Genomic DNA, 72089 nt, shown 5'->3' with positions numbered 1-72089 from the left:
GAGCTTAAATAAAAATGGTAAAAGGCAACTGGTAACTCAGATTTTCTAAATTCCCTTTTGAATGCTAGAAGAATAATAACCACCAGGAACACCATACTACATTTTTTAAGTCGAATTATTAGGCCAGCAGCAGACTTTGTCCTCATTTTCTGCCTCCTCCACACTGCCTTTGGCATTCGAGACTGTGTTTTTTTAGTATGCGATCCCTATCATTAAAGGGTTGGAACTGATACAGAGCCAGTTCCACCCACCTCACAGATGCAGGAACCAATGGGGGGAAAAAGAAGCTGAAAATAAGTATCTATGATTTAAAAGGAAATAGAGTTGTCTTAAAGACAAAACATCAGGCAATGTGAAGGCAAAGTGTGATACAAGTGAGCTATGCTAGAATACCAGGATGATTTAATTGGCCACTTATCACAACTGAAAACTGTCTGCCTCATGGTTTTCAAAAGAAAAACAATGGTTAATAACGAAGTATTCATTCAAAATTATTTTTACTGCTTACATATTCTTATTTGAAAAATGTTCTATTAATCAATGTCCATATTTTAATATTAAAAGAAGGAAATAGTGCTGGATTTTGAATGCCTTCCAGAGGAAGGAGACTTGGGTAATTCATATGCCTTGTTTTCCTACTTCTTTTGTATAAAAATAGATATTAATTGGGATGGTGCAAAGCTTTGGGGATTGTGGCGGAAAAATGATTTGACTGCTCTTAGGAGTATGAGTTTTCATGATACATTTTTTGTTGTGACATTTAGTTTAGCCTTTTGACTACACTTAAAGTGTGTGCTATTAAACCTTGCTGTTACTGCTGCTGCTAAGTTGCTTCAGTCGTGTCCGACTCTGTGCGACTCCATAGACAGCAGCCCACCAGGCTCTGCCGTCCCTGGGATTCTCCAGGCAAGAACACTGGAGTGGGTTGCAGTTTCCTTCTCCAATGCATGAAAGTGAAAAGTGAAAGTGAAGTTGCTCAGTAAGTGTCCAACTCTTCATGACCCCATGGAATGCAGCCTACCAGGCTTCTCCGTCCATGGGATTTTCCAGGCAAGAATACTGGAGTGGGTTGCCACTGCTTTCTCCATTAAACCTTAAGCTCACACTACAAAAAAGATCCCCTAGAAAAATTCCAAAAGCTTCTCTTTCCTTAACTCAAGAATAAACATCTCTGCATGAAAATTCTTGGTAACGCTATCTCCCTCTTCCATGTGTTATTGTTCTCAGAAACTAATACAGAAAAGCTGCCCCATGGGTCACAAGTTTTGACTGTCCCTACTGGACCATTTTGGCATCTTCACACTGGCTTCTCCAGAGCACTGCACACCTCTTTAGTATTTCTGTGAGGTGGAACATCCTTGGGGCCTCAGGACAATTAAGGCACTGGTTCCATTACAAAGAAGCAAAGCATTTTCCCAAAGTAGCTATTGAGCCGCTTGACAGTGAGATAGATTTTTATGGAAAAGATTAATGAAGTTCAAAAAGTAGTGAGTTCAGTTCTTCTTGGTATAATGTTGCAAAGCTTTTACTTTTTCCAAAGACTAAGGTACTCAGTTCCCCCTTGTCATCTTTCCCCTTTTAAGCTTCAATAGCCATTTCATTAAGTGAAACAGCACTGGCCCCATCCATCATCTGCCAGGCCTTAATTCCCAATACAGCCTGGTAGTCTGCAATCCCAGCACGCAGGTCACACTTGCCATATGGATTTGCATTTTACTCTATGAATTCATAATATCCATAAGTTTTCTACAAATATTAAAAACTCCAGAGTGAAAAGGAGCAAATGCATGTTTTTCTTTTCAATTCAGTTTCTGACACAATGCATAACTCTTTTCATATTTATTTTTTTAGAAGCAGATCTTCATCCATTTTGTTAGCTGCTGTATTTCAGTCTCCAACAATATTTTCTGAAATACACTGAGCTGCTAATATACATGCTGAATTGGTTGGAATAAAAATCTCATATTGGAAAATACAGATGTATACTACAAAGGTATTTGCATAATTCCATAATTTTACCTGGCTCAGTACAATGTATAAAACATGTAAAATAAGTGTAAATGAATAAAAATAAAAAGATTCAAAATAATTACCAAAAAGAATGTAGAGCATAAAAGATTTCATGAAATGCAGATAATCATGGACAACCTGCTGGCTAATAGATTAGCTTTCTGTTCTCTTTGTTCTAAGGGACAATTCTGTTATTTCAAGTTTAAAAATATGACTCCATGTCTGTTTTGACTGAGACCTTTACTAATACCCATGCCAAGAAATTGATCATGAAGAAGGATATATAAGTGCTTGTAGACAGCAGAGCTTTATTTGGTCCATTGGAAAGGGTTAAGTCATGATCCATTGAAGAGGATAAGTCAAGTTGAGTCCATTGAAGGCAAGGAGATACTGTCTATTTATGAAATCTAAGGAAAAAAGGCACTACATTTGTTTTCTAGTGCTGCTCTAATGAAGTACCACAAAACTGTGTGTCTTAAATAAAAATTCTAACCTTTCTGTAGGCTGGAAATCCAAAATCAAGGTGATGACAGGATTGGTTTCTTCTGAGGGCTTTGAGGGAAGGATCTGTTCCACACTTCTGTCCTTTGCTTATTGATGGCCATTTTCTCTCTACATCTCTTCATATTGTCTTCCTTTCATATATGTCTCTATGCACAAATTTTCCCTCTTTCTACTTCCCAGGTGGCACTAGTGGTAAAGAATTCGCTTGCAATGCTGGAGATGTAAGAGATACAGGTTGATCCCTGGGTTGGGAAAATCCCCTGGAGGAGGGCAGGGCAACCCGCTCCGATATTCTTGCCTGGAGAATCCCATGGACAGAACAGTCTTGTGGGCTATGGTCTATAGGATTGCAAAGAGTCAGACAGGACTGAAGTGACTTAGCATGCACCTTGAAAGTGTTAGTTGCTCAGTCATGTCTGACTCTTTTGTGACCGCATAGACTGTAGCCTGCAAGGCTGCTCTGTCCATGGGATTCTCCAGGCAAGAATACTGGAATAGATAGCCATTCCTTTCTAAAGGGGATCTTCTTGATCCAGGGATCAAACCTAGGTGTCCTGAATTGCAGGTAGCATAGCATGCATGTACACACAAAGACAAAAATGTTATTGGATTAGGGTTCATGCTAACAACCTCATCTTAACTTGATTACATCTGAAGAATCTCCAAATAAGTCATGGTATTATGTACTGGGATTTGGGTATCAACATGAATTTTTAGGGGTCACAATTCAGCTCAGAGTGAGCCTTCACTGGATGTAGTTTTGAGAAGTCTTATGAACTCAGGATCATATTTTCTGGCATCCTGCATGATGGTACATGATTCTTTTTTCATTTAAAGAAAGAAAAAAAAAATAACATTTCATCTACAAGACTTCCCTGGTGGCTCAAATGGTAAAGAATCTGCCTTCAATGTGGGAGACCTGGGTTTGATGCCTGGGTTGGGAAGATCCCCTGGAGGCGGGCATGGTAACCTACTCCAGTATTCTTTCTGGAGAATCCCCATGGACAGAGGAGCCTGGTGGGCTACAGTCCATGGTGTCACAAAGAGCTGGACACGACTGAGCACCTAAAATCATGTTCTGTTACTGCTCACATTGTTGCTGTATGCAAGCTGCTATATTCCTAAACCTAGCCCTGCTTCAAGTTTCTTTATACGTCATGCCAGTGGCACGACACAATTCCTTGAGGAAAGCTAAGGATAACAGAAGAATCCTGCACCCTAGCCTCTTGACATCCTGCTTTCTTTCATGGGCAGATCAGGAAGCGGCTTGCTCGTCTCTTACAGAACTAGATTTTAACTCTTTGTTATTAATTTACACAAAAAGTTTTCACATATTTATGATGTGTACATCCTAAGACCTGTGATACCAGCATGATATTTACTTGTGGCATAGCCTCTCATAATCAAAATCTTTAAACACTAAAGATTAAAAAGAAAAAAAAAGATAGAGGATAGTTAGGAAATTGAAAATGTGAGGAGCACAGTAGAATAAAAGCACATAACCTGTTTCCCAGAGAACACCTTTGTTCTCTGCTCCTGTTATTCCTTACCTGGATAAGACTTTATGACTTCAGATAATTTCTTTTTGGAGAAAATACTATTTCCTAACCCTAAATTTACAGCCTTTCTTTCTGCACTCCAAAGTAGAATCTAGCCAATATTTATAAAAATGTGTGTGCATGTGTTGGTATGAGAGGATGGCAGAGTTCAACTGTTGTAGCCACGCATTCCAGAAAACAAACTCACTCAGAAGAACAATGCAGACAGTGGAGTGCAGTTTATTACACCAGTGGGCCCAAGGCAAAGTCTCCTCTTAGTCAAGGACCCCCACCAGTTTTTTTGTAAAAACCTTATAAACCCTAAGGTAAGTGCCCAAATCCACCTCCCCGAAATTCCCTGAAACTAGTCTGAACAAAGGAAAAAGAAAGATACAATCAAAGTTAACCTGTGATTCATATGCCTTAAGCCTAGGTAGTTAACAGTGGACAATTATCAATAGGCTTGTGGTCATATCCTGATAAGCATAATAGATTCTATTATGATTCTATTATTCTAGTAAGATTCTATTCTGTTACACAGATAATTAGGGTATTCTTTTAGGCGATGGAGAGCCCTGGGGCTCTTCCTTCCTGGGCCTGTTTTTCCAGTTGGTTTGTTATTTCCATAGATACTGGGCAAATAGCTAAATCCACCGACTGGCCCAAGATGGAGTCTTGCTTTCAAGATAGAGCCTGTTCTGTTTCCTCCTTCACAACAAGCTTTAATTTGGCACCCTTTGTGGACAGGTGTCATGCCTGAGGGTTACAGACAATGGTCCTCAAAACTCTAACAATGGGTCCCTTAGAGTTTTGATGGTCACAAAATTGTGAGTCTCTTCAAATGCACTTTGTTTATTGTTTCAAGACATTTGAACTGAGTGCTTCCTCCTAGAATCTTATTAAACTGATGATGATATGTGCATTGTTTGGATCATAGACAACAGTAGAATCCTGCTTCTTAACATATTTCCTGGATGCATTACAAACACTGGGATGAGCCATGTACTTTAGACTTCTGGGGTTACAATATAGCCTCCCCAAAATTCACTCAATCCATGAGCAACTGTGATAAAGGTATAAAGCAGTTGAGGTAACACTCCAGATTCAGATTCTTTCAAGGAGGGAAAGGAATTCAAGAAAAAGTGGCCTGCCCTGTAGAAACTTGCAAACCGCCTCTTCCTACCAGCAATCTCTCCTTGCATGTATTCTCTCCAGTTATCTTACTAGCATTTCTGAAATGCAAATATGACTCTATTATTTCTCTGCTCAAATTCCTTTGAGTCTCTTCACAGTCTTTTTGATAAAGGCACTTTGATACAGTGGTGATTTGGGGGCATCTAAGATCTTTTGGAATCCTAGCTCATTTCTTATAAGCACGATCCATGCCTTCTACAATATAACCATCGTGAATGACTAGAAAGATTGTAAATGATTCACTTTCTTTTTCTTTATATGTCTTCCTGCATGCTGATTTCTCTGCCTTGACTAAACTGTCATCCCATTTTGAAAATCTCTTCCCAGCCATTTTAAACTGGTGAAGTTCAACAATTCAAACAGATATAATATTGCTCTGTACTCATCTTGGCTGAGAAGATAGAAGGCTATTAATACTCTCCATAAGTCACCTTCAGAGTTATCACATAATTTATTGAGAAGGGTTTTCTGGCAATGAAATAATTAATATTATTCTATTACTCCTTAACAATTTAACCAAAATTTGAGTCAAGTTTATTTCTGCTATAACTTTCACAGATTACTAAAATTACAGGAAGTTAATTCTTAATTGAGTAGGTGTTCTATGTGTTCTCACTGATGTTTGTCACAACTTTTTTCTCCAGTGGCTAGGTACTGAATAGAGACTTTAAACTGTTATTAATTGAACCATGGTTATGAATGTTGACTAAAAAATATAGTCACAACCTGAAAGTAGAGGGTTATTTTATTTGGTGGGAATGTTTAGAACCCTGAGCCCCCAGCAACAGCCTCTTAATAGCTCTGAGAAAACTGCTCCAAGGAGGAAGGAGTGAGTCAGGCTATATACAAGTTTGCAACAAAGGGAGCAGGCAGTCTGAACATCAAAGAACAGGTATCAAGTTAAGGAATTTATGTATGGAATATGCTTTCTATGTATGGAAAGATGCAAGCCTCTGGGCCCACTGAGTTCATTCCTTTCATATGCAGCTCAGCTATCTGGGGCTAATCCTGTTTTCTTGTTTACCTTAAGGAGTGGCAGATGGCAGCTTCTTGCATTCCCCCAGCTCCTGAGCAGTCATCATGGGGAGTGAAAGCATCCACTGGATCAGTTTTGGGAGCCCTCATTCACATTTGGAGGCAAGAAACTGCTGATGGCTGTGACATTTCTTGTTTACTATGACAGGAGATATTTTCATTTCACATGAGGAAGTGTATATTCTGCTAAGGACAAACTAAACCATATTCATATAATCATAAAAAGAGTACACAAAATACAATATTACTATTGAAATGCTTGACCTTTCCCTTATATAACTCTACATAGTGATAGGAGCTTCACTGGTGGCTCAGTGTTAAATAATCCACCTGTGATGCAGAAGATGCCACAGGTTCGATCCTTGGGTCTGGAAGATCCCATGGAGGAGGGCATGGTAACTCATTCCAGTATTTTTGGCTTGGAGAATCTCATGGACAGAGGAGTCTGGGAGGCTACAGTCCATAGGATCGCATGGAGTTGGACATGACTGAAGTAACCGAGCATGCACGCATATTAATATATTAAATACAAGTAATCCTTCCCACTAATGTACAGCCAACAGGACCTTCACTTAAACTTAGTGTGTTAGTGTTAGTAATTCTGTCATGTCCGACTGTGCGATCCCACGGACAGTAGCTTACCAGGCTCCTGTGTCCCAGGGATTCCCCAGGTAAGAATACTGGAGTGGGTAAGCCATTCCCTTCTCCAGGGGAACTTCCTGACTAGGGATTGAAACTGGGTCTCAATCTGCCGCATTGCTGGCAGATTTTTTTTACCATTTGAACCACCAGGGGAGCCCCAAGAATACAGGAGTAGGTAGCCATTCCCTTCTCCAATGTTCTCAACCTAGAGATTGAACCCAGGTCTCTCACATTTCATATGGCAGATTTTTTTGCCATCTGAGTCACCAGGAATGCCCCTATTTAAACTTATTTAGCTTTAATTAATCTATATTGTTATTAAGAAGAGAATAATTTTATTTTATCCAAAAATTAATATTTTATAGCTTTCATTTATTCAAATACTTTCCCCTTCCCTCTTACCTCACATACACATAGAAGAAAGATACTGATTTTTTTTCAAAGCTCAAAGATATGTTAAGACATTGGAGAAAGCAGCATTTGATTCATTAAATTTCAGGAACACACAGAGCTAGTTGTGCTGCTGAATATATACAAAGCTTCTGGGCACCATATGTGGCTGGGACTAAAGAAATTTCAGTATGTTATTACATTGCTTATGACAGGATGTAGGGTACTAATGTACTGAAATTGTTGTAAGAAACAAACCCAGGGGAGACAGACTGTCATGAACGAAGGTAGTTACTATAGTAAAGGAGTGAATATTGCTCTGTCCTGATAACACTCATTTTCAAATTGCTTCTGTTTAGCATGTCTCCCTATTCTGAGCACAGTTTTACTTTTCATAGTATTAGAATATGGGATAGATTCATTTGAAATGGTGGTTTCTGTTATTTTTGTAATATACTTGAAATCTAAGTTCACTAACCTAGATGTGAAAGAATAATTGTCTAAAATAAAGAAACAAATGGAAAAATATAAAGTGCTGGTGGGATTCACAGTTCAATGATATGAATTAAATGTGTTTCTAATTACACCAGGAAAATATTCTAAGTGGCTCAGCAAATATGAGTGTAGTAGCCTAATTTTCCATAGAAAATTCTCATTCTTATTCATGTTATTTTGTATGTTTAGTGAGTGTCAGTGTTATTAATTCTATACCAGAATCCATGTAGGAAGAATATCTGTTGTTTCCATTTGTTGTGGTTAATTTAGTAGAAAATAGCCAGCCCCTTAGGGTGTGTCATGAATTATACCTATTTTCTGTTGTCCAATGTTTGAAGGAATGCACCAGACAAAAATAATTTAGAAACTGACAAACAATGCCCCTATACTCTCTTTGTAAAGTGTCAACCCAATTCAATTTTATCTTTCTCTGTGCTATAAATTTTAGCTTTTCCCCAGTAGAGAAAGTTATATATCTTTCCCTTAAACATAGAGCACTTGTAAGGACAATATTTATACTGGCTTTTGAAAACTGCAGTTATTAATTAAGGATCATATTCATTTTGCATTCTATTATGAAAGAAGGAATAGAAAATAAAACATTTTTCATTAGCACTGAGTTTTTAGGATGCTTGAAAAGCACTGAGTGGGACTGACACTTTGATTTTAGGGTCAATATTCCACAGTCTGATACTGACAGGAAGGCAAAGCCACTGTATAATGAGACCCACAGAATCTGAGAAGCCCTGTGTTCTGTGATGGCAACTGTGAACTCTGGGGAGACTTCAATGCAATAAGAGTCTCAGGGTGAACTTAAAATGAAAGTTTTACCTGATAAAAAAATTTTAAATTAAAAAAAAAGGAAGCCAAGAAACTTTGGGAAGTGTTAGATATGTTTTCTACCTTGACCATGGTAATGGTATCACTGCGTGTTTGTGTATACTCTTCCAATTGCACATATTCATATAGAGTTCTTTGTATATCAATGTGGGCTTCCCTGCTGGGTCAGACTGTAAAGAATCTGCCTGTAATGCAAGAGACCCAGGTTCGATCCCTGGGTAGGGAAGATCCCCTGGAGAAGGAAATGGCAACCCACTCCAGTATTCTTGCCTGGAGAATCCCCATGAACAGAGGAGCCTGGTGGGCTACAGTCCATGGCATCACAAAGAGTTGGACACAACTGAGCAACTAACACACATATCTACTATACTTCAACAAAGCTGTAAAAACAAAAAACAAAGCAGTTAATATAGGAAGTAGAGGTAAGAACCATGATTTTGGAGGAAAAACTGCAAGAAAATTCAACTTCTTGCTTTCTAGGTTCATTTGAGTTCTTTTGAGACTTTGGGAGGAATGTTTTTGGCCAGGATTATTCTGTTTGGACAGACAGGCAACACTGCCTTGGAGGTGTGGGAGACAGAGATTCTAGGATGTGCTTGGAATGTGCATATGAAAATCTGATAGTAAAAGAGAGCAAGCCATTAGTCACTATGTTAGTTTCCTAAGGCTATTGTAATAAAATACCACACTCTGGGAGAACGAAAACAAGAGAAATTTATTTTCACAGTTCTGAAGGCTGGGCTTCCCTGGTGGCTCAGACTGTGAAGAATCTGTTTGCTATGCAGGGGACCTGGATATGATATTTGGATGGGAAAGATCCCCAGGAGGAGGAAATGACAACCCACCTCAGTATTCTTGCTAGGATAATCCCATAGACAGAGGAGCATGGTGGGCTACAGTCCATGGAGTCAGAAAGAACTGGGAAGTGCCTTCTGGGAAGCCCACAGTTTATGGGATCACTTATCAAAGGGAGTACTCTCTTTTCTTTGCATTTCCTTTGACTAGTTCATTGCCAGAGTTAAATAAAAGAAAGAAAACCGGAGTGTGTAACACTGCATTTCAAGTCCCCGCTTTCTGAGGTTACATGGAGTTGTATATCTCGGTACTCAGTTATTTTGCAACCACTATTCTGCTATTCACAGTTCACATTCTTTACTTTCAATTGTTTTAAAATAAGTTGATCTCAAATCTTGAATTTTAATTATTTCTTACAGTTTTTTTTTTTTTTAAGGAAGAGGCAAAACAGAGACATACTCACTGATTAAAAACAAATCCTAGGTCCCAAGATGAAACTCACTCCTTAATTTCAAAATAGAAAAAAATCCAGACTTCTAAACAATAAATGAGGAAAAATAGTATAGTAACATTAGCCCTCGATGGACTTGGGTTTGGGTGAACTCCGGGAGTTGGTGATGGACAGGCAGGCCTGGTGTGCTGCAATTCATGGGGTCACAAAGAGTCGGACACGACTGAGCGACTGAACTGAAATGAACTGAAGTATGTAAACATGAATATGAATGTGCAGAATAAAGGTGGATTATGCAGTTGCCCAGACAATCAAATCCAAAACAGAAAATGAAAAACAGCTGCATGAATTAAGGCATCTCCAAATGTCAGTTGAAAGTTATTTTGCTGCCAAACTATTTAGTGCATAGATAAGAACTACAATGCCACATTTTCTTTAGCAAAGATTTTTATCATCTGGCCTGGTTGAGTAATTTATGAGAGATGGAAAAGATCAATATTACAAATTCATACAACAACCTGTTTCAAATTTTTTCAACCATTCTTACAGTGCCTGATGCTAAAAACAAATTAATAATATTATTCTCAGAAAATGTATGTATAGTATGATTTTATATAACAAAAAAGTATCTTTTGCACACACAAAAATAAAGAAATAAAGAATAAATCTGATTACCAAATTAGTAGGTAGGAATAGATTATAGACAGTAAAGGGAATGGAATTTCTTGGGGATACCTTTTTATATATTTGCCTTTTAAATTCTAATAACATTTTTCCATATTTTAAAAGGAAAATTAAATGTGTAGGATGAAAAAAAACTAAAATAGAATAGAAATGCAAAACAATAAATATAACTTTATATCAAATTGATAACCATTTGGAAGAAATAAAAAAGAATTAATCCAAGTATCTTTGAACATGGTACTTTTGAGATTCTCAGATATATTCTAAATCTTAATTACTAGCTTTGCTGTTGGTTGTAGAAATGGGAGCCACAATAATAAAACAATTTTTTAATAAAAGTATTTTAATGAGCAAATAGTTTAAAATGTGGGTATTTTGGGAAATATAATAAACACAAATATTATTCTGATGTAGTGTGTTAAAGACATAGTAACATTTATGTAGCATGACAGTGTCAGTCTTTGCTCAGTCCTGTCAGACCCTTTGCGACCCTAATAGACTGTAGCCCATCAGGCTCCTCTGTCCATGGAATTCTGCAGGCTAGAACACTGGAGTGAGTAGCCATGCACTTCTCCAAGTGATCATCACAACCCAGGGATCGAACTCAGGTTTCCTGCCTTGCAAGTGGATTCTTTAACATCTGAGCTGGCAGGGAAGCCCCACTACTTACATAGGGTCCCTGCCAAAAGTGTTTAATCTGGATATAATAATGAAGAAACAATGATAGATAGCTTGATTTAGATTCAAATTGTATTTTTAAAGAAAAGGCTAGTTGTCCTCCCCACAGGGGCACTGTTGGAGGCACCTGCCTCCCTGGCTCCTAGCAGCCAGCTTAGAACTGGTGCGGACAAGGGGAATCTGACTATTTAAAACAAAGCATCAGGAAGGCCCACGTCTGGTGTTGACCTGATGTGATTTCTGCTCAGTGCACTGAATGTCATAGTAAAGAAATTCAATGAAGGGCAGGTAACTGGTGGGAGTAACGATGACTCTCTTAAGAGAGCCAAAAGCTTCATCATGTAATTACTGATGCAGATGAATGGATGAACCAGATTCCCATTGTCCCTACCTACTATCCAGGAAACCACAGCCAAGGGAACAGGCTTGGCAGAATCATCTGGGAAAGAAGACATTGTTGAGCTTGACTCTAGTCTGGCACAGTGAAGAGATATGAGAGGTGTAGAGTAAGTGGGAGGCCTGGAAAACAGCTAGCCTTGATTCTGTAAAAAATTTCAGTACCATGAAATACCAAAGAAATGAGACACCAGTCTGGAAAAAGGAGACAGGTTCACAACAAATCCTTGTTTGTATTCTGAGTTAATTTCTAGAAATTTGAATATGTGCTATGTATTAAGTACTGATAATGATATGGTTAAATTTCTGGAGGTGATAATTATATTGTGGTCAAGAAGAAGACTGTCCTTTTTTGAGAGGAGATGTATTCTAAATATTTACAGCTGATGTCTCGTGGTACTTATAACTATGTGTTTCAGTATAAGAGTGTGTGTGTGTGTGTGTGTGAGGGAGGAAGAGAAAGAAAAGGTGGAAAGAAGGTAGAAGGGAGAGCGTAATGGAGAGGGAGATTTACTTAATTGCTGGATCTAGGTGAAGGTTATATATTTATTTTTTAAAATAAAAATTGGCATAGAATTTATGGTTTATACTAACTTCATTAATTCTAGAAGAATATTTCTATAAGATGGAGTCTGGGTAGTCATTTTCCATGTATTTTATATTCACTATAAAAGGGCAAACCAAAAAAAAACATAAAAGCTTTATCTGATACAGTGCAATTTACATTTTATAGCACACCGACCTTAACTTCTACAATAGTGAAAATGTTGAAACTAAAGAGTGTGAAAGTGGGTGGAAATGGCAAACAAGGGAAATTGATCTGAATCAGCCCTAAGAGAAGTGCTTTTGTCCATTTGCAACTCAATTTGTCTTATAGCTTGTAGATGGACTCTAGCAAATCTGGTATATACATCTAGTCCACCTAATCTACGATGCATGGCCTTCAGTACCATGGTAGTGCTGGCCTTTCAGAAAGAAGGGACAGAGATGTCTGGTGCAAGACTCTTCTCCTTGACAGAATGAACCTCACAATTAGGAAGGTCTTTGGTAGTATTAGGAGTGTGATTTAAGTATTTTTGTTTCTGGTCAATGCCATTAAATGAAAAGGGTGGTCTATTTCAAATGACTATTTCTTTTGTTCCATCATGCATTCTTTATCTGAGTAAAAAGAACACACATTAAATATAAATGTAGTACATAATTCCATTGATTTAACTTTTTCTAAAAGGACAGGGAGGCTTGGAGTGCTGCAGTACATGGGGTCACAAAGAGTTGGACACGACTGTGTGACTGAACTGAACTGAACTGAAAGTAAATAACAACACCTAATCCAACCAGTCCATTCTGAAGGAGATCAGCCCTGGGATTTCTTTGGAAGGAATGATGCTAAAGCTGAAACTCCAGTACTTTGGCCACCTCATGCGAAGAGTTGACTCATTGGAAAAGACTCTGATGCTGGGAGGGATTGGGGGCAGGAGGAGAAGGGGACGACAGAGGATGAGATGGCTGGATGGCATTAGTGACTCGATGGACGTGAATCTGAGTGAACTCCGGGAATTGGTGATGGACAGGGAGGCCTGGCGTGCTGCGATTCATGGGGTTGCAGAGTTGGACACGACTGAGCGACTGAACTGAACTGAATAATAAATTGCATTTTATCTGCATCTCCTAATTCCTATAATAGATCCTATACCCCATTTATCTATAGGTAAATGAATGCTCACCATCTAAATATTCAGAGTTAATAGAGTGAATATACTTCAGGTTTTTCCTGGGACTGTCATTGTTTATACCTGTTTCCCTGTGCTCTATCCAATTAATAACCCCGTTTACTTTCATATCATTCAACTGAGACAATGATTCATATGATAACTTTACTAACATGTCCATGTACTCAATGTTCCCCTTGATTATGTACTTAAAATATTATCTTTGTTATGTCACATTGTTTATTCTAGTTATTATTGCAGTCATATATTTTAAAGAGCATTTTAAACTGATAAATATTAAGAAAGAATAAAGAGTTCTTATATTAATGAAAATTGAGTCAAATAATTTGTAAAACTCCATACTGTAATAAAATTGTCTGTTATTGCTACCCATTTAAACATGGGTAAAAACTATAAAGTATATATTTTAATTCTGAAAATTGATATTTATGCTTACATTAGATGAGGATTCCTATATTTTTATATTTTATGTTTGAAGTCTTTTTAAAGTGTGGGTGTTTACTAGTCACTATTGAGACATAGTTTTTAAATTAAATGACCCATTTCTTGTCACTGCATAATCTGAGGCCTACTCTATTCAGAATTCCAAACAGCATATTTAAAAATTTTTTAATATAATTCTGCTTTAAATGAATACAAATAGCAAAGTTTAATTTGTTCCTTTTTTGCTATTTCAATTGCCATTCTTTAATAACAATGTATTCTTTCTCCTTTTCTCTCTTTTCCTTCTTTTTCTATAGAAAATAAATTTTAAAACCCTGCTTCCTTATAATTCTATAAGTATTGAAAATCCCTGGGCCTGTACCATGCTTTCTTTTGCTAAGGCTTTATTTGGGAGTCTTTTGATAGCATAGCATTTTTATTCTGCTTGAATGTGCTCAGCTCTCTCTAGCTATCCAGTCTCAATTTCTCAGCACAGAAGAAAAATTGGCTTCTAGTTTCATACATCTTCACTTATAGTGGAAGAGAAAAATATCACCAGCCACATTGTATTTGCACCTCCTGTCATTTCTCAATAAGTGTTATATTTCTAAAGGGGAAAATATTTCTGCCCCCTCCCCTATTAAACATACCAACTTAGAGTCCCTTTAGTTTATTGATGGACTACTGCCTGTAACTGACATATTTCTGACCCAAATCATTTCTAATACATTTAAAATGCAAATGTAATTTTCCTCTTTAAATTGAGACAGAGAATAAAATCATTGTTTCTAATGAAGTGAATCTGTAATTTCACCTCAGTTCTGCCATGATGTGTGAAATGATTAAAAAAAAAATAACAAGAGTTATCTTCAATTGTAATGAGAGTCAGTCAGGAATGTATTCAGCTGCAAGTAAAAGAAAAGCTAACTTTCATGACTTAGGTAAACTCGATTTTATTTTCCTTACTCATAAGAAGTCTGAGGGAGACAGTTGTTGATGTTGGGTCAGTTGTTCAATGATGCCATTAGAAAGTGAAAGAAAGTGAAGTTGCTCGGTCATGTCTGACTCTTTGCAGCCCTGTGGACTGTAGCCTGTCAGGCTCCTCCATCCATGGGATTTTCCAGGCAAGAATACTGGAGTGGGTTGACATTACCTTCTCCATTGGATCTTCCCAACCCGGAGATAGAACCTTTACTGTCTGAGCCACCAGGGATGCCATTAGAGACAGAGCTTTTTATGTTTTTTTGGTGCCATCTGATCCGGTCCCGTCACATCATGGGAAATAGATGGGGAAACAGTGGAAACAGTGTCAGACTTTATGTTTTGGGGCTCCAAAATCACTGCAGATGGTGACTGCAGCCATGAAATTAAAAGACACTTACTCCTTGGAAGGAAAGTTATGACCAAACTAGATAGCATATCCAAAAGCAGAGACATTGCTTTGCCGACTAAGGTCCGTCTAGTCAAGGCTATGGTTTTTCCTGTGGTCATGTATGGATGTGACAGTTGGACTGTGAAGAAAGCTGAGTGCCGAAGAATTGATGCTTTTGAACTGTGCTGTTGGAGGAGACTCTTGAGGGTCCCTTGGACTGCAAGGAGATCCAACCAGTCCATTCTCAAGGAGATCAGCCCTGGGATTTCTTTGGAAGGAATGATGCTAAAGCTGAAACTCCAGTACTTTGGCCACCTCATGCGAAGAGTTGACTCATCGGAAAAGACTCTGACGCTGGGAGGGATTGGGGACAAGAGGAGAAGGGGACAACAGAGGATGAGATGTCTGGATGGCATCACTGACTCAATGGATGTGAGTCTGAGTGAACTCCAGGAGTTGGTGATAGACAGGGAGGCCTGGCATGCTGTGATTCACGGGGTCGCAAAGAGTCACATGACTGAGCGACTGAACTGAACTGAACTGAGGACTGTCTGTGACTGAACCATCACAAGATGCCTTTATAGCTCCAATCATGAAATCCCATTTTAAGTGAATAAAATGGACCGTCAAAATGATAACCTTAGCTCCATTTCTACCTGCTTGCTGGGAAGAAAATCCACCCAGAACTTATTACTTATTTGTTTGTATACCATTGCTCAAAATTGTGCCATACACCTACCCCTAGATGCATGGAGAAGCTGAAAAATTGTATAATTATCTTTCACCTTCCTAGTTAAATAAAATAATGAAAGGAGTTTGGATATTGAGTGAACCAAGTTGTAGGGTACACCACAAAGGCTGCACAAGGGCTTGAGACAATCACAACACACGAAGAAAAAAAAATAATTTGTCCCAAGAATTTGAACAAAGTATGTCTTACCTCAACAAAACTCTTTAAAATGCAGCACAGAAGTATTGTTATTAAACTAGGAAGAATTCACAACATGTGCATGAAGTAAATATTTGTATTATTCTTCAATATTTTAACTACCAAAGCCACAGAACCAGCACATACTAAGCACTAAGTACATATTTGTATGAAAGAATAAATACCATCATAAAAATACATAGCAGGTTGTAACTAAAAACTGTTATAGACATTGTTAAATTGAGATGCCTTTCTTAAGTGTAGATTCACCCATTTCTGTATTACTTCAAGGAAGATTTTCAGTAGCTAATACATAATAGTAATTTTCACAGATGTTGTGAGAGAGGAACATAAATATATGAACCTAGTTTGCCATAAAGGCATGCATTTTTTGGTTGAATTAAAAATAAAGGGATTTCATATATGCATTCTTTACTTAGTTAAAATTATTGAACAAACACAACTTTTGAAAAAAGATATACTAATAAGGTTTATTCAAGACAGAATAAAAAATGAAGACATTTGAGTTTCAAGGGGTACTGCTAAGTCACTTCAGTCGTGTCCGACTCTGTGTGACCCCATAGATGGCAGCCCACCAGGCTCCCCCATCCCTGGGACTCTCCAGGCAAGAACACTGGAGTGGGTTGCCATTTCCTTCTCCAGTGTATGAAAGTGAAACGTGAAAGGGAAGTTGCTCAGTTATGTCCAACTCTTTGCGACCCCATGGACTGCAGCCTACCAGGCTCCTCCATCCATGGGATTTTCCAGGCAACAGTACTGGAGTGAGTTGCCATTGCCTTCTCCTTTAAGGGGTACACTACTCATGATTTAGGGAATCAGTAAAAACTTTATGGAAATGGTGACCCTCAGCTTGTTTCATAGCAGTTAACAGAAGTGTATAACCCTCCCTCTGTGATCATGAAAAATTGGCAACTCTTTCTTTATTCTTGCCAGTAGATACTGTGCTTGTGATTTTATATTGCTATAAGATCCAAAGACATAAAGGGAAGCAAAGGGAATCAGAATTTATTGCGTGAGATTTTAGAGAGCAAGAATGTGTTTTAAATTAAATGAATTGCCCCTATCAAAAGAGCTTACCTTGCTATCAGTTTTAACAATAAAAATAAACATAGTGCATGGCCATAAAGATTAAAAGCCATATGTAGTAATAATAGATTGCTAATTAGAACATGGAAGGTGAGATTTAGTACCTGGTGCTGGATTATCAAAATTTCAGGAGCTGTCAGGAGACCATTCTTCTCAGCTTTATCAAGAGCCTTCTCCACAGACTGAGGCAGAATCAGCAATTGAACTATATGCAAACTGTATCTATCAGTTCAGTTCAGTTCAGTCGCTCAGTCATGTCCGACTCTTTGCAACTCCATGAATCGCAGCACGCCAGGCCTCCCTGTCCATCACCATCTCCTGGAGTTCACTCAGACTCACGTCCATCGAGTCAGTGATGCCATCCAGCCATCTCATCCTCGGTCATCCCCTTCTCCTCCTGCCCCCAATCTCTCCCAGCATCAGAGTCTTTTCCAATGAGTCAGTTCTTCGCATAAGGTGTCCAAAGTACTGAAGCTTCAGCTTTAGCATCATTCCTTCCAAAGAAATCCCAGGGTTGATCTCCTTCAGAATGGACTGGTTGGATCTCCTTGCAGTCCAAGGGACCCTCAAGAGTCTTCTCCAACACCACAATTCAAATGCATCAATTCTTCGGTGCTCAGCCTTCTTCACAGTCCAACTCTCACATCCATACATGACCACAGGAAAAACCATAGCCTTGACTATCTATAGCTATGTAAATATGGTCATGCCAGAAAGTGAATAACTATTTAAATGAACAGTATTTCAGGTTCTGTAATATGGAAACAGCTCCTTGTTTTCAAACTGTTTCATGAAAGCCATTATTTATAACTATTCTAAAATGATACACATACATGAAATTTGTATAAATCAGTTTCTTTCTCCATTGATCTACAATTTCTTTCAGCCTAAAGTCAATGGTTCCTAGTATGCTTTGTCAGGTGCTTTTTCTTTATTGTATGTCTTTCTTAAGTCTGATTTCTCCAACATTCTGTCTTCTCCTTCCGCTCTTTCACTAAATATTTATTCAATGTCTATTATGAGTCAGACACAATTCTAAGCATTGACTTCATGTCTATTCACCAATATGTCCATTTCATTTACAGTTAATATTTAAATTATATTGTCATAGCACATGCCTAAAGCAGTTAAAGTCCTAAATCATGATTGTTAAAATAGAAATGATACAGAGAGGATTTAGCAGTTAATAAAATCACAGGGAAATGGGACAGAAGTAGTGACATGGAGAGAACAAAAATTCTTCTCAATAGAAAACAATATATCTTGGATTAATAATCTAGTTTATTTTTGTATGTTCCTATCCCCTTTTTTTCCCACTTACATTTTAGGGATTTCTCTGTCCTAGAGCCTATACTATAGCAGGAAAAAATAATAGCTAAAGAAAGTATTTCCTTTTCAAAATATCCAGGGCATCATTCAACTGTGTGTGAGGTTCTCAGCTAATGGAACCAGAACATTTAGTTTTCTACTTATACAAAAAAAAAAAAAAAGTGGGATTATAACGGAGTGAAATTGATTTAGTAGGATGGTCATTTGATCTAAATGAAAAGTAATGCTTTATAGAGTGATATGTAATTGACACTTCTGCAACTGAATGTGCTAAATTACCTTCTTAAAATGACTACAAGGCATATAAAATGAATGGTGATGCTTTCTAGTAAGATTTGTGACATCTGATTTTCATGAATAAATGATATCATCCGTGCCTATGTGGAACAGTAAATACCAGTAAGTGCAAGTTATGTGTCTATCATCAAACTCCTTGAGTAACTGAATTTGGTACTTCAGTGAGCCACCTCATTGGAAAAGACCTTGATGCTGGGAAAGATTAAAAGCAAAAGGAGAAGAGGGAGGCAGAGAATGAGATGGTTAGCTAGCCTTACCAACTCCATGGACATAAATTTGAGCATACTCTGGGAGAAAATAAAGGACAGAGAAGCCTGGCATGATGCAGTCCATGGGGTTGCAAAAAGTTGGACATGATTTAGTGACTGAACACACATTTAAATTTACATTACACATGACTTTCCTGTTTTTGAGGTAATTGCTAAAAAAGGCATTCTTGTAACACTGAAGTGATTCCAAATAATATAAATAAACATTAGACTTACTCTACATAAAAGTACAAAAATCACTATAGCAAGAGCATCCAGACTATTGATTTATTGCTACAATTATTCCTTATATATCTAACCTACCATTTACTGTGTTTCCCTTTGACAATGGCAAAGGGTTGCACGGAAGCTGTAGTTGGCCAGCCATGACATGGCACAAAGGGTGGCAATCTGACCAGGGAAGTAAGTAATACCAAACTGTTTTCACTACCACCTAACAGTGGAAATAGCTTTCCTAGCCATTTGAATCCAAGATAATTAATTTTCCAGGAATCATCATGCAAACCGAACTTGAAAAGTAATTATCAGTAACCTGTGCTTGGAGAATCAGAACAAAGAACTATTGGTTGACCATCTTTCAGATTTGAACACATGGTAAAGTAATCATTCTTTTACTGCACATTCATTCATTAAAAATTAGAACAGACCATGGCAGAGGAAAGAAATTTATTTTAATGCAATGTTAATAATTATAATAAACTTTTAACAAACACTAAGTTGAGACAATAGTTTCAAGCTCTTATTAAAATCTATATATATGCTAACCCAGTTATGTCTGGTTTTTATTGTTTAGTTGTTAAGTCATGTCCTACTCTTCTGCAACTCCAAGGACCATACCCTGCCAGACTCCTCTATCCATGGGATTTTCCATACAAGAATACTGGAGTGGGTTGTCATTTTCTTCTCCAGGGGATCTTCCCAACCCAGGGATCGAACCTATGTCTCCTGCATAGGCAGGTGGATTATTTACCACTGAGGCAGCAGGGAAGCCCTGTTCAGTTTGGTTCAGTTCAGTTCAGTCACTCAGTCCTGTCCGACTCTTTGCGACCCCATGAATCGCAGCACGCCAGGTCTCCCTGTCCATCACCAACTCCCGGAGTTCACTCAGACTCATGGCCATTGCGTCAATGATGCCATCCAGCCATCTCATCCTCTGTCGTCCCCTTCTCCTCCTGCCCCCAATGCCTCCCAGCATCAGAGTCTTTTCCAATGAGTCAATGCTTTGCATGAGGTATCCAAAATGCCGGAGTTTCAGCTTTAGCATCATTCCTTCCAAAGAAATCCCAGGGCTGATCTCCTTCAGAATGGACTGGTTGGATCTCCTTGCAGCATCTCTGCTAAACTAGATCTAGTATTTCTCTTAAAGGAGTTGGGGTGAAAATACATATACATCTTTAAAAAGCAGAGAATAAAATTAAATTATGAAGTTAGAAGGAAGAGTATTAAAATATTTTCATTGGGTCATGATAATTAGCAGTTATACTTCAGAACTCCATGAAGAATTACAATAGGTATTGGTGATTCAAGGGTGTGGCTTGAAGAATAAGACAGACAGATTGTCTTCTTTCAGAGGGCCTTCTTTCAGCTTGTTTAATCTGAAGACTCTGGTTTCTTTACCTTTGTAATAGTGCCTGACAATTTATGCCCTCAATAAATATTTCTTGAATGGAACTGAATTTAATTTGAAGGAATACATGATTTAAATCATGTGTGATTGAAAGACCAGACTGGAAAATAGAAACCACACAAGGAAATCAATGCAGGGGCTTTCATATAGGAAATTAGGTACCAACGTGTTGGAGAGATGAAAGGGTGAATGAGATCCTGTAGTTGACCTACAGAGGGAATCACCCAAAGAGGCAACTCGCCCTTCTAGGGCTTGAGGAGCAGCAGGGCAGAGGTGGGGGTTAGCAGAATCTAGAGCTTAGGAACCTAAAGCTTAGTAACACAGGTTCTTCTTGATCCTCATGAAAATTGTGACTATTGAAGGATATACTCATAAACCTCCCAGAGCCTCCCAGTGCCAGGTCTGAGTATGTGCTTATTGTTTTTGTTATTATATCATCATCACTATCCCCGCCATGAAAAGCACTCAGTACAGTGTCCAGTGCCTGATAAGTAATAAAACTCCACTCAATACAGTATTTTTAACCTCCCTGGAAGGAAGTATGGAAAGTAAAAGTACACTTTAAAATGATATGCAGATACAGCTTACTGTAACTGTAAGATAAAGCTCATGTCTTAGAGAATTTAAAATCAAATGCTTATTTTTATGTTTAGTTATTAGATTTTGCCATTTTAACTTTTCTAATATGGAGAAAGTTTTAAAATGTTCCCCAGAACATATAATGCAAGATTTAACCTCTGGTGAATATAAATATACCCCTATCTCTCCTGTGCTTTTCAACATATTCACTGGTGCATGCTGTGTTGATGCTTTTTACAAGGATAATCAATCTTAGGTTTTTCAATGCGTCTGTTTCCTACATTACGGACTTCTGCAGCAGTAAACTCACATTTTATATCGATATAAAATTCACTTACACTGTAAACAAGGGGCTGTTCAGAAGAAAATCATACAAACAGGTATATGTCTTCTCAGCACAGATGGTGTTTTCATTTCATTGAATCAACTCTTGTCAGCACTACAGCAGTTGCATTTTTAGCTACTATATAAGATAAACTTCCTCATTTCATTAGGTTTAACACTGCTTTTTGCTACTCTTTAATTAAATGATTAAAAAAACACTGTGACAGTCTAACAACTAAAAGGCCAAACCCGGAATTTATCAGTGTTAATGCAGGAATATAGTCCCATAGATATGCAGAATATAGTGAAACTACTGATACACTTTCAACCAATAATAAACCTAAACTAAAAATAATTAGTTCTGACATAAACTCAGTAATTCTAAATACACTTTCAAACTCCTTCCCTTTGTATTCATACCTCATCAATAAACCCCTTTCTGATACATTTTAAAGCAAATAATCTAGAAAGCTCACATTTTAGATTTTTTAAATAGGAAGCCTTAAAGAGTAGGATACTTTCTCTTTGAGCAAGTGAATAACCAGTAAAATTCCTTTTACAAGTTTTTGAAAGAGTAATGATAACTAACAGTTTTTTTTTTCATATTTTCCAGACAATTGTTTAATAAGTATCTCGTGTCTCATAACAATGACTATTTTAATAAACCTATAAGGTAAAATTAAAATAAATAAATTAATTAAAAACTCTATAGAGTTGGAATCAAAAGGAATCCTTTATGTTTCCCCATATAATTATGAATCCTTCAAAAATGCCATCTAAATGTCATTTCCCACCACATTATATACATCTATCCTATTTTGTGCACTGTTTTAATTCACTGTTTTCTTTATGATACTATAGATATCTTTTTGGTAAAACCCTGACTAAAGTATATTTAAATCCTCTAGGAAATTATAATATTCCATAAAAACAGAACTAAAAGAATTCAGTAGCATGTTTTATACATTCTTAACAAAAAATTCCTTCAATACTCTTTGCTATTAACCCATGCAATTAAATCTGTGCTTTGGAAATGTTTTAAATTTATTCATTCAACTTTATTTACATGAATTAGAATTAACCACAAGCAAAATTAACACGAATAGATATGTCCCATTGTTTATATTAATCTACAATTACTTACATTGTGGAAAATAAGCAATCAAATTTCCCAGGCTTAGCATCACCCTTTGCTTCTTTAAGGCCCTTAGACTTACTATATCTGGCATTGCATAGAATGTAAGGTCTATATGTGGAGATATATAGATATATATACATAATTATTGCTGTTGTTTAGTCACTAAGTCGTGTCTGACTCTTTTGCAACAGCATGGACTGTAGCCCACCAGCCTCCTCTGTCCATGGGATTCCCAGGCAAGAATACTGGAGTGAATTGCCTTTTCTTTCTCCAGCAGGGGATTTTCTTGACCCAGGGATGGAGCCAAAGTCTCTTGCTTTGGTAGGTGGAAGCTTTACCACTGAACCACCAGGGAAGCCATATCTATATAAACATATTCACATACTTAATATATATGAACCATGGACAGGGAACTATGGCTGTAGGGTCGACAGGGTCACAAAGAGTGGGATGTGACTGAAGCAGCTTAGCACACACATGCTCATACTTTAAAAATAAGCCAAGGTTTTTCCAAATTTATACTTTCAGAGTGTAAACATTTCTTCTGAGCTCAAGAATTACTTATCTACTTGAGTTCCATAATTAAATATCTAATAAACACCTAAAACTTAACATGCCCAAAGCAGTGTTCATGCATGACTTTCCCTCTTACCATCTTATCCATAGCTTCCTTTCCTCAATGGATGGAATCAATACTATTAGTTTTGTAAATCCAAATTTTAAGACTCCTTCTTGAAATGCCTCTTCTCTTATGCTCATACCATAAATCCTATCATCAAATCAATTATACCTTGTAAATATTTCATGAGTCTGTTCACCTCTGATCATTTACAGTTCTGAATGGTCTTTAACAAAATACCAAAGTGTATACTGTCACTTATACTGCCGTGTGTGTACAATCTGCCTGCTATCCCATCCTCTCCTCTACTACTCTGTATTACAGCCATGCCTTCTAATGTATCTTGAATGTCTCATCATCTGATTCATCATAATCATTTGGTCTGAATTTTGGGGGGGTCTAGAATGCTTTTCCATAGTTTTTACACAACTATTTGTGAAAAACATTATTTAGTTCCAGTACATTTGACTCTTAACTGAGTTCTCATATTATGAGATATGAAATATCTCATATTATCACCATATGCTTACTTCATAGCTTGTATCATATATTTTAATGATATATTTGTTTTGGTAATTTAAATAATGCCTTTCTGTTGTGGAAGACTTGTACTCAATTAGGTCAGGAATTGTGTCTCTATTGGTAACAATATCATTAATAAGAGCTATTGTAATACTTCACAGATATGATATTCATTAATTTAAGTGAATAAATGAAAAAAGCTGTTTTAATTCTATAGAAACAATGGTTCAATATAAGGGAGCTCCTGAGGAAGATTTTTGAGGAGAGGATGTTTGATGCACAGAATTAAAGAAGATAAATATTTCCTAATTTCATGAATGGGAAAAGAAGTTACAATATGACAAAATGTAAGAAGAGTTTTCTAAAAACTATGACTAAGTAATAATAATGCTGTTTCTCAGTTACTAAGCACCATCTACCTAAATGTACAGGTAAATTGCTACCAGAAGCTCTAGAGCTATAACTCAGCCTTTTGTCTGGAACAAGGAGGATTGACAAGGGTTCAGAATCCTTTTCACCACCATTATGGGCTGAATTGTTTCCCTGCAAATTCATATGTTGAAGCCCTAATTCCCAGGATCTCAGAATGTGCTTGTTTTGGAGATATGAGATAACTAATTATGGAGATAACTAATTTTGGAGATAAAGAGATGACTAATTTAAAATAAGGCCATTAAGGTGGGCTATAATCCATCTGACTGGTGTCTTTATAAGAAGAGGAAACCACCTGAACATACAGATAACACAGAAAAGCTATGTAAGGACACAGTGAGAATGTGGACACAGGCCAACCAAGGAAAAATATATCACAAGAAACCAAAGTTTCTGGCACTTTGAGCTTGGATGTCTAGTTTCCAGAACTGTAAGAAAATAAATTTACCTGGTTTAAGTCGCACAGTCTTTTGTTATGACAGCCTTAACAAACTCATATAACCACCATTCCAGACTAATTTTGAGAATTTACCACTGCCTGTTTTCAGCAATTTCACTAAAATGGAAAGTCAAATTAATAAAATTTATAAGCTTCATTTGGGGCTTCCCTGTGGCTGGGTGGTCAAGAATCTGCCTGCCATTGCTGGAGACATGCATTCCGTCCCTGGATTGGGAAGATTCCCTGGAAAAGAAAATGGCAACCCACCCCAGTATTCTTGCCTAGGAAATTCCATGGACAGAGGAGCCTGGCAGGCCATAGTCCGTGGGGTCACAAAAGAGCTGGACATGACTTAGGGACTAAACAACAAAGACATCAACTTTATTCAAGACCAATAATGTTTGTCTCAACTGATTTATATTACGTACAACTAGAATCAAAACAGGTACTTTGGTGTGAGATTTGTATTCTTCTACAAAACATTCACTAAAATAAAAAAAAGTAAAATAAAAAGACTGTAAACTTATTTAACGGTACATTTTTGTATTTTTACAGATAAGCTTTTAGCTTAGAAATACATATTCATATAAGCAAAATCAATTGATTATTAAAAATTTAAGAGGTTGAAGAAAAGTACATTGTTTTACAGCACCTCCTTTATTACCTAAATTTATGATGTTACCAAAAATACCTGCTTTATCTAAAGCCACTTTCAACTTGCTGTATTTTGTCACTGTATAAATAAATCGTTGCTATGATATCTTTTTAGTATCTTGGGAAAATGGGGAAGTTATGTGTCAACAGTTTGTACATCGACCAGGGATAGCAAATCCCATTATATAACTTACTCAATGATTTAATTATCAATCCAGATCTTATACTAAGCAGAGACATTTCTTTTAATGAGTTTTGCAGTATCATAATTTTGAGATACTCTTCATGTCACTGCAATTAATGATTTATGTGACTTAAAGGAAAAAAAATCTCACCATTTTCTAAGGAGAGGAAAAAGTCTATAGAGAGGAAGAAATAATTGGAGTTTCACAAGGCACCAGAGTATCCCTGAGGACTCCAAATATTTGACTTCTACTTGATTTCTTCAAGTGCTCTAAGAATCTTCAACAAAGTCTATAGCAAACATTGCTGTTTCAGGGTCATTCTGTTCATTTTCTAAATAAGAAAGAGTTTCAACAAATAAAATCTTACATGTTAAAAGCAGAAATGAGAAAACCCAGAAAATAACAAAGGAAAAATATCTTTTATGATATTTAATTCATGACACTAGACAGGACACTCTGCATGGCTAAAAGGGGAAGGTCATTACCAAAACAAGGCAAGATACAAAAATTGGAATTTATGGTATCATTGAGTCTTCCCCAGTGGCTCAGATGGTAAAGCATCTGCCCACAATGCGTGAGACCCAGGTTCGATCCCTGGGTTAGGAAGATCTCCTGGAGAAGGAAACAGCAACCCACTCCAGTACTCTTGCCTGGAGAATCTCACGGATGGAGGAGCCTGGTAGGCTACACCCCAAAGAGTCGGACACGACTGAGTGACTTCACTTTCTTTCTTTTGATATTTGAGTGACTGCTCATTGTATTAGTTTGCAAAGTTCATCTTAACAAAGTACCAAAGACTGGTTAGCTTAAACAATAGAAATGTTTTGCCTTACAGTTCTGAAAGCTGGAAATCTGAGATCAAGGTGCTGGTAAGATTTGCTCCCCTGGTGGGTATGAGGGAAAGAGCTATTCAAGGCTTCTCTCTTTGGCTTGTGGATAGTCTCTTCACATTGTCTTCCCTATGTTTGCATCTCTCTGTCCAGATTTCCTCCTTTTTTAGGGACACCGGTCATATTGGACTAGGCGTGCTGCCACTTCAGTTGTGTCTGACTCTTTGTGACCCATGGACTGCAGCCCACCAGGCTCCTCTGTCCATGGGATTCTCCAGGCAAGAATACTGGAGTGGGTTGTCAGTTCCTACTCCAGGGGATCTTCCCAACCCAGGGACTGAACCTGCCTCTCTTAAGTCTCCTGTGATGGCAACTGTGTTCTTTACCTCTAGCTCCAACTGGGAAACCTTATTGGGCTAGGGCCTACCTTAATGATCTTATATTAACTTGATTTCCACTGTAGAGACTCTTGGTCTAAATAAGGTCACATTCTGAGATACTGGGGATTAGGACTTCAATATAACAATTTAGGAGTGGAGAGGACACAATTCAACCCATAACCTTCTCCAGGGGTTCTTCCCAATCCAGGGATTGAACCTGGGTCTCCCGCATTGCAGGTAGATTCTTTACCATCTAAGCCACCAGAGAAGCCCCAAAATACTTACCATGATTCATCAAATTTTGAAGTGACTTCCTTAGAAAAATGGATCCAATTTTGAACTTAAAATTATGAATGCGAACTTTTCTTATGTTCAGCCACATTCCAGGAAATACAGAAATGTAGTATGAACTGAGAAATATCCAGTAACTTCAAGGTACTTACAAAATGTTTTCAGAAGAGCAAGGCCCTTAGAACGTAAACTAATAATAAATAGTACAATATATAAAGGACCTCCCTCCTGGCTCAGCTGGTAAAAGATCCTCCTGCAATATGGGAGACCTGGGTTCAATCCCTGGGTTGAGAAGATGACCTGGAGAAGGAAACAGCTACCCATTCCAGTATTCTGACCTAGAGAATCCAGGTTGCAAAGAGTCGGACACAACTCAGTGATTTTCACTTTAACAGTATATAAAGACATGTACTAAATGAACAATACAGATATTTTGACTCCCATCTGCACACACCAACTCTCTTAAAGCACTAACAATTGGCAAATCTAATAATGTCTGTCGTGTGTACATGCTTAGTCACTCAGTCATGAAGGACTCTTTGTATCCCATGGACTATAGCCCACCAGGTACTTGGCTAATACTCATGGGATTATTCAGGTACGAATACAGGGGTGGGTTGCCATCTCCTCCTCCAGGTAATGTCTGTCAGGTGACTCTTAATGTTTATCTTTTCAATTATTTTTTAACAGTCCTATGTTTCCATATGCTATAATATCTATATTATCCAATTTGCTTCAGTTCAGGTCAGTTCAGTCGCTCAGTTGTGTCCGACTCTTTGCAACCCCATGAATTGCGCAGCATGCCAGGCCTCCCTGTCCGTCACCAACTCCCGGAGTTCACTCAGACTCACGACCATTGAGTCAGTGATGCCATCCAGCCATCTCATCCTCTGTCGTCCCCTTCTCCTCCTGCCCCCAATCCCTCCCAGCATCAGAGTCTTTTCCAATGAGTCACCTCTTTGCATGAGGTGGCCAAAGTACCGGAGTTTCAGCTTCAGCATCATTCCTTCCAAAGAAATCCCAGGGCTGATCTCCTTCAGGATGGATTGGTTGGATTTGCTTGCAGTCCAAAGGACTCTCAAGAGTCGTCTCCAACACCACAGCTCAAAAGCATCAATTCTTCAGCGCTCAGCCTTCTTCACATACTGTTAAATCTAGGTTTTGGGTGTATCTACCCTGTTTTCAGCTTTGCCATTTATTCACTCATACAGGCCTTCATGACTGATTGAATGTCCTCTATGATCTAGATGATGTGCTGGGCCTGGGAAAGCATTGATGAATAACACAGCACTCTATTCTTCAGAAATCCAGGTCTAATAAATGAGGAGGAGAAGCAGATTAATGATGCAGATATTTAACTCAAGTGCTAAATAGAAAGTATAGAATCAGAGAGTGGATAAACAACTCCTGCTTGGGGTTTTTATGAAAGGTTTTACTCAAACTGAACATAGAAGGAGAATGGAGAGTTCACTTGGCAAAGAGGAGTATGAATGCGAGAAGGGAGTATGTGTGGGGGCTGAGGGACAATAGGCCTTCAAATTTGGGGAACAGAACAGAGAAACAGGAGAATATGAAGTTACAGAGAACACTATACAAGAATGATTGTCTGGGAAGCAGAAGGGAATTTGACTCTGGGGAAAGAATAAGATACACAATGGTAAATTTGAGGAATGAAGCTGGAGAGAAGGTGAGTAGCCAGAACTTTATGACCCTTGGAAGTTCTTTGGCTCCAAATCTTAGCTTAACAATCAAATTCAAAAGATACGTTTCATATCATAATTTCTGTTCTTTCAGACTCCTATAGGAGTAAAATGTATACAAAACAATAGAGGCATAAAAATTAATTTCTATCAATGGTTTTGGTTTATCTTGGGATTTTAGTTAATGTAATAATTGCAAATACCCCTCTATTCTTACTTTTTTATTCTTAGTATTTCATCAAATCTATATATTTTATATTTATGTAAAATAACAATGTAAATGCAATCTAAAACATTTGTAAAATCATATTTAAAGATGAAATCAGAATTTATATCATGATATGTTTTACTGTCATGTTATTGATCTGGAACATGTTGGACAATTGAGTTCTGTTCTAGATTTCCATATGTCTAATCCTGTTGCACTTTTTGGTGGGACATGAGCCAAATCTGTTTGGATTAAAAGAGTGTTCGATTGTAATCACCTATCATAGTCTTTAAAAAAGGCTACTTAAAAATCTATATTAAGTACTATGAATCCATTCAACAAATATTTATTGAACAAATCGTAGGTAGCAATGTTACCAGACACTGAGGATACAACCACTATAAAGATAAGGGTGCTGTCATCTAGGAGGACATTCTAATCTGCTAGGAAAGTTAGACATAGATTACTATGAAACAGTGAACTGAGTCCACCATGAACCTGTTCACATTATTTTATGAATCATTTTCCATTACTTAATTGCTACTATAGTCTTCCTTCTGCCATGTTCTCTAATTCATATTATTGCTTTTTCTTTTCCTTTTTTCTTTTTCCAATACCACAGCTATAGAAAGAGTTGCTGTAGAAAAAAACATAATTTGTTCTGTGTAAACTAAAGCAGTTAAACTAATACCACTGGACAGAAACAATATGCAAATCCATTTTGATTTAATATGAGACAACATTTCTAACAGTTGTAGCTAATAACAGGATAAACCACTTTGGAAGGTGAGTTCCAAATTATCATAGATATCCCATGTATGAATAAATATAAGTGGTAGCATTAGCTATTTCCGTGACACTGAAGATTAAAAAAAAAAAAACCCACCATGGCAAAATGATACTGAAATGAAGACCACAGGATTCAAAAAACAGTATCCTTTTTGTTGGTCCTGTTATCTAACCAAAAGTATATTGAGATCTGACTGTATTCATGGGTGGTAGGTCATTCAAAGTCCTTGTAACACAGGGCATCTCTTTTGACTCTAGGATGAACATGCTGAGTCCTCACAGGGACAGATGGATTTGATGACAGCAATACTGCATAAAAGCTTTTATTAATAGCCTTTATTTTTAGCCTAGCATATGCTATTCTTGTATAAATGTTTAATCATTTTTGAAACTATTTTATCTCTTATAATATCCTGTTGGAAAAAGTTCCACTTTAATTATATATTGCTCAATAAAAAATCACAATGGTATAGTGACCTCTGAATGTCCCAGAAGAAAGAATGCTGGCTTATATGTCAGCCTAAATTTTCTTAATCCTGTTATAGAGATCATGGCTTACAATAGAAGATGAGACAGTAGAATGGAAATTAAATCTGTAAATTTATCAGTGGAATGAACATAAATTTTGATTACATGTAACCAATATACATATAAAAATGTACTTTAAGTATAAGGTACATTTCCTTTCAAGTCTAATATTGGTAGCACCCAAGCTTCAGAATATTATTTATAATCATGACATTGATGACAACATGACATTGTATCTTTTCACACTGTTTATAATACTTCATGGCAGCACTTGATGTGAAAATTTCAGATGAAGGAGAACATAGTAATTATGAAATATAAATTAAAATGAGATTTAAACAACCACAGATAACCAGTCATTTCAGATTTTGTATCATATCTATGCTTTTATTTATCCTCCTTGAAATGGCTCTGTGACTGTTTTCCCAAGCAAGTTAAATTGCAGAGTGACCCAGATGTTATTTTTAAATATATCAAAAGAGAATATTATCTAGTGAGTTAATTTCTAATTGTAGTTCTTCCACTAATTAACTCTATAGTTTTTTATGTCTCCTTTGCTCTTTTATATAATTTGAGGGTTGAAATAGATGATTCTATTGCTTTCCATATTTAAAATTCTGCAAATATATGAGTCTAAATATAATTGCATATAAATGATATCCAGAGAAAAGTTACACTTTAAACATGATTAACAATGCTGTTTATAAACTTCAAAATTCCAGCAAGCAAAGATTTCATTTTATAAATGACAGATAAACTCCAAAATGTATTTAAATAATTTTTTATTAAAGAAACACTTACTGCATAAAATGTAGAAATGTTAATTGTAAACCTTGGTGAATATTGACAAAGACTGAAAGAATATCCTCTATATAGCAATCCTCTAGATAAAGAAAGAGAACATTACCACTGCCTGAGAACCCTCCCTTGTGCCAAATTATAGTCATTAGTCCCCATAATAATAGGTTGAAAAATAAATATCCCTTAAATAGATTTTAAAGTGTAGAAGGAGAAAGGACACTATGAAATTCTCTTCTATTAACATACTAAATATTAGGATAAATTAATCACAATTAAGAGGTGAAAAGTCATTAACTTAGAGTTTAGATGTGCACGGTTTATATTAAGTTAATGCCATGAAATCTGTTTAGTTGCTAGTATCAAAGCTGTTGATGTCATGAGACTTGACTATAAGGTGGCTACTTCCATGATCTTGGGACCAAGGAAAAACAATTGTTCATTGAAGTTAAAAACGGTGAAGTCTTAGTCTGCATGTACTGCTGTCACAAAACGCCAATGACTTATAAGCAACAGTAATTTATTTCACACAGTTCTGGTGGCTGCAAGTCTGAGATCAGGGAGCCAGCATGGTCACTTGAGAGTTCCCTTTTAGGTTACAGACTTCTCATTGTATCCTCACTGGGGGAGGAAATGAGGGAACTCTCTGTAGTCTCTTTTATGAGAGCCCTAAGCCCATTGAGCACTGAAGAACTGATGCTTTTGAATTGTGCTGCTAGATAAGACTCTTGAGAGTCCCTTGGATAGCAAGGAGAACAAACCAGTCAATCCCAAAGGAAATCAGTCCTTTCATTGATTGGAAGGACTGATGCTAAGACTGAGGCGCCAATACTTTGGCCACAGGATCAGTTTAAATCAGTTGCTCAGTTGTGTCTGACTCTCTGTGACCCCATGGACTGCAGAATGCCAGGTCTCCCTGTCCATCACAAACTCATGGAGCTTGCTTAAACTCATGTCCATTGAGTCGATGATACCATACCACCATCTCATCTTCTGTTGTCCCCTTCTTCTCCTGCCGGGAGCCAGCGTGAGGAATCCCACCCATGACAAGGTCATGCGGCAGAGGCCTTGATGGGCAAGGCGAATCAGGCCTCAGATTTTCCCCCTGGTATTTCCTGAGCATGTACCCCCCAAAATAAGAATCTGCCTGCTTTTCCACTCTTCTGACACACTCTGGAAAAAGTCAACTCAGGGCTTTAGTCTTCTGCATTTGAAAGGGACTTTTCAGCTCAAATCCCCTCTGATAACTCTCTAGCTTGTCTAACAGGTTCCCCGGACCTCTTACAGCTTGTGAATTGCTTTCAGCCCTGCAACCATGAGAGGCACAAAGCTTAAAACATCTTAAAAGATACAGAGCCTTTCTAAAGAGCTAAAAATCATATTGGTGACAGGATTTCACTGTTGACTCAATGATTGCTGCCAGACCTCCATATTCTTTATCTTTTAGGTACCTGGGAGAACGTTAATCAATGTAAATGGGATATGGAAAAGGATATATAATAGTTTTGATGTTAGCAACACTAGACTTTTGAGTTAATTACTTTCTTTTGTTATAATCACTGTACTCTTTTTACTTGTTATAAATTGCTGTATCTTTGCTATGTAAGAATGTAACTTTATTTAGTGTTTTCTGAGAGTGGCACCAGACTTTGAGAACAACACAAATAAGTCTTCTGGTTGACAAACCCGTATCAGAAAAAAGGCTGTAAAATGTAAATTGGCCCTTTTGGCCAGAAGATGATGTAAATCACCTAAGACTTGTATGCAGAGAGAAAAGCCTGGTTTGTAAGAGTCTGGGCTGGTAATGCTGCATAATTTTGTATTACCCGTTGTTCTCTATGTACAATCAAAAAGGTATAAAAGGCCTTTCTAGACAATAGAGGCCGGGCAAGTCATTGGAAGGACTAGTTTCCCCCGTGTCTCCTCTTTACTCTAATTTCAGGCTGAATTCCCATCTGGGGCATGGAGGCTCACCATGTTTACTTACTTGTCCTGGCTTCTAAGATCCATAAGAGAGAGAGCCCAAGGCGGGCACTCTCCGATATTCAAACGGACGCCGGTGGCCTAACATAGATGGTGCAAGCTCCTTGTTTGGAACTTTACTGGCTTTCCACGTAAACCAAGTTATTCAGCCTCTTTTCTCCATATAATTTTCCTACTACACTATTTCTTCCTAATCTAATCTTATGTTAATAAATAAATAAGTTTTTCCCTTGCCTACTCCATCTCTGCTTCTAATCACCCTGGATCCACCGGGGCTGGACTCCAGCATTCTCCCAACTTCAGTCTTTCCCAGCATCAGGGTCTTTTCCAATGAGTCATTTCTTCACATCAGGTGGCCAAAGTTTTGTTGTTTCAGTTTCAGCATCAGTTCTTCCAATGAATATTCAGGACTGATTTCCTTTATGATGGACTGGTTGGATCTCCTTGCTGTCCAAGGGACTCTCAAGAGTCTTCTCCAACACCACAGTTCAAAAGCATCAATTCTTTGGTGCTCAGCTTTCTTTATAGTTCAACTCTCACATCCATACATGACTACTGGAAAAACCATAGCTTTGACTAGATGGACCTTTGTGGGCAAAGTAATGTCTCTGCTTTTTAATATGGCAACAGGATGAGAAGAGCCAATTCATTGGGAAAGACCCTGATGCTGAGAAAGATTGAAGGCATAAGCAGAAGGGGGCAGCAGAGGATGATCACTGACTCAATGAACATGAAGTTTAGCAAACTCTAGGAAATAGTGAAGGACAGGGGAGCCCAACCTGACCATCTCCCAAAGTCACCACTTCCTAAAACCATCACACTAGGAAAACCTATAGCAAGAAATATGTTCTATAGAACTTGAAAAACTTTCAGTGTAAGTCTATCATGGATCAAGAATTTTATCACATTGTATATGTTTATGTATGTTACATTTGTATATATATGTATATATATAAAATTGTATGTGTATATGTTTGTAGGAGGGAAAGGAGTACTTAACGATGAGTGTATCAAGAGGAAAAAGGCACATTGAATATATGTCCTACGTAAAATAACAATGCTATGAGTCAATATAAGTCAACAAAAACAATGTTGGACCTGTCAAATAATCTGCTTGACTCTATTTCTCATTATAAATTAATACATCTTCTTTCTGGATTTACACATTTCTTTGATGAAGTTGTTTAGCCTCCTCACCATCAACCTCAGGGTATTAACAAAAATAACTTTAACATTCAAGGATTGTTGGTATCATAAGACAGATGCCTCACTCTAGGACAATTTTGGCTTACTACTAACTTTATAAAATTCCATCTGAAGTGCACTAAATTTACATTCAAAGTTTTGACTCTATAAACTAGGGATAAAAGATGAAGAAAACAAAGTCATAAAAGCAGGAAAAAGCATTAGAAGAGACTATTTTAAAATAGACATATATTTAACAATATATCCATTATATTTTTGGAAAAATTATGAAAACGAAAAATTTTGGAAAATTATAAAAAGTAGGCATAAATTTAAAAAATCATAAGAAATTATTATCTCATTGTCTAGGGAAACTTTATAAGAGGTGAACTCTTCATAAGAGGTGAGCTCCACCTAAGGACAAAAAATGAGTACAATAAAATAATTTAATTGGACATTAGCAAAGAAACAAATAACCTAATTAAAAACTGGAAAAGGGTTGCTGTATTGCGTTAGAGTTATCAAAATTTCTCTAGAACTTTTAATCATCAATTCTTTGAGGTAATTAATTACTCAAGGTAATGGCTAGTATATATAAAAAAGAAATCTACTGAGTCTTTGAAACATCTAATACCTGGGAAGAAGAATAGAGGGTTAAGAAGTCTATTTTTACCTTATATCTGTAAAGTTTTTTTTATAATGGTGGTTTTTCTCTCTTCTTTTTCCTCATGTTCCCTTCCATCCAAGTTCTGAGACTTTTAACCTTTTCCTCTTCCTACTATCCCATTTGTTTATATTTCCCTTAATCCTTTCTAATTGTTTTAAAGTTTGAGAATGTGGGTGATTCATCAGCTTTAATTTTGCATAGTAAAACAAATTGCTCACTATCATTATTATTGTGGTATACATTTTGAATTAGGTTGTTCAAAGAAAGTTTCAGCTAAATATTCACATTCACAGAATCAGAGTGGAACGGTGATAACCAGGGTTGGGGGATGGGAACGTGGGGAGGTGATAGTCAAAGGGTACACAGTTGCAGTTATGTGAGATGAATAAGGTGTGCTGAAGGTCTACTGTCCAGTATATTGTCTGTGGCTAACAGTACAGCCCTATATACTTAAAATTTGCTAATAGGTTAGATATTATGCTAATTCTTCTTACCACACATACAAAAAATTAATGAAGGCAGCAAGAGGAATGTTTTGGTGTTGATGGATATACTTAGGACTTCCCTGGTAGCTCAGATGGTAAAGCATTTGTCTACAATGCAGGAGACCTGGATTCGATCCTTGGGTAGGGAAGATTCCCTGGAGAAGGAAATGGCCACTCACTCCAGTACTCTTGTCTAGAAAATCCCTAAGTCTTTGATGGTGGTGATGATGGGTTCACAGGTATATACAAACTCATTGAGTTGTACACATTATGTATGTACAGCTTTTTAACAAGTCAGCTACACCTAAATAAAATAGTTTAAAAAATGTATCTCATTCACTCTCAGGGCTTTAAGTCTGCTTTCAATTTTTGCAGTGCTTTCTTGGATCTAATCATTCCCTGTTGGTGGAGATACCAGCTCTGGACACTCCTCCATGTTATTTTGAGGGAATCTGCTGTATATATATTTTACGTGCTTAATGTGCATAGATTACTATTTTCCATCAAGACTCACAGATATGTTATACAATTCCTGGATTTTTTTTTTTTTTAATTGGCAGGCTTGTGGGACCTTAGTTCCTTGACCAGGGATTGAAACTTTGCCATGGCGTTGAATGTGGCAAGTCCTAACCACTGGACTGCCAGAGAATTTCCATCTTGAGACTAATTTTTATCCCATAAAAATGGTAGAAGGACTAGTTAGACTAAAATAAATATGCATTTTTCTAAGCAGGAAAACAAATCAGAATTCTAATTGGAAAAACATAAGTTGAGTGGCTGCTACTGCATGCTGAATACTCTGCTACTCACAGAAGTCTGGGATGGGGGCAGGGGCAGCTAATTTGTAGCTAATTCTCAAAATAAGAACTGAGTAAAGTAAAAAGATTCACAGCATTTAACACTGCACTTTAGGGAGATATAATCTAATATACATAAACACACACAAATGCATATGCTTTATACAAATAATCATATAATAATGCACAAGAATCATAAAACTAAATATATTAGAACCATATAGAATCAAATATAACATGAAACAAATTGTCATTTAAATATTTAAATTTAATACAGTAACTAAGGTAAAGAAAATCTTAATAAAATAATTATCATCTTGTACAATGACCTTCTTCTATTGTATGGGTTTTCTTTTATACCTTTTTATTTTAATTGGACTTTTGAGGTAAGTTTAAAATCCTGCACGTCTTTGTTAACTTGGCTGCTTAAGCACCTATGAACTTATCTCATATATCTATGGAAAACACACATTTGAAATTATAATTTCAAGAAATTCTTGGCCTAATAGAACTATACTATACATTAGATATCACTATTAATGTTAAGAGAAACTTATGTAATAGAATTATACTGATACTATTTTTTTATTTTTTATTAATTGTATATGGGAGATTAATTTCTGTACAGTTAAATGAACTACATGAATTTCTCTATAATTCCAAATGATAGCCATAATGACAACTAGAACATTTCAATATATATTAAGCATCACATGGATATATAAATCACACACACATGTATATATATGAATTTTAATAAGCTACTGAAGTTAAATGGAACAAAAATATGCTCACCCATTTGAATATAAACATTTAAAAAGGAGAATAACAATTGGTATTTGACTAATCAATACCAGAATGATATAAAAGGATAAAGAAAATGAGGGAAAGTAGTAATAAGTTTGATATTTTTTAGAGAAAAGGAAAAATACTCTTGTAATCAGGACGAGTATTTCCATACACTGAAGGAATTCAATTCTTAGAGGAAGACGTCAATTCAAAGCTTTAATTGTGGGAGTAATTACAGGGCTATGTTTGCACTTCAACAGCTTTTTCACATATCAGCATTTCTTTGTAATTCTGTGAGCACCTTCACTGTAGAAATATTTTATGTACAGAAATGTGTCACTGAAATACGGTTTTGCAGGAAGATCACTGAACAATGTGAGACAGCACATGGGATGAAACTGACACTGGTTCTGAGGGCAGATGATGACTAGGGTCAAAATCTGGGAGCTTATACCTGTTAACTGCATGAGATTACTACATCCCCTAACCTTTTAGAGTGCTAGCTTTGCCATGTGGAAATAATAGTAATCCTGCATCAAACACAGATGGCAATCATTAAACTAAAAGGAAATATTTATATGTAAAGAGCACATTAATATAAAACACTATAAACAGAAAAATGTTAGTAGTTTAAAGGTGTTTTCCTCCATTCATTCACACATACAAAGCAGCACGTTCATTTTAAATTTAACATCATGCGTGTGGGTGCATGATCCGTTGCTCAGTAGTTCTGATTCTCTGCGACCCCATGGACTGTAGCTGGCCAGGCTCCTCTGTCCATGGCATTCTTCAGGCAAGAAGACAGGAGTGGGTTGCCATGCCCTCCTTCAGGGGATCCTCCTGACACAGGGATCGAACCTGCATGTCTTGCAACTCCTCCACTGGCAGGTGAAATTTTTACCACTGCACCACCATGGTCAATTCTGATTTTTCTGTGAGTATAAGAGGTAGAGAGGATCCCTAATAACCTTCAGTTACCCCAGGCACACCCTTTCCTCAGGAGCACAAAAGCCTCCCCTGAAAAAAGCTTCCTGGTTTCCTCATGTTTACTTACTTACATCATTTAGGTTTTTCTTTAAATGTCAACTTTTCTGTGAGGACACTATAGATGCCTCTATCTAAAGTCATAAAAACATTTATACCCTTTAGCATTTTTCCCTTTTACCACTGCATGTCACCATCTAATGTATTATTTATTTTACAGTTACGTGTTTATTTTCTGTTCCTTTTCCTCTTCCTAAATATCAGCTTTAGTTTACCAGAGATTTTCATTAGAAGTTTTTTCCTAATTCTTCCAGCACCTATAGCAACACTGCATGGGTAAATGTTAAATAAATATGTATGGAATGAGTAAATAATAAAAAGTTCTTCATATACTGGGCCTTGAAGAAAGCTGGAAATTCAGAAGATATGTTAAAGACTAATAACTTCCATTTGATTCAAACAGAAAAATTTCTTAACTTTGATAAAAATGTTTCAGATGCTTACATAAATTAATAGATAGAGAGTATTAGGGAAGACAGAGACCCAGAAATTTATAAACAGAGACCCCACCTTCACTTTTGAACAAAATTTATTGACAAATAATGGATTTGCTATCCTTCCTGAAACAACACAAGACAAACCAAATAAATGAAACAGTGGTTTGCAAGGCACCAGACATCAGGCAATGAAAGACAGTGATTCCTGAGAGATGGGAAATAAATGGCGGAAGTCCTACAATTGCCATAGCTAATTGTCTCCTGAGGTTTTTCAGGTACCATTACAAACATGGTTAGCTCAGGCAGAGCCCAGTAGACAATTCGACTTTAAGAGGCAGGAGTGAGAGTCTAAGATGGAAAAGGTGGTGAGGATGTGCAGGAAAGAACATAAACAGAAGAGTTGCACGGAGAGGCACTCAGGAGATCTGTAGGGCCAATCCCCAGCAGTCAGCCGAGGAATCATCAGCTCACAAGTGCGTGGAAACTACGTGGGGAAGTCATAGTATGAATTCTCATGTAGCAAACTGACAGAATTTCAAAAAATGGATCAATCTCGAATTAGCAGGAGATTTCAATTTCTCTATTTTAACAAATGACGTGCAGGGAAAAATAAGGAAAGAAATTCTAAAATCAAGCAACTTGTGCTAATTGACACTGACAGAACACTTAGTTTTATCAGTACGACAATGACAGAATACACATCTTTTCAACAACATTTATAAACCTTTAACCATATTGATCAGAAACAATTACAGGACAATGGTAATACAAATGTCTGGAGGGGAGAAAGTACACTGTTGTGAGATTCTTTCGCCTATACTTAGGTATAATTTCACTTGAAGGTAGACAATAATACATTAAAGATAAATACTATAAACCCTTAAGCAACAAAATGGCAGGAAGAAATATTTGGAGTCATTTTTCCTGACTATTCTAATGGCATCAAAGGTGTGTATAAAAATGTCAAAATGTATCAAATCATTTATGTATAGTATTATATGTTTCTATACCTCAAGAACTTTGTGTGTGTGTGTGTCCACTTCTTAGAAACTTACTATCAGCAAGATAAAAATTTTTATGAACACCTTTAGTTTAGAGTCAGTTCCAAAAATCTTTCACCTACTGTTTGGGCTCTGAATGAATTGTTAGATGAAAAGACATGCCAACTGACTGGATTCTTATTTTTACCTCCAGTAAGAGAAATTCCTGTACCTCTTCTGAAAATCTTTTACAAAGAAAATGACTCTCATGCTGTGAGTGAATTTGGAATTAACAAACTCCCAGGCATTAAACTAAAAGAAACTGGAACAGAATGGGTCAAATTTTCTTTCTTTGTAATATAAACATAAATTTAGAAGTTGGTACTGGAGGATCTCCTTTAGCAAGTGGGACTGTACTTACTGAGGTAATTATTTAACCTTAATTAACTTTTCAGAGATACACCAGTTAATTGTTATCATCTAATCCATATACATACATGTACATACTTACCTACATATAATGCATATAACTGAGTTTTACTTGCTTTTTTCTTTTTATATTTCATTTAGATGTAAGGTTAGATTTTTTCCCCATGTTTCCTGAGGTAACCTTGTATACTATAAATCTCCCTCTTAGATCATTCTCTAATGCCATATACAAGATAAGCTCAAAATGAACTAAAGATGTAAATGTAAGACCAGAAAATATAAAACTCTTAGGAGAACACATGAGAATACTCTTTCTGACACAAATCATAGCAATATTTTTTGGACCTGTCTCCTCAGGCAAAGGGAAAAAAAAAAAAGCAAAAATAAACAAATGGAACCTAATTAAACTTAAAAGTTTTTGTACAGTCAAGGAAACCATCAACAAAATGAAAAGACAACACACTAAATGACAGAAAAAATGTGCAAATGATATGAAGGATAAGGGATTAATACCCAAAATATATTAACAGCTGATACAACTCAACATCAAAACACACAAACAAGCCAATTAAAGCATGAGCTGAAGACCTAAATAGATGTTTTTTCAAAGAACACAAACAGATGGTCAACAGGCACATGAAAAAATGCTCAACACTGTCAGAAAAAAGAAAATCAAAACCATGATGAGATACCACCGTAAACATATCAGAATGGCTGTGAACAAAGAGACCATAAATAACAAGTGGTGGTGAGGATGTGGAGAAAAGGGAAACCCCGTACACTGTTGGTGAAAACGTCAATTGGTAGAGCTACTGTGAAAAAGAATATAGAGTTTCCTCAAAAAACTAAAAGTAGAACTATCATACTACTCAACAGTTCCTTTTCTGGGTATATATCTGAAGAAAATGAAAACACTAGTTCAGAAATGTACATGCACCCCAATGTTCACAGCAGCATTATTTATTACAGCCAAGATATGAAAGCAAAAACACTCTGGTCATTGAATTTCTCTTTATTCAACCCACCCTACATTTACTTATTCTCTTTCAATCACAGTTGAGCATGAAAAATGAATATTTGCTGAGTGATATCCAACATTTTCTGGTGTTGGCTACACAAGGTGTGAGCACACTTGTTCTTAGATATTGCAAAAACTAACTATAAAATATCTTTACCAGAGTAACAATTTTTAGGAAACTCATGAGAAGATGATGTCTAATTACTGTGGTGCTCAAGAGAGAACACATTTTTACCTTTTATATATACAGTAACATGAGCAATATTGATTTAATGAATTTCCTTCAATAAAGAAAATGTATACATGAAAATTTTAAGTTTTTTCTGTAGTTAATAACATTAAAAAAATGCCTATGGTTTTTCTTTGCACTGTCAGATTTTTAAATAATCCTCAGTTCTTAAACACTTAACATTGTGGCTTGTTCCTAAAATTGTTAAATTCAGATATTTCATTTCTCACTACTTGTTTTGATATTAACAGACTGATCTGGGTTTGAATCTGTATTTTGTCAACAGTTGTGTGAACTTAAACTGGCATTAGAAAAATGCCAACTTTTCTAACCTTTAGTTTGTTAATCTGTCAAATACGGATAATAAGGGAGTCTATGTAATAGACCTGTTGAGATCACCTGGACTAATGCAAGCAAATGTTTAGCAGAGTAAGAATACTATACACATATTATCATTACTGTAGTCTGTTCTTTGATGAGCTGATGCATGAGTGGCAGTGATAAGGTTATGATATGACTTTTATAGTAATGATTTCTAAGATGTTCATTTGAAAATTTATTTAGAGAATCTTAATTATTTCTCCATATGCCTAGAATTTATATTCCCAGAATTCTGCCATTGACTTTAAAAACTTTAACTTTCACATATCTTCATTTTTATTAAAGAGGGAGCCTTCATCACTTCTTTGTGTTTTTGAAAGTCACCTTTCCTCAACTTTCTTTCTATTCCTCTAATCAAGCCTGCCTTCATCAATTGTAAAGAAGTGTAGTAAATACACTGATTATTTGAAGCAGTAGCATTGAGTCATTTTGTGTTAAAAATCGTCAAGAATCCCACTTAATTCTAATGTGAGTCAGTGGAAAACTCTCCTTAGTCCAGAAGCTAAAAGAAATAAAAGTCTTGTTAAACCCTTTACCAAGTCACACACTCTCCTCAGAGTAATCAGGCTAATTGATTCCTGTAAAACAGTTGTTGAGTTATTTGTCACTTTACACATTTATATGACAGATTTATTTTTTTAATACTCTCAGTTGAAAAACAATTAGGTGCATATATAAATAATGAAATGGCACCTTTTAATAATGCCAAGGAGGTAACACATATCAAACAATGGCAGAGGTTCACCATGAAGCTTTTTGAGTGATGGGAGTAATGTGTTACTAATGATACTGGTGGCCCAGGGGAAAGAAATTAGCTAGGCTTAGCCAAAGCAGCTGATTAATACACATGAATAATGCCTTTGATGTCCATGAGGTTTAATGGATATCATTATATAAGTGATTGACTTGTTATCAGCCACAAGCATTAATGTTCTCCAGATTGTGGTAAAGGTCAAAAAGCATTATTTAGTTTGATTCATTTTATTAACCAGAGGTTTTGTGTTTTACAGAGGTCTCCCTATGTGATATTATTCTTATGCTATTTGATACAAATATAACAATAGAAAATTAGGAGTGGCTCAAATAACACATTCCTCCAGAGTTATTGGCCTTACTATGAAAGCAGATTTATTTTTTCACTGTGGAACATCTAAGAATTATGAGATTACATAAAAAGGGTAAATCATCAAATACTAAGCAATAAGTTCTAATAAAAAAAGATTTATAAATTGAGAATAGATTCCCTTTCACTTCAGAGTTTGAAAAATTTTTCAATGCAGATTAAATGTTATGATCTGGAGTTTAAATTAGTTTTAGTTTTTATTATAAAATAATAATAAATTCAAACCTGAATACATTTATGGAACTAAAATAGATAACCATCTATGAAATTAAAGGATGCTATAAAGGTAAAAAAAGAGAAAACTTGCAACTGTATGGTAGATAAATATTTTAGTAGAAAAAAAGGCCTGCTTCATCGCTGAGTTTCCTCAGTATTCACAGCAGTAGACTCTCAGAAGAATGATGCTTATAATGAACAATCAATTGGTCTGTTAAGGGGTAGCTCTGTTTGGCAAAGATTATTTGAAAGTTTGGGAAGGAGGATAGAAACAGTTAGTTATAATGGGTTGGTTCTTAGAGTAGAAATATATATTACCTGCTTTATATATACATATATATATATACATATATATATATGTATGTATATGTATACTCTATCCTAGTATGTATATCTATCTATCTATCTATCTATCTATCTATCTATCTATCTATCTATCTATCTAGTTATTACCTGGTCCTTCCCCTTCCTCCTCCTCCATCTTTTACCCTCACTCCGTTTTTCTTTCTTCTTGATTTCCTACCTGTCATCTCTTCTAACCTCCTACTTTCCTTTATTCTCTATTTTTCCCTCTTTAAGTTAACATGAATTGCTTACTATAACTTCCAAAGAAACACTGTTTGAAAAAACCTACCTTCCGTGCTAATGCATGTGCATGTATGTGTGTGTGTATTGGTTTTCATATCTCAATAATCTGAAAACATGGAGCAGATGAAGGGCAATAGAACTACAAATGATAATTTGATGTGTATTTGCTTTTTATGCTATGTTTTGAAATTAGATGTTGTGAAATTAACTTACATTCACAATAAACTGAAGTAATTTATAATCTATAGTACAGAGTAATAAGCTAAATATTAACATTTTAAAATATAAAAGGGGATAGATTGCTATCATTTATTGAATAATTGCTATGTGTCAGACACTATGGTAGGCACGTCATTAACTTTAATTTCTTAAAATTTCATAGTCACACTATTGGTATAATTATCCCCATTTCTAACCAATTAACAAGGTTAACTACATTAAAATAGGAACTTCTGTTCAGCAACAGTCACCTCAATAAAAATAAATAAAACACTTCAAAGAAAGTATAAGGACAAACATAAATTATGAAGAAGATATTTGCAAACAAATATTATGATAGTGATTCATGGGAACTGTAGCATACATGCACAAGGAAGAATTCAAAGTTTAACAGACTTTTAGATTTACATATTAATCTCATTAAGCTATGTATCAAATAAAAAGTGAAGGCATGATCAACATCAAGCCCAAATACTGATATCTTTAACAGGGAAGGAGAAGACACTGGGAGAGATGAGGGGGAGAACATAGAGGTAGATGTGAGCTATCAGTCATGTTTTCTATTTTTATTTTTTGTGGTTTGTTTTTGGTGCAAGTATCCTGATACTGGGAAAAGATTGAGGGCAGGAGGAGAAGAGGGTGATGGAAGAAGAGATAGTTGGATAGCATCACCAACTCAAGGATATGAGTTTGAGCAAACTCCAGGAGATGTGAAGAACAGGGAAGCCTGGCTTGTTGCCATTCATGGGGTCACAAAGAGTCAGACATAACTTAGTGACTGAGCAACAACAATGTAGAGGCTAGTATTTGACTAATGCAGTTATACTATCTGATTTCAAATAGTAGATATCACCAACCTAGGTTATTGTTGTTTAGTTGCTAAGTTGTGTCTGACTCTTGTGATCCCAAGGACTGTAGCCAGGATCCTCTGTCATTGAGATTTCCCAGGCACGAAGACGGGTGGGCAACCCTTTCCTTTTCCAGGGGATCTTCCCTACCCAGGGATCAAACTCACGTTTCCTACATTGGCAAGTGGATTCTTTACCACTGAGCCATCAGGGAACTTCCTTAATTGTTTATTTAAGAAAATAAATGATGGAGTTGGTGAATGAATGAGAAATAAATATATACAATAAGTAAAAATTTACAGCAACAAACGTTCCTCCCAAGAATACACCAAGAATACAACTCTGTCATACTAAAGGTAATCCAACTAACACATGGTAGAAACAGCACTAAAAACATATTTCCTTTGACTTACAGCAAAGTACTGTCCTCATCAAGAAAATACTTCAAAGTTTTAGTGACTGCATTGCATTCTTTCAACAATATTTGCTATTGAGATTAATTTTAGGTAACTAAGGGCAAAAGGGAGAATGTTTGACTGGAGAAATTTTTGTTTGCTTCCTTACTTAAATTCTTCCATTCCTTATAATACTCATTTCTTTCTTCTATGTAATTATTATATCCTCTCACTTTGTTTCACCTTTATTTGGAGCAATCTCAAGTCCAAGGAGCAGCAGCTGCATGCGCACAGGAGGTCTGAGAAAAGCTACTCCATGTTCAAGGTCAGGAGGGGCAGCATTGAGGAGATATTCCTAGTCCAAAGTAAGGAGCAGCAGCTGTCCTTTGCTGGAGCAGCCATGAAGACATACCCCACGTCCAAGGTAAGAGAAACCCAAGTAAGACAGTAGGTGTTGCAAGAGGGCATCAGTGGGCAGACACACTGAAACCATAATCACAGAAAACTAGCCAATCTGATCACACGGACTACAGCCTTGTCTAACTCAATGAAACTAAGCCATGCTGTGTAGGGCCACCCAAGATGGGAGGGTCATGGTGGAGAGGTCTGACAGAATGTGGTCCACTGGAGAAGGGAACGGCAAACCACTTCAGTTTTCTTGCCTTGAGAATCCCATGAATAGTATGAAAAGGCAAAATGATAGGATATTGAAAGAGGAACACCCTGGGTCTGTAGGTGCCCAATATGCTACTGGAGATCAGTGGAGAAATAATTCCAGAAAGAATGAAGGGATGGAGCCAAAGCAAAAAAAAATACCCGGTTGTGAATGTGATTGGTGATAGAAGTAAGGTCCTGTGCTGTAAAGAGCAATATTGTATAGGAATCTGGAATGTCAGGTCCACAATCAAGGCAAATTGGAAGTGGTCAAACAAGAGATGGCAGCAGTGAATGTCGACAGTCTAGGAATCAGCGAACTAAAATGGAGTGGAATGGGTGAATTTAACTCAGATGACCATTATATCTACTACTGTGGGCAGGAATCCCTTAGAAAAAATGGAGTAGCCATCATGGTCAACAAAAGAGTCTGAAATGCAGTACTTGGATACAATCTCAATAACGACAGAATGACTCTGTTCATTTCCAAGGCAATATCATGGTAATCCAAGCCTATGCCCCAAACAGTAGCATATAGGGCACCTACAGACCCAGGGTGTTCCTCTTTCAGGCTGAAGAGGCTGAAGTTGAATGTTCTATGAAGACCTACAAGAGCTTTTAGAACTAACACCCAAAAAAGATGTCCTTTGCATTATAGGGGATGGGAATGCAAAAGTAGGAAGACAAAAGACACCTGGAGTAACAGGCTAATTTGGCCTTGGAATACAGGATGAAGCAGGGCAAAGGATAATAGAGCTTTGGCAAGATAATGCACTGGTCATAGCAAACACCCTCTTCCAACAAAACAGGAAAAGACTCTACATATGGGCAATAAACAGATGGTCAACACTGAAATCAGATTTGATTATATTCTTTGCAGCCAAAGATGGAGAAGCTCTATACAGTCAGCAAAAACAAGACTGGGGGATGACTCTGGCTCAGATCATGAACTCTTATTGCCAAATTCAGACTTAAATTAAAGAAAGCAGTGAAAACCACTAGGACATTCAGGTATGACCTAAATCAAATCCCTTATGATTATACAGTGGAAGTGAGAAATAGATTTAAGGGCCTTGATCCGATAGATAAAGTGCCTGATGAACTATGGATGGAGGTTCATGACATTGTACAGGAGACAGGGATCAAGACCATTCCAATGGAAAAGAAATGAAAAAAAAAAAAAAAAAAAAGCAAAATGGGTCTGAGGAGGCCTTACAAATAGCTGTGAAAAGAAGAGAAGTGAAAAGCAAAGGAGAAAAAGAAAATATAAGCATCTGAATGCAGAGTTCCAAATAATAGCAAGGAGAGATAAGAAAGCGTTCCTCAGTGATCAATGCAAAGAAATAGAGGAAAACAACAGAATGGGAAAGACTAGAGATCTCTTCAGGAAAATTGGAGATACCAAGGGAATATTTCATGCAAAGATGGGCTCGATAAAGGACAGATATGGTATGGACCTAACAGAAGCAGAAGATATTAAGAAGAGGCAACAAGAATACACAGAAGAACTGTAAAAAAAGATCTTCACGACTCAGATAATCATGATGGTGTGATCACTCACCTAGAGCCAGACATCTTATAATGTGAAGTCAAGTGGGCCTTAGAAAGCATCACTATGAACAAAGCTAGTGGAGGTGATGGAATTCCAGTTGAGCTATTTCATATCCTGAGAGATGATGCTGTGAAAGTGCTGCACTCAATATGCCAGCAAATTTGGAAAACTCAGCAGTGGTCACAGGACTGGAAAAGGTCAGTTTTCATTCCAATCCCAAAGAAAGGCAATGCCAAAGAATGCTCAAACTACCACACAATTGCACTAATTTCACATGCTAGTAAAGTAATGCTCAAAATTCTCTAAGCCACGCTTCAGCAGTACATGAACTGTGAACTTACACATATTCAAGCTGGATTTAGAAAAGACAGGAACCAGAGATCAAATTGCCAACATCTGCTAGATCATCAGAAAAGCAAGAGAGTTCCAGAAAAGCATTTATTTCTGCTTTATTGACTATGCCAAAGCCTTTGACTGTGTGGACCACAATAAAACTGTGGAAAATTCTGAAGGAGATGGGAATACCAGACCACCTGACCTGCCTCTTGAGAAACCTATATGCAGGTCAGGAAGCAACAGTTAGAACTGGACATGGAATAAAAGACTGGTTCCAAATAGGAAAAGGAGTATGTCAAGGCTGTATATTGTCACCCTGCTTATTTAACTTATAAGCAGAGTACATCATGAGAAATGCTGGGCTGGAAGAAACACAAGCTGGAATCAAGATTGCTGGGAGAAATATCAATAACCTCAGATATGCAGATGACACCACCCTTATGGTAGAAAGTGAAGAGGAACTAAAAAACCTCTCGATGAAAGTGAAAGAGGAGAGTGAAAAAGTTGGCTTAAAGCTCAACATTCAGAAAAATAAAATTATGGCAACTGGTCCCATCACTTCATTGCAGATAAATGTGGAAACAGTGGAAACAGTGTCAGACTTTATTTTTTGGGGCTCCAAAATCACTGCAGATGGTGACTGCAGCCATGAAATTAAAAGACGCTTACTCCTTGGAAGGAAAGTTATGACCAACCTAGATAGCATATTGAAAAGCAAAGATATTACTTTGCCAACAAAGGTCTGTCTAGTCAAGGCTATGATTATTCCTGTGATCATGTATGGGTGTGAGAGTTGAACTGTGAAGAAAGCTGAGCACCGGAGAATTGATGCTTTTGAACTGTGGTGTTGGAGAAGACTCTTGAGAGTCCCTCGGACTGCAAGAGATCCACTCAAGCCATCCTAAAGGAGATCAGTCCTGGGTGTTCATGGAGCGACTGATCCTGAAACTGAAACTCCAATACTCTGGCCACCTGATACGAAGAGTTGACTCATTAAAAAAGACCCTGATGCCAGGAGGGGTGGTGGGCAGGAGAAGAAGGGGATGACAGAGGATGAGATGCCTGGATGGCATCACTGACTTGATGGACATGAGTTTGATTGAACTCCGGGTGTTGGTGATGGACCGGGAGGCCTGGCTTGCTGTGATCATGGGGTCTCAAAGAGTGATTGAACTGAACTGACCTGAAATAGCATGTAGGGAACCCAGCTCCACCAGTCAACAGAAAATTGGAATAAAGAGTTACTGAGCATGGCCCCACTCATCAGTACCAGATCCAGTTTCCCCCTCAATCAGTCTATCCCATCAGGAAGCTTCCATAAGCCTCTTATCCTTCTCCAACAGAGGGAAAACAGTCTGAAAACCACAATCACAGAAAACTAACCAATCTAATCACATGGACCTCAGCCTTGTCTAACTCGATAAAACTACGAGCCATACCACGTAAGGTCACCCAAAATGAACGGGTCACGGTGGAGTGTTATGACAAAATGTGGTCCACTGGAGAAGTGAATGGCAAAACAATTCAGAATTCTTGCCTTGAGAATGAACAGTTGAAAAGGTAAAAAGATAAGACACTGAAAGATGAACTCCCCAGGTCGGTAGATACCCAATATGCTATTGGAGATCAGTAAAGAAACAACTCCGGAAAGAATGAAGAGACAGAGCCAAAGCAAAAACGACACCCTGTTGTGGATGTGACTGGTGATAGAAGCAAGGTCCAATGCTGTAAAGAGCAATATTCAATTACTTGATAGGGAAATGCAAATCAAAATTACAATGCAATAACACTTAACACTCATTAGGATGCTTAGAATAAAAAATAAACATTATTTTTGTTCCTGTTTCAATTTGAATTTCACTAGAGCTTAATCACTGAAGATGGTGATTGCAGCCATAAAATTAAAAGACGCTTACTCCTTGGAAGGAAAGTTATGACCAACCTAGATATCATATTAAAAAGCAGAAACATTACTTTGCCAAGAAAGGTCCTTCTAGTCAAGGCTATGGTTTTTCCAGTAGTCATGTATGAATGTGAGAGTTAAGGACTATAAAGAAAGCTGAGCACCAAAGAATTGATGCTTTTGAACTGTGTTGGTGGAGAAGACTCTTGAGAGTCCCTTGGACTTCAAGGAGATCCAACCAGTCCATCCTAAAGGAGATTGGTCTAAACTGTTCATTGGAAGGACTGATGTTGAAGCTAAAACTCCAATACTTTGACCACCTGATGCAAAGAGCTGACTCATTTGAGAAGACCCTGATGCTGGGAAAGATTGATGGCAGGAAGAGAAGGAGAGGACAGAGGATGAGATGGTTGGATGGCATCACCTACTCAATGGACATGAGTTTGGGTGGACTTTGCGACTTGGTGATGTACAGGGAGGCCTGGCATGCTGTGGTCCATGGGGTCGCAAAGAGTCAGACACGACTGAGCTAATTAACTGAACTGGACTGTGTGCTTATGCTTGGTCCATGAATCAAGGTAAATTGGAAGTGGTCACCCAGGAGATGGCAAGAATGAACATTGACATTTTAGGAATGAGTGAACTAAAATGGACTAGCATAGGTGAATTTAACTCAGATGATCATTATATCTACTACTGTGGGCAAGAGTCCCATAGAAGAAATGGAGTAGCCCTCATAGTCAAAAGAGTCCGAAATGCAGTACTTGGGTGCAATCTCAAAAAGAACAGAATGATCTCTGTTCGTTTCCAAGGCAAAACATTCAGTATCACAGTAATTCAAGTCTACGCTCTGACCAGTAATGCTGAAGAAGCTGAAGTTGAACGGTTCTAAGAAGACCTAGAAGGCCTTCTAGAACTAACACCCAAAAATATGTCCTTTGCATTATAGGGAACTGGAATGCAAAAGTAGGATCAAGAGATACCTGAGGAACACGCAAATTTGACCTTGGAGTACAGAATGAAGCAGGGCAAAGGCTAACAGAATTTTGCCAAGAGAATGCACTGGTCATAGTAAACACACTCTACCAACAACACAAGAAAATACCCTATACATGGACATCACCAGATGGTCAATACCGAAATCAGATTGATTATATTCTTTGCCACCAAAGATGGAGAAGCTCTACACAGTCAGCAAAAACAAGACTGGGAGCTGACTGTGGCTCAGATCATGACCTCCCTATTGACAAATTCAGCCTTAAATTGAAGAAAGTACAGCAAACCACTAGAGCATTCAGGTATGACCTAAATCAAATCCCTTATGATTATACAGTGGAAGTGACAAATAGATTCAAGAGATTGGATCTGATAGAGTGCCTGAGGTTCCTGACATTGTACAGGAGGCAGGGATCAAGAGCATTCCCAAGAAAAAGAAGCGCAAAGAGGCAAAGTGGTTGTCTGAGGAGGCCTTACAAATAGCTTAGAAAAGAAGAGAAGCTAAAGATAAAGGAGAAAATGAAAGATATACTCATTTGAATGTAGAGTTCCAAAGAATAGCAAGGAGAGATAAGAAAGCCTTCTTCAGTGATCAATGAAAAAAATAGAAGAAAACAATAGAATGGGAAAGACTAGAGATCCCTTCAGGAAAATTAGAGATACCAAGGGGATATTTCATGCAAAGGTTGGCACAATAAAAGACAGAAATAATATGGACCTAACAGAAGCAGACGATATTAAGAAGAGGTGGCAAGAATACACAGAAGAACTATACAAAAAATCTTCATGACCCAGATAATCACGATGGTGTGATCACTCACCTAGAGCCAGACATCTTGGAATGTGAAGTCAAGGGGTCCTTAGGGAGCATCACTACGAACAAAGCTAGTGGAAACGATGGCATTCCAGTGGAGCTATTTCAGATCCTAAAAGATGATGCTGTGAAAGTGCTGCACTCAATATACCAGCAAATTTGGAAAACTCAGCAGTGGTCACAGGACTGGAAAAGGTCAGTTTTCATTCCAATCCCAAAGAAAGGCAATGCGAAAAAATGTTCAAACCACTGCACAGTTGCACTCATCTCACATGCTAGCAAAGTAATGCTCAAAATCCTCCAAGCCAGGCTTTAAAGAATATAAACTATGAAATTCCAGATGTTCAGGCTGGATTTAGAAAAGGCAGAGGAACCAGAGATCAAATTGCTAACATCCGTTGGATCATCAATAAAGAAAGACAATTCCAGAAAAACATCTACTTCTGCTTTATTGACTATGCCAAAGCCTTTGAATGTGTGGATCACAACAAACTGTGGAAAATTCTTAAAGAGATGGGAATACCAGAGCACCTGACCTGCCTCTTGAGAAATCTGTATGCAAGTCAAGAAGCAACAGTTAGAACTGGACATGGAACGACAGACTGGTTCCAAATCAGGAAAGGAGTATGTAAAGGCCATATATTGTCACCCTGCTTATTTCAGTTATATGTTGAGTACATTATGTGAAATGCCAAGGCTGGATGAAGCACAAGCTGGAATCAAGATTGCCAGGAGAAATATCAGTAACCTCAGATATGCAGATGGCATCAGCCTTATGGCAGAAAGTGAAGAACAACTAAAGAGCCTCTTGATGAAAGTGAAAAGGGAGAGTGAAAAAGTTGGCCTGAAACTCAACATTCAGAGAATTATCATCCAGTCCCATCACTTCATGGCAAATAGTTGGGGAAACAATGGAAACACTGAGAGAATTAATATTTTGGGCTCCAAAATCACTGCAGATTGTGACTGCAGTCATGAAAGTAAAAGATGCTTGCTCCTTGAATGAAAAGCTATGACCAGAGTAGACAGCATATTACAAAGCAGAGACATTACTTTGTCAACAAAGTTCCATCTAGTTAGAACTATGGTTTTTCCAGTAGTCATGTATGGATGTGAGAGTTGGACTATAAAGAAAGCTGAGTGCCGAAGAATTGATGCTTTTTAATAGTTGTGCTAGAGAAGACTCATGAGAGTGCCTTGGACTGCAAGGAGATCCAACCAGTCAATCCTAAAGGAAATCGGTCCTGAATATTCATTGGAAGGAAATATGCTGAAGCTGAAGCTCCACTACTTTGGCCACCTGATGCAAAGAACTGACTCATTTGAAAAGATCTTGATGCTGGGAAAGATTGAAAGCAGAAGGAGAAGGAGAGGACAGAGGATGAGATGGTTGGATGGCATCACTGACTCAATGGACATGAGTTTGAGTAAACTCTGAGAGTTAGTGATGGACAGGGAAGCCTGGGTCCTGCAGTCCATGGGGTCACAAAGAGTTTGACATGAGTGAGTGACTGAACTTAACTGAATTGAACTAAACTGAACTTGTTTGGAGAAGGAAATGACAAGCCATATACATAGTACATGGGGACACAAAGGGGCAAGCACAACTTAGCAACTAAACAACAACAGTGCTCATGCTTAGGAAAATGTAGAATAAAAACCCTGCGTAATTCTGTTATTCTAAGTAAGGGCAGCACTTTACTTGGACACTGCCTTTCTTCTTTTCGTTATTCAGGGTATGACTTCACTCTCACTCTTTACTTTTTCACTACATCATTATCCACTCAGGTTGTAAAACTAAATACCTCAGACTGGATAGGTACTTAAAAAAGCAGAAAGTTATTACTCTCTGGAAATTAGAAATCTGAGATCAAGTCACAAGTATGGTCATGTTCTGGTGAAGGTGATCCTCCTGGTTCAAAGCCTGCTTACTTTACACCATGTACTCAAATGGTGGAAGGTGAACTGGACTCTCTCTGGAGCCTCTCTTGTAAAAACGGTGATTCTGTTCATGAAGGCTCCATCCTTATGAGCTCAGTACCTCCTATAGGCCCCACCTTCTAATACCCTTGTCATTGATTTCAACATATGAATTTGGTTTAGGGCAGGGAACACATTCAGAACACAGTAATCAAAATTTCCCTCTCTGTTGGATCATTAAGTATGATGTCTTGTAATTCCTTCTATCTTAAAATCAAATCTTTTTCTTGACCCCACTTCCTCTCCTACTATACTCCCTATATTTCCTGCATTAGAACCAACTTTTCTGATAATGTTATCTATTATTATTTTCTCTAATTCCTCTCTTTAAGGTTCTTATAAATCCATTCCAATAGAACTTTTCACCGGTACTCATCTGCACTAGCCATATTCAAAATAATCTATCAATATCAACTCCAGGATTCAAATCTATATCTTGAGTGAACTAATAAAACTTAAGCATCAATGGCACAGTAGATCTTTCCTTCTCCTTGGAATATTTTTCTTCTTCTTGCTTCATAGATTGTTTTATCTCTTACCCCATAATTGTTCCTTAATCAGTTCAGTTCAGTCACTCAGTCGTGTCCGACTCCTTGTGACCCCATGAACTGCAGCACGCCCCTGTCCATCACCAACACCCGGAGTCTACCCAAACCCATGTCCATTGTGTTGGTGATGCCATCCAACCATCTCACCCTTTGTTGTCCCCTTCTCCTCCTGCCCTTAATCTTTCCCAGCATCAGGGTCTTTTCAAATGAGTCAGCTCTCCACACCAGGTGGCCAAAGTATTGGAATTTCAGCTTCAGCAACAGTCCTTGCAATGAATAGTCAGGACTGATTTCCTTTAGGATTGACTGGTTGTATCTCCTTGAAGTCCAAGGGACTCTCAAAAGTCTTCTCCAACATCACAGTTCAAAAGTGTCCATACTTTGGCACTCAGCTTTCTTTTTAATTAGGTAAACATATATCTCTGCCCTTTTGAAACTCCCTCCCATCTTCTTCCCTATCCCACCCCTCTAGGTTGATACAGAGCCCCTGTTTAGGTTTCCTGAACCATACAGCAAATTCCTGTTGGCTATCTATTTTACATAAGGTAATGTTAGTTTCCATGTTACTCTTTCCATACATCTCACCCTTTCTTCCCCTCTCCCCATGTCCATAAGTCTATTCTCTATGTCTGTTTTTCCACTGTTGCCCTGTAACTAAATTATTCAGTACCATTTTTTTTTGGTTTCCATATAAATGGGTTAAAATACAGTATTTATCTTTCTGTTTCTCACTCACTTCACTTTTTATAATAGGTTCTAATTTTATCCACCCCATTAGAACTGACTCAAATGTATTACTTTTTATGGCTGAGTCATATTCCATTGTGTATATGTACCACAACTTCTTTATCCATTCATCTGTGGATGGACATCTAGGTTGCTTCCATGTTCTAGCTATTGCAAATAGCGCTGCAATGAAAAATGGGATACATGTGTCTCTTTAAATTTTGGTTCCTCAGAATATATGTCTAGGAGTAGGATTGCTGGGTTATATGGTGGTTTCATTCCTAGTTTTTAAAGGAAGCTCCATACCATCTTCCATAGTGGCTGTATCAATTTACATTCCCACCAACAGTGCAAGAGCATTCCCTTTACTCCACACCCTTTCCAGCATTTATCATTTGTAGACTTTTTGATAAGGGCCATTCTGACCTGTGTGAAGTGATATTTCATTGTAGTTTTGATTTGCATTTCTCTAATTATGAGTGATGTTGAGCATCTTTTCATGTGTTTGTTAGCCATTTGTATGTATTCTTTGGAGAAATGACTGTTTAGGTCTTTTCTCCAATTTTTGATTGGGTTGTTTTTCAGTATTGAGTTGTATGAGCTGCTTGTATATTTTGGAAATTAATCCTTTTGTCAGTTGTTTCATTTGCTATTATTTTCTCCCATTCTGAGGGTTGTCTTTTCTCCTTGTTTATAGTTTCATTTGCTGTGCAAAAGATTTTAAGTTTAATCAGGTCCCACTTATGTACTTTTGTTTTTATTTCCATTACTCTAGGAGGTGGGTCATAGAGGATCTTGCTTTATGTCATTGAGTGTTCTGCCTATGTTTTCCTCTAAGAGTTTTATAGTCTCATCTTACATTTAGGTCTTTAATCCATTTTGAGTTTATATTTGTGTATGGTGTTAGAAAGTGTTCTGATTTCATTGTTTTACATGTAGCTGTCCAGTTTTCCCACATCATTTATTGAAGAGGCTTTCATTGTTTCATTGTATATTCTTGCCTCCTTTGTCAAAAGAAGGTATCTGTAGGTGAATGGGTTTATTCATGGGCTTTCTATCTTGTTCCATTGGTCTATATTGTTTTTGTGCCAGTGCCATACTGTCTTGATGACTGTTGCTTTGTAGTATAATCTGAAATCAGGAAGGTTGATTCCTCCAGCTCCATTCTTCTTTCTCAAGATTGCTATGGCTATTCAGGGTCTTTTGCATTTCCATATGAATTGTGAATTATTTTGTTCTAGTTATGTGAAAAATGCCATTGGTAATTTGGTAGGGATCACATTAAATCTGTAGGGTGCATTTGGTACTATAGTCATTTTCACAATATTGATTCTTCCTACCCAAGAACGTGGAATATCTCTCCATCTGTTTATGTCATCTTTGATTTCTTTCATTAGTATTTTATAATTTTCTGTGTACAGTTCTTTTGTCTCCTTAGGTAAGTTTTTTTCCTAGATATTTAATTCTTTTTGTTGCAATGGTGAATGGGATTGATTCCTTAATTTCTCTTTCTGATTTTTCATTGTTAGTGTAAAGAAATGCATAAGATTTCTGTGTATTGATTTTGTATCCCACAACTTTACTAAATTCACTGATTAACTCCAATAATTTTCTGATACCGTCTTTAGGGTTTTCTATGTACAGTATCATGTCGTCTGCAAACAGTGAGAGATTTACTTCTTTTCCAATCTGGATTCCTTTTATTTCTTTTTCTCCTCTGATTGCTGTAGCTAGAACTTCCAGAACTATGTTGAATAATAGTGGTAAAAGTGGAAACCATGTTTTGTTCCTTATCGTAGGGGGAATGCTTTCAGTTTTTCACCATTGAGAATAATGTTTTCTGTAGGCTTATAATATATGGCCTTTACTATTTTGAAGTAGGTTCCCTCTCTTACCATTTTTTGAAGAGTTTTAATCATAAATGGGTGCTAAATTTTGTCAAAGGCTTTTTCTGCATCTATTGAGATTATCATATGGTTTTATCTTTCAATTTGTTAAAATGGTGTAACACATTAATTCATTTACATATATTGAAGAATCCTTGCATTGCTGGAATAAACCCAACTTGATTATAGTGTATGAGCTTTTTGAGGTGTTGCTGAATTCTGTTTGCTAAATTCTGTTTGTTGAGGATTTTTGCATCTATGTTTGTCAGTGATATTGGCCTATAGGTTTCTTTTTTTGTGTTGTCTTTGTCTGGTTTTGGTATCAGGGTGAAAGTGGCCTTGTAGAATGAATTTGGAAGTGTCCCTTCCTCTGCAATTTTTTGAAAGAGTTTTAGAAGGATAGGCATTTGCTCTTCTCTAAATGTTTGATAGAATTCTCCTATGAAGCCATCTGGTCCTCGGCTTTTGCTTTTTGGGAGATTTTTGATCACAGCTTCAATTTCAGTGCTTGCAATTGGTTATTTATAATTTCTATTTCTTCCTGGTTCAGTCTTGGAAGATTGAACTTTTCTAAGAATTTTTCCATTTCTTCCAGGTTATCTATTTTATTGCCATATAGTTGTTCATAATAGTCTTTTATAATCCTTTGTATTTCTGCATTGTCTATATATTATTCTCTCTTTTTTATTATATATTTTTGAGTTAAACTCTCAGTGATTTCAATGTGATTTCAATTAGCACCTTAAAGCAATCTAGTTAGGATGAATACTAATTTTATTTCAATAGCATAAAATATTTCTTCCAATACATCATCAACACTTCTATAATTATTTCATTATGCAGGCTATAATTTCCTATACCTGCTTTCACAGATGACTACAAGTTAAGTGGCTTGAAAGAAGAATAATTTATTCTATCACTGTTATGATGGCTAAATCCAAATCGATGTGTCAGCAGGGCCATACTCTCTGAAATATCCAAAGGAAAGTCCTCCTTTTCCTCTCACAGCATCTACTGACTCTCAGAAATTCTTAGTGTTTTTTGGCTTGCAGCTTCATTATTCCAATATCCGTTGGCAAATGGTCATGCGGAGCTGTATTGGCTTCTATCACAGGTCTTCTGCTGCAGCAGTAAGCTGCCTGGTACCCTTGTTCTCAATAGTCTCTGGGCACCTAGGTACACTGGGTCCTGTCAGCACTCTAACATAGGCAAGACATATACTAGTCCTTAGGCAGTCCTCAGAAAAGCCAGATTGTTGAAAGATGCTCATCAGGAAGAAGCCAGGAGTTGGGGATTTTCTCCCACTCATTCCACACTGTGTTCGATGGAAAGACTAAGGCGAGTGAGTGCATGGTAACCCAAGCCATTGTCTTTGTTCTCAGCAGCCCTCACTCTGATACCCTGCCTTGTCAGTGAGCTAATTCAACCAAGATAGAAACAAGTCCCTCATGCAGCTCCCCTAAATATCTTCACATTGGACTTATATTCTAGTTTTTCCTTTTCTTCACCAAGAAGCCAGGAGCTGAGATTTTTTCCCAGTGAATCATGTACCACTTAGCCAATGGGAGGAACTGTGGCAAGTAAAAGCCACAGATTTTCTTATTAGTTTCAGTATGGCTGATTTTGTGCTCACTCAGGTGCAAAAGCGTCTTAACTGATACACGGATTTCTCACAAAGGTAATTGTTGTGTTTATTGTTGTTGAATCAATGTCATCATGGGGGAAAGGAGGGCATGAGGCTCCCAATTCGCCATCTTGCTGATGTCCCAGAAAATAATCTTATAAATTCCAGAATGTTTACATATGATGGAGAATCAATTCTTGTAAGATACTTTAATTTTTCCTTTGTAACATTCATTTACCAGAGAGTTGAAACTCAGGGAGGTAACGGCTGACCCTCAAAGCTCTGAAGCAGATCATCTAAGTGCTTTTTTCTTTAAGTTTTCTTTGAGCTTCAGAGAAAGGGAGACTAAGGCTTAATTAAGCTTCCATATGCTCTAAGGCTAGATTAAGTTTTCTTTGATTAAATAAAAAATGAAAGAAAAATTCATCTATGGCCTGATTTCCCTGTGCTCTCACTGTTCATGCTCAAGTTTCAAAGGCTGATTTGAAGATGGGATAAAAGTAGAAAAAGAAGAGCAAAAAATAAAAATGGGGAATTCTTCAAACTTATGAAAGTACAGTGAAGATTTTCAGCTGTTTGAAGGCAGCAGATATTTTTGAATATCTGAAGAATGCCAGAGGAACAGAACCAAATTGTCTACTTTCCACATCTCTTGAATATGACTTTCCTTGGGTTGATATTTATTTTTACCTAAGAAAATTTCTGACTAGGTTCTTTATTTTACCTTAGTATTCACTCAGGAACTCACTTTGAATTTAACATTAGTACTTTGAACATCCTATACCTGATGAGTGTACTAGGTTGCCAGTAGATTCATTTTCACTCAAGAGCTACACCATATCTGAATTTCAAATTTGTGTTTTATGATAAATAGAACAAAACTACACTTTTATGTTTGATCTATTTCTAAGTAATTGTTTACTATTGGAAACAAAGACCCTTAGTTTATGTTCTCATATAAGAATCAGGGATGTTCTCATATATGAAGCAGGGTAGAAATGGGTGGGTTTAATCAATTCAAGTAATATATTGTAGACTATAAATTGGCTGTCTTCCTAGGTATTTATGGACCATCTCCTACGTGATTTTTAAGAAACTGACTTTCAGTTAAATTCCTTGAAGGGACTAAGGCAAATATAGGACTTCTTAAAATAGGATAATAAAGAAAAAAATGAAAACTAAACTCAAAACCAATGTTGAGAGTGAAAATCATAGAAAAAAGAGAAAAAGTATATATAATGCATCTGACCATAGCTTTGTGTCCTGTAGAAGAGACTATACAAATAACAAGGATTTATAATCATTCCAGTAATTCAAAAAATAAGCTTATATGTTTTGAAAATAATGACAATCTTATTTTAAAAAATTAATATGGCATTCCCAGTTATGTGATAATTTATTCACTAAGCTATAGTAAGCAGCTTTTAAAATATATTTTACTGAAGTACACGTGCATGTGTGTGTGTTCAGTTGTTTCAGTCCTGTCTGACTCTTTGCAAGATTATGGACTGTAGCCCACGAGGCTCCTCAGTAGTATTCAGTGTTAATTTCTCCAGTACAGTAAAATTACTCATTTATACATGTACAGTCAGCTGTTTTTATGACCTATGAAATCTTTGGATGCTTATATTAGCCTGGCATTTAGTCAGCATTTAGTTTGTCACTCTGAGAACTCATTACTAGACTGTTATCTCCATCCAATACCATTACTTTTCTTTCTGGGAGAAAGGGGAAAAAATGGAAAATCCCTGTTAATGCTTAAATAGTCTATAAATAATTTAAGTTACACCTCAGTAAGGTAAATTAAGTGGATAGGAAGCTAAATCAATAGCATTTGCTATGACTTTTTCTTCCTACTTCTTCAAACAAACGTGCCAAATTAAATGAACTATCGTAAGAGGATTTTGTATTGTTCTACTTTTTCTTTTTAACAAGATTATATAAAGCAATAATGACATTGTTCTTATACAATGCAATATTTTCTAAGTGGCTATAATTTCTGTTACTTTTGGGCCTAGAAGCCAATTATGGAAAGAAGTTCCATTTTTTAATAGGCTCAAGTGATTGCACAGTATTTGCAATTTTTCTTTTCATCAGGAGGGAAGCAGCTCATCAAGAAAATGTCAAGTCCTTGTCTACTATTATCCCATATACTTAGTAGCCCACACAGCTTTCAAATCCAATCACTTAATAGAAACAATCCTAGATTTCATTTATTTACTCTTTTAACAGATTTAGTAAAGTAAATCCTTAGGATGACAGTTTTTGAAAAAGAAAAACAATATCAGAACCAAGAAGGGAAGAAGGAAAATTAGAGATACTAGAAAGATAACAGTGTGACACGGTGATACTGTGCGCCCCACTCAGTAGCTCAGTTGTGTCTGACTGTTTGAGATTCCATAGACTGTAACCTGCCAGGCCCTCTGTCCGTGGAATTTTCCAGCAAGAATATGGAATGGGTTCCCATTTCCTTTTCCAGAGGGTCTTCCCAACCCAGAGATTGAACCCTTGTCTCTTGCATCTCCTGCATTGATAGGGCGATTCTTTACTACTGTGCCACCTGCGAAGCCCACAATGATATTACAACGCCAATATTTTTGAAATTTAAAACAAATTACAAGACGATTTGAAAAATTAACATAAACATTGGTACAAAAGGAAACAAATCTAAATACTTTTACATATGTTTATAAATTAATTTTGTCATAGTTAACCTTCCTATAAGAAAATGAGCCAATTAGTTTAACCAAAAGCAAAACCACAAATCTTACACAATCTTATGTAATTTTCAAGAAATATATGGGAAAAAGCAACTTGAAATAATTTTTCTGAGGCCAGCACTTTCTAATATGAAAACCAATAAAGGACTTTATAAGAAAAAACATACTACAAAACAACATCACTTGAATGTGAATACAGCACTCCTTCAAAAATTATCACAGTAACAAATAAAGAAGAAAATAATGATCAAGTGAATTTATTTCAAGAAACCTGGGAACAGTGCTAAAGTACACCCCAAGAGAACAGATAAACATTTTGGTATACTCATTGTTTGGAATATTAATCTGCAATGATGAAAAATGAACTGTTGTTACACAACTTGAATGAATCATGAAATACAATGTTTAGCAAAAAATTTCATATAACTACACTCCTATATGGTTTAATTCACATGAGCTTTAAGAAGAGACAAAATTAGCAATGAACTATCAGAAAAAGAATTTAAGGAGACAAGCCCATTTACCAACACATCAAAAAGAATAAACTATACAGGAATAAACCTACTTAAGGAGGTTTTCCTTTGTTGTGCAAAATATTCTGAAAACTATAAGACACAGATGAAAGAAATTGATGAAAACACAAACAGAAAAATATACCATGTTTTTGGATTGTAAGAATCAATATTGTCAAAAGGACTATACTACCCAAGGTAATCTACAGATCCCTATCAAATTACCAATGACACTTTTTGAAGATCTAGAACAAAAAATATCAAAATTTATATGAAAACACAAGATGCTCTGAATAACCAAAGCAATCTTGAGAAAGAAAAAATGGAGCTGGAGGAATCAGACTCCTTGAGTTTAGATTATACTATTAATTTAAAGCTACAGTTAGCAAACTATTGTACAGTCATCAAGACAGTATGATGCCAGCACAAAGACAGACTTATAGATCAGTGGGACAAGATAGAAAGTCCAGAAATAAACTCACACACCTATGGTAAATTAATCTATGACAAAGGAGGCAAGAATAAGTAGTGTTGGGAAAACTGGACAGCTACATGTAAAAGAATGAAATTAGAATATTCTCTAACACTGTATACAAAAATAAACTGAAAATGAATTCAAGATTTAAATGTAACACTGGATACTATAAACTCTTAGAGGAAAACATAGAACACTCATTGATATAAATTGCAATATCTTTTTGGATCCGCCTCCTAGAGTGATAAACATAAGAACAAAAAAGACAAATGGGATCTAATTCAACTTAAAAATTTTGCACAACAAAGGAAACCATAAAGAAAGCAAAAAGACAGCCCATGGAATGGGACAAAATATTTGCAAATTATGCAACTAAGAAGGGGTTAATCTCAAAAATATGTAAATTGCTCATGCAGCTCAATATAAGAGAAACAAACAACAATTTCAATCAAAAAATGAGCAGAAGATCTAAATACACATTTCTCCAAAGAAGACATACAGATCTCCAAAAAGTCCATGAACTGATGCTCAGCATCACTAATCATTCAGTTCAGTTCAGTTGAGTCGCTCAGTCATGTCTGACTCTTTCTGACCCCATGAGTTGCAGCACGCTGGGCCTCCCTGTCCATCACCAACTCCTCGAGTTCACTCAGACTCACGTCCATCGAGTCGGTGATACCATCCAGCCATCTCATCCTCTGTCATCCCGTTTTCCTCTTGCCCACAATCCCTCCCAGCATCAGTCTTTTCCAATGAGTCAACTCTTCACATGAGGTGGCCAAAGTACTGGAGTTTCAGCTTCAGCATACTTCCTTCCAAAGAAATCCCAGGGCTGATCTCCTTCAGAATGGACTGGTTGGATCTCCTTGCAGTCCAAGGGACTCTCAAGAGTCTTTTCCAACACCACAGTTCAAAAGCATCAATTCTTCGGCGCTCAGCTTTCTTCACAGTCCACTCTCACATCCATACATGACCACTGGAAAAACATAGCCCTGACTAGATGGGCCTTTGTTGGCAAAGTAATGTCTCTGCTTTTGAATATGCTATCTAGGTTGGTCATAACTTTCCTTCCAAGGAGTAAGCGTCTTTTAATTTCATGGCTGCAGTCACCATCTGCAGTGATTTTGGAACCCTCCAAAATAACGCAAATCAAAATTACAATGAGGTATCACTTCACACTAATCAGAACAGTGATCATCAAAAGGCCTACAGAAAATAAATGCTACAGAGGGTATAAGAGAAAAGGGAAACCCTCCTATACTTTTGGTGGGAATATAAATTATTACAGCTATTATAGAAAATGGCATGGAGGTTCTTTAAGAAACTAGAAACAGAGCTACCATATGATCCAGCAATTCAACTCTTGGCATATAATTGGAGAAAACTATAATTAGTGTATAGTGTATAATTCAAAAATACTCACTCACCCCAGTGGTCATAGCAGCACTGTTTACAATAGCCAAGACATAGAAGCAACCTAAATGTCCATTGACTGATGAATGGATGAAAAAGATATGGTACACATAAATACATGCATTGGAGTACATACATATATACATTGGAATATTAGCCATAGAAAGAATAAAGTCATGCCATTTTCAACAACATGGACTTAGTGATTATCATACTAAATGAAGTAAGTCAGACAGGTAAAGACAAATAATATATCACCTGTATGTGGAATCTTAAAAAATGATACAAATGAACTTATTTACAAAACAGAAACACACTCATAGATTTAGAAACCAAACTTATGGTTACCAAAAGGGAAAGGTGAAAGGAGGGTAAATTAGGAGATTGAGATTAACATATACACACAATTATCTATAAAATAAATAATCAACAAGGACCTTTATACAGCACAGGAACTCTATTTAGGACTTTGTAATAATCTATATGGGGAAAGAATCTGTAAAAGAATAGATATATGTACATGTATAGCTAAATTATGTTGCTATACAGTTGAAACTAACACAATATTATAAATTAACTATATTCCAATAGAAAAATTTAAAAATAAACTGGAAAGAATGAATAAACAAAATTAATTTTTGGTTATTAAAAAAAATCAGTATGGTGGTTGTCTACAATATGCAGAAAATGATTTCAAGGGGCAAGAAAGAAATGTCTCTATTTATGAAAATATTCTATAGCATGATAAGAGTACTGGTTACATGTTGTACATATTTGCAACAATTATAAATCAAAATAATTTAGGTCTGTGCATTTCACACATATGAATTTTTATCAATTAAAGATTAATAATAAAAGAAATCACAAAACTTTGAATTTGCTCTAGACTCTTGAAAACTTGACCTTCACATATCTGGTGTCTGAAAGAGTTTACTGATTCTGATATTTCATGCAACATAATGATTTTCCAAGGACAGCCAAATATTTATTGCATTAATTTGCTAGTGTTATCATAACAAAATATAGATTGGAGGGCTTAAAAAACAGAAGTTTATTTTCTCACAATATGGAAACTGGAATTCAAAAATAAAGCTGCTGACAGATTTGGCTTCTCCTGAGGCCTCTGTCATTGTCCTACAGATGGCCACCTTCTCACCATGTCCTCACAGGACCTCTCTGCATACCTCTTTGGTGTCTATCTCTCTTGTCATAAGGTTATGACAAGTTATATTGGATTAGGGCTCCACATTTAGGAGCCCTCATATAAACTTAATTACCTCTTTAAAACCCTCACCCCTCAAGAACCCTTTATTTTTTGGTGTTCCAAAATCATTGCAGATGGTGACTGCACCCATAAAATTAAAAGACACTTACTCCTTTGAAGAAAAGCTATGACCAAACTAGACAGCATATTAAAAAGCAGAGATACCACTTTGCCGACAAAGGTACATCTAGTCAAAGCTATGGTTTCTCCAGTAGTCATGTATGGATGTGAGAGTTGGGCCATAAAGAAAGCTGAGCACTGAAGAACTGATGCTTTTGAATTGTGGTGTTGGAGAAGACTCTTGAGAGTCCCTTGGATGATGGCAAGGAGATCAAACCAGTCAATCCTAAAGGAAATCGGTCGTGAATATTCATTGGAAGCACTGATGTTGAAGCTGAAATTTCAATACTTTGGCCACCTGATGTGAATATCTGATTCATCAGAAAAGACCCTGATGCTGGGAAAGATTGAAAGTGGGAGGAGAAGGGGACGACAGAGGATGAGATGGTTGAATGGCATCACCGATTCAATGGACATGAGTTTGAGAAAGCTCCAGAAATTGTGATGGACAGGGAGGCCTGGCGTGCTGCACTCCATGAGGTCGCAGAGTTGGACATGACTGAGGGACTGAACTGAACTGAACTCTTAAGAACAGTCACACTGAGTGTTAGTGCTTAAACATATGAATTACAGGGGGACACAATTCTATTCATAACATTTATCCTCTCAGTATAGGCTGGAATATCAACAGTGCTGTGACCTAACAAAGAGTGATGGCCATACTTGTCACAGACTGACCTAGGGTGGTGAAAATTCCATTTGGAGACTATTACTGATTCTTCACTGCAACTGTGATTAAAAGTGAAAGTGAAAATGTTAGTGACTCAGTCATGTTCAATTCTTTGCAGCCCCTTGGACTGTTGCAGGCTCCTCTATTCATGAAATTTTCCAAGCAAAAATACTGGAATGGTTTGCCATTTCCTTCTCTAGGGCATCTTCCCAACCCAGGAATCAAACCTGGGTTTCCTGCATTGCAGGAAACTTTTCTACCCTCTGAGTCACCAGGGAAGCCCCAGTGATTAGGAAACTCCAAAAGGAGTTCAAGAGGAGGATGTCCTCACCAAGGGCATTGCTCTGCTTAGATGGTTCATTTTTAAGAAAGGAAAGAGTTAACCCACAGTAAGTAGTACTAGACATTTATTACCTTGTCTTCCATTTGTAAGTAGGCTGTCTCTGGAAGCACTGTTTGTTTTTTTGTTGGTGCTGTTATACACAAATAATAAACAACTTGAGTACATATTGAAAAGAAGGTACACATTGTAAAAAAAAACATGGTATATTCAATTTTTCTCCATATGTTAACTCATGGAGAATTTCTGGACCTGAATTAGGATTTCTTGACTTCAGTTTCTTAGTAATTTTAAACATATTTTTTATTTTCCTGTGTATATCACAATGGGGTAGAATTTATATTCAGATTTTAAGTATTTGCATAAAACCTTTGTTGAAGTAGATAAATTTTTATTTATTTTCATTGTATAATCTCTGATGAAGACAACATATATTATTTGATATAATTTAGATTGTCATCTTTCAGGAAGTGAAATTAATTTTGACTACAAATAGTCCATGGAGTTTCCATAAAGGAATACTGGCTGGTTTTATGTGAGTAGTTACATGAAGGAAGAACATAGGCTTAAAGGCTAAATTTCAATGTTTAAGAGATCAAAGACCTGGGAGATATTCAGGGCTTAGCTTAGCATCTCTTGATTTTTTTTGTGGATGAATTTTTACATGAATTCTCTTGATACCTTGTACTGTCCTTCTTATGCATTTATTGAAGATAAAATGATTCACCTTATTGGTGGAGGACATTTCCCAGCTGGGTATAATAATGATGAGCAATTATCTGTCATTCCTTCCTTCCTTCATCTAGACCTGGCATGAGACAATGATCCAGGTAATAGCGCTTACTTTGGAGATCCACACCATCCCTCAGGTGAGATATTCCTGGAATCTTGATGAGTTTTAAGGATGGAGGGTTACCAGTCTCATTTGGCTTTACATTACATTTTCTAATGGCGGCATTATCAGAAATAACACTGAACATTTTACATCCTTTTATTTTGGGTTCTTAAATTGGAAATATGCAAAGGAACTTTATGAGTCCTTTCAGACCATACAAGAGCTTCTCTGGTGTCTCAGAGTCTGCCTGCAATTCAGGAGACCTGGGTTTGATCCATGGGTTGGGAAGATTCCCTGGAGAAGGAAATGGCAACCCAGTTCAGTACTCTTGCCTGGATAATTTCATGGACAGAGGAGTCTGGCGACCCAGTCCAAGGGGTTGCAAAGAGTCAGATACAGTTGAGTGACTAACATTTCAGACCATACAAATAAGTAACACCAGCAATAAGTATCTATCTTGAACGATAGACTCCTCAGTGTTTATCAGTTCAACATTGTTATGGTACCTATTTCACTGCCTGCTCTTTTCCCTGCCAGCTATGTTTTAAAATTCCTCTCCTCTATTAGAAGAGAAATTTTTTGAGGACAAAAGTTCTTTATTTTACTTAATCTCCCTACTACTTGGTACAATGTCATGTATACAATTCAAAATCAATGAATATTTTTACTTACTCGTATACAGTTTCATTTGAAATAAATTGCTCAGTTTCAATAGTCAGAGAAATGATCTGTTTAAGCATTTGTTTAAATTTACTATATTTCAAACTAAGCACTTTCAGAAAATGTTCTTTTTATTCATGAAATATTTGTCTTTAAAAATATTATTTAAAATTCTTTTTTAAAAGGCAGTAAGCACATTTTAAATGGTTATAGTCAAAGTTTATTTTTTTTTAATTGTAAGGGTCATATTTTGATGAGTAAAGGAAACAGAAACACCATTTTATTTTTCTAGTATCAGTTGACTTAAATAGAGGGAACTGAGTTTTAAATTTGCTTTTTCTTCATTTGTACTTGTTATCTCCATAAATTGGTAGCCTCATAATAATTGGATTATATCATTTCCCCCCAGACAATTATAGGAGGATTGGGTTGAAAATATTTGAGGTTGCAGAACACAGTCAAAATTTTTTTCTATGAAATTTGCTTTCTTATTTTATTTCAGCTGAAGTCTTTCAGAGCTCAGAACTCAGGCTAATGTTATATTTAGCTTGTTTTTATACAAAGGATAAGATGTATGAACAAAGAGTCAGACATACTCTCTCTTCCCATCTCCCTCCCTCCATATAATATCTGTTTAGAACACCAACAACTTTTATGAATATCAATCAACCAATTAAAATGTATGGCATTCTGAACTCAAAGTCAAACCTTTTAGGTAGATGCCTAGTGAATAGACTCTGCATTTAATAGAAAAAAAATTCAGTTTCTGTTCTGTGCATTTTGTATTCCTCTCTAAAACTATAGTTTGTGAGTTTACGCTTCAAATAAGCAAGCAGACTGAGAAGTGTAACTGTGCCTTTTCGGCTTACTTCCTATGTGAGATGAATACTAATATTTCACTTCCTGCAGTGTGAAAAACTGGTCACTGAAAACCCTGTGTATGTTGGTGGTGCACTCGCTGGGTCCAATGCTTCATTCATCCTTACCTTGATTTAAATTGAATTTCAGCTCACAGAGGACAAAACATGGGAGAGAGAGAGAGGAAAAAAAAAAGAGAGAGAATCAGCAGAGGCAATAAAAAGTGCAGAGAACATAAATATAAATCTGCTTTCTGTCAATGTGCTACAAAATATCAGAAATCAGCTTACTTTTTTTCTTGAGTTAAATATTTGTGAGGAAGTTCAAAAAATATTTTTTGCTTTTGCTTTTTCACTTGTTTCCAACCTAGACTGTCTTCTCGATTAAAAAATATGTGTATGTAAGAATTGATTTCATTTCCCAGACTTGTCTTGAGGATAGTTTTGAAAATACAGAGAAAATAAAAGTATCTTAGGTCAATACTTGGAAGGTTTATTTTCTTGAAAGGTATGTGTAAATGTTTTGATATCATGTGATTACAGGACAGCTTAACTCTATGCTTTTGACTTTCACGTTCTGAAAGCTCTGCCTTCTTCGGTCTCTCAAACTATTATACTCACTGGGTTTACTTTATTTTTAACTGGCTTTTAATTCTGCAAGAAACTTATATGCTTCATGTCCTTGGCATATACAATAGATATTAGTGTTCTTTAAGGTGCTATTTTGTGTCTTTGAGTATTCTCACTCTCACTCTCTCAGTCACTTCACTTACTGTCTTCATTTATTATCTATATCTGATCACTTTTAAATTTATTTCTACCAACTTAGATATGACTCTCATATATCTGACTGCCATTAGACATCTCTTCTTGAATTTATCATATCAATTACATTCAAAACAGCTTATCAACTTGCTTCTCCAGCATGCCTTCTCAATGAAAGTCCTGAAAGCCTGTGCTAGAGTCCAGGCCACCATCACTTACTCTCCCATTTATTCTCCTTCTTCCTTATCTTCACAGTCAATCAATAATCAGATACTACTGATCCTATTTCCTAATTGTATTTTTTTGTTTTCAACACTCTATATTTTCTACAATCCCTACTCTAGTAAGCATCATTGATAATTTTATAATTAAGAGATTATTAAGTGTTCCCTTGGACTGCAAGGAGATCCAACCAGTCCATTCTGAAGGAGATCAGCCCTGGGATTTCTTTGGAAGGAATGATGCCAGAGCTGAAACTCCAGTACTCTGGCCGCCTCATGTGAAGAGTTGACTCATTGGAAAAGACTTTGTTGCTGGGAGGGATTAGGGGCAGGAGGAGAAGGGGACGACAGAGGATGAGATGGCTGGATGGCATCGCTGACTCGATGGACTTGAGTCTGAGTGAACTCCGGGTGTTGGTGATGGACAGGGAAGCCTGGCGTGCTGCGATTCTTGGGGTTGCAAAGAGTCAGACAAGACTGAATGACTGAACTGAACTGAACTGAACTGAACTGAAGTGGTCCCTGCATATGGAGTTGTATATCTAAAGGACAAACATTAAGTCATCTTAAGATGCCTCTTTGCTATCTTCCCATTGCTGCTAGGCTGTTTTAAACCTTCACATCTAGCCCCTATTACCTCTCTCTCCTCTGTTTTCAACTTTTTAACAGTGTACAATTGTGTTCCAGTCACATTGACTTTACTTGCTTCTTTTCCTTAAAATTTTATCTTTGTGTGTGTGACAATACAATCAACATTAACCCATTTTCTGTGCATATTTGATATCTCAAATTATACATTGCCACTTCCAAACTATTCCTCATTATCTCTCTCATCTAACTGGACTGATTATGCCCCACAGACAGCTCTAGTTCTCTGTCATAATACTTAGCACACTTAAAGGAAATAATTGTCTACCTTCCTTACATAAATGGAATTTTCATTGTATAAGTAAATGGTCTATCTCATATACTGTTGTGCCAATATTAAACAAATAGATAAATGCATTTTTCAAACTATGATAGTCCACATGGAGAGCAGTAAATATTTTATTAGGCAGTATTACCAAGATGAGCATGGTTTCCTCTTAAGTTCTTTAGTTGTGAGAGTATGATTCAGAAAGCCCTTAGAGTCTTCACGTTGCTTCTTAGAGTCATACAGAAAAGAAGCAAGTGCTCAGATGAATTTTATTTCATGGTTTCTTGCCTTGCTGAAAAACAGTAAGTCCTAAGCACATAAAGATCATACGGCTCCAGAGACACCAGGCAGTCTGGAAGTGGGAGATGTCTTGGTAACTAGCCAGGGATTACAAAGGTAGAGTCTGTCCCCAATGTTTCAATAATAATTAGATATCTGCATGTGTGAGGTTGAATGATAATCATTCTGTGACGTTACTTAGGGCCAGGCAGAACACACTTGAAATTTACAGACTGTGGTTCAGAACTGCAAAACATCTAAAAGAAAATCATTCTGGACTCCTTTATATATGCACCATAGAAAGAGTCTAACTAGTTGATCAAGATTGAGTCAGTTGAAGTGAAGGGGATAAACCTAGATCCTGTTACATAGAGTGAAGTAAGTCAGAAAGAGAAAAAGAAATATCATATATTAATGCATATTCATGGGATCTAGAAAAATGGTACTGATGAACCTATTTGCAGGAAAGGAATAGAGACACAGACATAGAGAACAGATTTGTGGACACGGCGGGGGAAGGAGAGGGTGGGATGAATTGAGAGAGTAGCACTGACATATATTCACTGCCATTTGCAAAACAGATAGCTAGCGAGGAAGCAGCTGTATAGAACATGGAACTCAGCTCTGTGCTCTGTGATGACCTAGAGGCTGGGATCAGGGGGAGGTGGGAAGAAGGCTCAAGAGGGAGGGGGGGTCTATGTATACTTATAAATAATGTGCATTGTTGTACAGCAGAAACAAGTACAACATTGAAAAGGAATTACCCTCCAATTAAAATAAAATTTAAAAATAAATTAAGAAAAAGCATCTACCTCTTCTGACTAGGCAATTATACATTCAAAAATAGTTTTGGAAGTCTAATATATGCCAGGCAATGATAGATGCTGAAGATCTAAAGATGAGTAAGACAGAGTTCTCCAATTAAAAAAACCTGAATTGTCATAGGGGAGACAAACATATCAACAACTAATCCCAGTATATAAATGCAATAATATAAGCATATAAATCAGTGCAATGGAGAAAGAAATAAATTCTGCTTGACTGTCAGAATAACATTCCTAAAGGAAAAAAATGAATTTGAATTTTAACTAACGAGAAGAGAATTGTAAATCATGAAAGATGACATTGTGGCAAAGGGAACATATGTGTAGTTTAAAAACAACATGCTGTTTCTTAGGGAATTATAAAAGGTCTTTACTGTCTTTTCTTGAACTTAAAAAGAACAGAACATTATCTGTATGGATGTTCATATGGGTGTTTCTATTTAAGGAAGAAAGAAAAACTGAAAATCTCCATCTTCTTGTCAGTATGAGGGTATTTCATGGATATTTAAAACAAACAGATATCCTAAAATGTTAAAAATTTTTAGAGGAATTTTATTATTCTGGTGGCAAAACAACCAACCATATTTTCCATATAATAGACTTAGAATAATAGTATGTTAGCGCTAAAAGAAACTATATTATCACTAACTACAGAAAAACAAAATTAAATAGCCCTTCATTTGTTGAGAGCATTTACTAGGCTGTGTCTTCTCAGTGTCCCAGGTTGCTGAGGCCAAGGTCTCATTTGGTCTCAGCACAGAACTGGTCATGAGTCACATAATCCTTCATTCAAATGTTTATTGAAGTTTTAGCTTTTGTGCCAGGTAGTCACTTGGTCTGCTGTAATATACTAGAGAAGAGAGAGGTTGGACAAAATTGTTTCCCTTTTTGAAGCTATATTTTAGTAAAAATGATCAAGGAAAAGAAGACATATCAAAGGAATACATAGTGAATTATTCTATTTATATAAAATCCTATACAAAGCAACAAGAGTACAAAATGCAATACTTGAGTGAAATTTCAAAAATGACAGAATAATCTTGGTGTGTTTCCAAGGCAAATCATTCTGTATCACAGTAATACAAGTCTATGCCCCAATCACTAATGCAGAAGAGGCTGGAGATGAGCAGTTCTATGAAGAAATATAAGACCTTCTAAAATACTAACAAACGATGTCCTTTTAATCAGGGGGGACTGGAATGCAAAAGTAGGAAGTCAAGAGATACCTGGAGTAAC

Source organism: Ovis canadensis, chromosome 4 (assembly GCF_042477335.2).
Source record: "Ovis canadensis isolate MfBH-ARS-UI-01 breed Bighorn chromosome 4, ARS-UI_OviCan_v2, whole genome shotgun sequence".
In the NCBI taxonomy this organism is placed as follows: domain Eukaryota; kingdom Metazoa; phylum Chordata; class Mammalia; order Artiodactyla; family Bovidae; genus Ovis; species Ovis canadensis.
This window is presented reverse-complemented; position numbering follows the sequence as displayed.